This window comes from Nymphaea colorata, chromosome 1, assembly GCF_008831285.2.
Source record: "Nymphaea colorata isolate Beijing-Zhang1983 chromosome 1, ASM883128v2, whole genome shotgun sequence".
NCBI lineage: Eukaryota > Viridiplantae > Streptophyta > Magnoliopsida > Nymphaeales > Nymphaeaceae > Nymphaea > Nymphaea colorata.
The window spans coordinates 34,574,369-34,644,342 of NC_045138.2; the positions used below are offsets into that span (position 1 = coordinate 34,574,369).

The window sequence follows — 69,974 nt, forward strand, 5'->3', positions numbered from 1 at the left end:
ATATTGTTGTGCGCATCGAGAACTAAATCTGAAAGCGTCGGGCAAACATCTTCACTGTGCTGAGACTTCAAATCTGTGCCTGAGATTTGAAGAAGAACTGAGAGGGGACTGCAACATTGCTTCAGTAGCATACTGTAGATCACACACATCAGAATTGGAAGAACAACCTGCTGCGGCTGAAGTAGGAGACCGTTACCGCCTAAGAGTCCTCTTTCAGCGACTTGTCCTCTTCCTGTTCATCGCAACCGTCTGCCCTTGTACCTCTCTTTGAGAGACGGAATTTGTAAGGAACCTTCACCTTCGCTGGTGATCTCTAAGCCTTCGACTTAGAAAAAAGATGGCAGAAAGGCGAGAGGTCATTTTAAAAGAACCCAATGAATACAACATTAGCACAGGAAGCCCGTATTATGCCCATCATTCTGATGGACAACTATATGATGTGGAGAAAGGCCATCACGATGGCCCTTTCAGCAAAAAAGAAGCTTGGGTTCGTCGACGGATCCATTGCTAAGCCTGATAGCCTCATCTCTCTCAAAATTACATGGGAAAGATGCAACAACCTGGTTCAGTCTTGGATTTTAAACTTCATCTACAAAGATCTCTTGGCTAGTGTAATTCATGCCAAAACTGCTGCCCAAATTTGGAGTGATCTTGAGGCTCGATTATCTCAAGCCAATGGCCCACGCATTTACCAAATACAATTTCAGATAATGAATTGCAAACAAAATAAGTCATCTATTGCTGCTCATTACACAATAAATGAAGGGATTATGGGATGAATTAGCTATGTATGCTAACATCCCTGATTGTTCATGTGGTTTCATGAAGGCTATTGAGTATCTTCGCCAACAAGACCAACTTATGCAGTTCTTAATGGGCCTTAATGACAGTTATGCTGCCATTAGAAGCCAACTCTTGTTGATGGACCCACTTCTTACTATAACCAAAGCTTATTCTCTTCTTATTTATGAGGAGAAACAAAGGGACGTTAATACGGTACATGCTTAAGAAAATGTCTCTATCCTTGCAATGCAGCCTCCACCACAAATGCATGAAAGAAACAAAAACAATCAGACCAAGCAGAGAGGAAGACCACATATGAAGTGCGAGCATTGTGGCAAAATTGGACATATCAAAGCTAAGTGTTATTTTCTTGTTGGTTTTACAGGTTTGGTTTTTTTAATGCATTGACAAAGCCAAAGGCTAACGCTGCCCTAGGAACTGCATTTACTGATCAACCCAATGAGCAACTATTCAGAAAATTCCTTGACTTCATGAAACACTCTAATCAAGGTACCAATGAACCCAGAGTCAACGTCTCAGGTAAATACTCTTCATCCTTTTCATGTCTTATTCCTAAACAATCATAGATCCTTGACACTGGAGCAACCCATCATATCACTAACCTTATCTCCAACATTAGTGATATCATCTCCACCAGCCACCCTCCAATCAGTCTGCCAAATGGGTCTAAAGCCAACGTCACCCATATAGGTGACATAGATTTGCAAACCAACATAACACTAAAAAATGTCTTTTATGTTCCTACCTTTGCATTCCCTTTGCATTCAACTTGATATCTATTCTTAAACTCTGTAGTGATTCAAGATGTGAAACAAAATTTAACGAGAACTCTTGTGTGGTGCAGGACCGTCACTCGACGACTATGATTGGAATGGGTAGATTGCAGAATGGATTGTATGTCTTAGATGAAACAAATCTCAGCGTAAACCTAGCTGCCACCAAATCAGCTCCATGTATCTTTGTCTCGAGCATGCTTCTGATTTCAAACTTTCTATTTTATCTTGTTTGAACCTCATTGACATTTTTAAATATGTCGATGCATGTGATATTTGCCTTGTTGCTAAGAACATAGACTTCTTTTTCCAAACAGTACTATTTCAACATATGCTCCCTTTTACTTAATTCAGTGTGATGTGTGGGGAAGTTATCATACGCCTTCATTGACTGGTGCACAATATTTTCTAACCATAGTTGATGATTTTTTTAAATCTACATGGATTTATCTTATGAGATATAAATCTGAAGTTTTTGGAGTCATTAAAAATTTTGTCGCATTTATTGAAAATCAATTTCAAACAAGAATTAAAATTTTTAGAAGTGATAATAGGATTGAATTCTTTTCATAAGAAATGAATAACTTTCTCCATGAAAAAAGAAATGATCTTCAACATAGTTATGTTGTGACACCACAACAAAATGGTGTGGTCGAACGCAAACATAGAGACCTCCTAAACATGGTACAAGCATTGATTTTTCAAGCTAAATTACCCATAAAATTTTGGGGAGAATGTGTCACTACTGCTCCTTACATTATCAATAGATTACCATCAAGTGCTTTAAGGGGAAGTTTTATACAAACACATACCAAACTACAAACATATGAGTGCTTTTGGATGTTTATATAATGCCTACAATATTCATAAAAATCACAAGTCTAACTTAAGGGGAAGGCGATGCATATTTCTTAGATATCCATATGGTCAACCAGCTTACAAGGTTTATGATCTTGAAAGTGGGTCGTTGTTCACCAGTAGAGACGTCAGATTTTGTGAAAATCATTTTCCATATAAAAATGAAATGCACACTAGGGACAATGAACAAGTGGTTCTTCCTTTACCATTCAATGACTATGTATAAGGTGAGCATGAGTTTCTTTCAAACCCAAGCAAACCTCTTAACAATACCCCATTCAATCTACATGATGAGACCAATCCTAATCCCATTCCTCAATCAATGGAGCCTACTCATGGTGATTCAGTCTAGCTTCGCAGAACTATGCGATTTAAACATATACCAACTCATCTTAAGGACTACAAATGCTTCTCAGTCTTGCTCAGTTTCAACCATTTGTTGAAGAGTGAGGGGACAAACCCCACAAAAGGTACTCGTTACCCGATTGCACAATGTCTTGTTATCACTAACTTCAATTCCAACTACAAGTGTTTCATGTCTACCCTCCTTGATCAATGTGAACCTTCATCTTTTGCCCAAGCCATGCAGGACCCTAGATGGCGTGATGCCATGAAGGCTGAAATTGATGCATTAAAAGCCAATCATACCTGGACTGTCACGAATCTTCCTCCTCGCAAAGTTCCCATAGGCTGCAAATGGGTATTCAAAATCAAATACTAATATGATGGCTCTGTCGAACGATACAAGGCCCGCTTATTGCAAAGGGGTATACACAAACAGAAGGAGTTGATTACAATGAGACTTTTGCTCCCGTCGCCAAGGTCTCTACTATTGGATGTCTTTTGACTCTTGCCGCTATTCAAAAGTGGCACCTTTTTCAAGTTGATGTTAATAATGTCTTCTTACATGGTGATCTAGAGGAAGAAATTTATATGCAGTTACCTCTTGGTTTAGTCGACAATAAGAGGAAGGAATGACATGTCGTCTAGATAAGTCTATAGATGATATCTTTTTATCTCAAAAGAAATATCTTCTCAACATACTCCATGAAAGATGGCACATGAGAGCAAAACCATGTGAGACACCTATGGAACAACACATAAAAGCTTGACAACGAAAAGAGGGACATCCTCAAAGATCCAAATCATTATAGAAAAGTGATTGAAAAATTAATATATCTAACCATAACAATGTTAGACATTGTTCACACAGTTCACATTTTGAGCCAATTTATGAGTCAACCACGAGTGCCGCATAAAGAAGCCATGAACCGTTTGTTGAAATATCTAAAGGGAACTGCTGGATATGGAGTTATGATGTCATCAAAGGGGCCGATTCAGCTTAAATCATATTGTGATTCATATTGGGCTTCATGTCCAATGACACGAAAATCTACAAGCGGACTGCACCATGATTGGGAATAGTCATATCACCTGAAAAACCAAGAAACAAACAACAGTCTCTAGATCATCTGCAAAAGCAGAATACAGGTATATGGCTCTTGCCACATTTGAGCTTATTTAGTTAAAGGAATTACTCAAAGATCTCGAGATCGTCCACAAAGAGCCTATGACATTATTCTGTGACAACAAAGCTGCAATGCATATTGCAGCCAATCCGGTGTTCCATGAAAGAACAAAACACATCAAAATTGATTGCCATGTGGTGAGAGATAAGATTCAGAATGGAGACATCCAAACTCAATTCGTTCTCACAACTAAACAAGTTGTGGACATGTTTACTAAGCCCTTGGGACGAGAAGCATTCCACAATTTAAGAAGCAAGTTGGCGCTTGGCAATTTAGGAGCGTCAACTTGAAGGGGAGTGTTGAAAAGTCGTGCCTTATCAAGATAAGGAAAAACAATCTTCTTATGAAATCTTATTTAGAGATTTGAGGTTTCTATGTATATGGCTAATGTTAAAGAGGCTATATATTGGGCAGTCAACCATCAATAAAATCATTATCTTCTCTCCTCCCGTTTTCCTTTCTCTCTTATTCTCTTCTTTCACAAACTTTAATACGACCCAAATGTAGGAAATCATATGAAACTGTAGGCGTGAGAACTGAGAGGGCACTTGGATAATGGACAAGGTAAGGGAGTATTCGATCGGACGCCCCATAGTTCTCGAGATAAAGGGAATTTAATTTGGATATTCTCAAAGTTTGATGTGGGGCGTGGATTTTACTTCAGGAGCAGCCATTGCGAGTCCAGATCCACCTAAAAGCCATGCGATGATCAAGATTAAAACCAAAAAAGAAGGAAGAACAACAGCCCACACATTCAAGCTCTACTTGGTAAGTTGCAGGGAGCCGGTGACCCTCCGATTACATTGCATATGCAAGAATCGGTGGCTCCACTTTACTTTGACGGCGCGCGTGTTTCAGTGACGGCAAGCCGGATTACCTTTAAATATAGGTGGTGCTGAATAAAGGGACTGCTGCTAGCTGTGTATGAGCCGAGACCTTTTTCTTTTCCAGGAAGATCGACATCGCTGTTCTTTTTAAAGCCACCCGTCGCTCAATGGCATCCATATCTTTTTCTTTCCCGGAAAACGCACATCCATATCTAACATGTATAAGTGGTGCTTAAAGGTGAATGTTGAGTTTGTTCATAGCCCAACTAACATTCACAACTACCTTCATCGACTTGGTAAAGAGTACCCAACAATCCTAGATAGGTGATCAACGTAAGAGTTGTAAAGAACTGATCGTAGGACATTAATAGTCTATCTGTACTTGCTATGTCTGCTTTTTCATCTTTATCTTGGATCTCAAGAAAGAAATCCATCGATCTCCTTCCTTTCAAAAAGGCAAGCGTCCTATCTGTTATACTATTCTTTTGCATACTAAATGAAGGACAGGAAGAATAGTATCTCATCTTTACAGTTATAACTACCAGGTAGCTAGCTAGAGGGTTGCATCTTAATACGTTCTTCTCGTTCCATGTTTAGTGACTAGAACAACCGGAAATCCGTCAGCAAAACCAGGAAGGAAGGCATGCATATTCTTGAGGGTGGGAAGCAAGATATGATGGGGCAGGATGTCAGGCAAAAGCAGATGCTAAAGCCAAGTGTGACGCCAATAAAGTGGTCGTCGCATACTGGAAGTTGGGGCTAAGGCATCCTCATTTTTGCGCAAAAGGAAAAGCAATCATTAAGACAGCAACGTCGTCACAACTAAGCCGATCCACTGCAGAGTCTATAAGAAGGCTGCCAACTAAAGCCATAAAACTCAGCTCCCAACCATCAACACCTAAGCTTCCCGCTTTCCTCTTGCGCTCTCAGCTCCTTTTGAGACTAATTTGCTCCGTCCTACATATATTCTCCTTTTACACCTATCAGAAAAGAAAAACAATGGCAGGGATAGCAAAGAGAGTAAACCATACGCTGCTTCTTCTAGGTGTATTGGTTTTCCTGGGTGAAGCTTCCGCCAGAGAGTTCCAGGTTGGAGGCTCCCAAGGATGGACTGTGCCCAAAGACACTACCACCAACCCCTACAACCAGTGGGCGGAGAAGAACAGGTTTCAGATTGGAGATTCTTTGTGTAAGTAGAGACTATTGCTTTTTACTTCCCATTTACTGTGTCAAAATTAATTATGAGCTAACCACTAGTTTTAGAATTATATGTTATCAACCACTAGTTTTAGAATTATATGTTATCTTCATCGTCATTGCTATGTGGTGTGGAAGCTTAATGCGTTGGTTGGCTGGCTCAAGGAGGGACCAAGAGCTCGACATGACACCGAGACACCGGCATCAGCTAGCCATTATATAAGCCTCCTGTCCCTAGCTGGTCAAAATTTTGCCCATGACACCCTCCGTTCCCGTCTATATATATATATATTTATTGACTGCCACATTTTTGTCTGTCAAATCCAAAATTGACAGGCTTTTTACGGTGCCTCAAAAAGGGTAAAGAACAATGGGAATTAAATGTCAGATTTTCACTGCGGAAATTCCAAAAGCTTACACAAGTATACTTTTGCTGTTGAACATAACCGTCAAAACTTTTCAGCTTGCTGGGAGTATATTTCCCACTGCTGAACATGCCATCAGACGCCCTTTCAGAAAGTAAGATGACTGTCTAACTGTGAAATATGTAGTTCCAAAATTAGGAGACATGATAGGTTTTCTAGTCCTTGTATATATATGAGGGGGAAAAAAATTTCTCACTATACCGGATTACGATCACATCGTTAAGCAAATGAAGCATATTACCACATATACCAATTGATGCCTGATCCAATTAATCGACGACAAGGACAGGGGAATGCCATGATTATTAATATGACTTATTTGCAAAATATAGCTGGACTGCACGGTTGGAAGCACCTCATTTTCATCTAAATATGTGCAGTCTTGGGGCTGGTTATAACAAGCAAAATGCAATCTTAAGAAAGAAATTAACTCATACGTTCCTTCGCAACTGCAGTGTTCGTCTACCAATCAAGCAGCGATTCGGTGCTTCAGGTAAGCCGGGATGACTACAGCAACTGCAACACGGCAACGCCAATTGCCGCCTTCAACGACGGTCGCACCACCTTCACGTTCAACCGATCGGGATCTTTCTATTTCATTAGTGGAGTTGAAGACAACTGCAAGAAGAATGAAAAGCTCGTGGTGGTTGTGTTGTCTGATAGAACCAAACAAACCCCTACTACTTCCCCAGCGACCAATCCTCCAACCACATCTCCATCTCCATCTGGGAAATCTCCTTCCTACAACGGCGTCTCATCTTCTAAAATGGGAAAAGCGGCTGCCATTTTTGGAGCACTTGTCGGTCCACTCATTCTTATGGCTCTATGAGTTCTTTTTCTTTTTCATGCTTCGTTTGCTGGCATGTGGTTAAGTCCTGAATTTGTGTCACCCTTTGCTCTTCCAATGCAGTTTGCCTAATGAGTGTCCGTAAATTTTCACGTCTGATTTGGTCGGTGTCAGATTGTTCTGTCTGTTGTTCTGATTTTATCAATATTATTTAATGAAATATGGATTGCAATATATTTAATGTACTGAGACCTACCCTTGAGCTTAAGGGATTATATGTGATGCAGCTAGCGGCCATCGCTAGTGAAGAAATATTCACATTACTTAATTTTCTTTCCATTGGGACGGTGGCGGACCTAAGAATTTTAAGTTGGGAGGGGGCCAATATATGTTTTGATAGGGCCGAACTGTATATGAGACGTAACTATTTTGATAATTTCAATTTTTTTTCAAAAATTCTTTGAAAATATGATAAACATTGGATTTTTCAATAGTCATGTGGATATACATGTACTCCGCCGTCCACATATGTATGAGCTGTTCATAATTCCAACTTGAGGTAGTGATCTGTTTATAATCATAACCCTTATGCAATCAATATGTAAACTCATCTATTCTGACTTCTTTTTGTTTTCGAAAAGAACGACGACTATATATATATATATATATATATATATATATATATATAAGACCCTCGTATGCCAGATTTAATGGTTATGTTCGTTTAAACTGGCCTCCACGATCGTATAAGTTTTAAGTGAAAGCCCTTTCAACGTATAAGATTGTCAAGTACCATGAGAAAAGCCGTAAAAAGTTTGAACTTATGGCTAGCCACCAGCTAGCTGGCTAGCGAAGGCCCTTCCCGGTTGAGTGTATGCTTTTGGGTGTGCGTGCGGGTGTTTGCGGGTCGCATTATCACTGCCATTGCGACAGTTGGAGGTATATCTTGTCACCGTGTTTGGGGGGATTAGGCAGATGGCTCACAACTTTCATGGCGGCCCATCATGAAAATTCAACCATGATATGGAACAACGACAATGTCTTGCATGACCGAGATAAACTGATGGTCGATGAATCAAAGATCCGAATGGAGCATTAACTTGACATAGTATATATATGTTATGTCCAGGAGTGGTGGATTAGCTGGAGCCGCCAGGCCCGGTTATTAATGAAGCAGAACTATGGTTTGGACATAGAAGGTTATAATATATATCCACAACTACTCTCTCTGTTACATGATGAATCACCAACCCGTCATTTTGTCTTGTGAAGAATATAATAAGACGATAAAAATGCTTCAATTCCTTGCTTCTGCAGCAATTACCTGAATGGGAGAATGATTGAAGTTATCCATGTGTGGCAGCGTAATTTTCGCCCCGCTTTTAATATAGTTGCGATTCGTCGTTGGGGTTGGTGGAGGCCGGTTAATTTTGATTATTAGAATGAGATAGAATCCAGGAGCTTGCGGTTCGTGGGCAACAAGAATGGGGATAATTAACATCACTGATTTGCCAAACTTAACTTTGCTCTCCCCCTTTTCTTGCAATTATGGCACAGATTGCCTTTTGCATGACGACACATCGTCTGCCTGCCCATTCTAAGAAATCTTGAACGCTCGCGGGAAGCCAAACAACTAGAATAGAGTTTATCAATCTGTATTAATCGCAAATTGATACATTTATAGTTTGGGACTAATTAACTTGCTAAGTTAATATATATGAGAAGACGTCTTCATTTTATAAGGAAACATTTTCTATTTTCATAATATTAGATGGGCGAAACTCTTATGCATTACAGCAGTGAGGACCATGGCGTGGTGTCTGAATCGAATCCTGCCCTCAAGTAATACTAAAACGAAGTTCTGCTTAAGACCAAAGAATTGAAAACCATCAACTTTGATGCAGTATTGATTTATAGGACAAGATCGACCATGGTACCAAAAAACGGCGCAGGGGGAGAGAGGGTGAGATGGTGTGTGCATCTAAACATGGCTTTTGCAGAGTATCACTTAAAACGGAATCCTGCTTAAATAAAAAATCGAAAACCAATAATGGAACTCGATTTATTGAACGAGATTATGATAAAAATTGAAACCCGGGGAGAGGGAGAGAGAAAGAGATGCACAGAATTTAGAAAAACTCCAATTATCTAATATAGTTCATTACCATCGACACGGGCAGGAGGCATAATCCCCTTTCATTCAGCTGCTTACATTTATTTTCATCAGCACAACGCGACGCGTTGTTTCTCGCTTGCGACCTTAATTCCGCGCATTCATTTTCACCATCCCATGCCTGCGCCGCGGGCAATGGGAAGCAATTGCATGAGTAATTATTTTCCTGTTCCGCGGACTGCATGAATCAGGAAAAGATGTAATTAGAATGACAGCAATGAAGCAGCTAGCGTATTTGTTTGCTCTCTCATTTTGTTCATATTCCTTTTGTTTTCTGTCCTTTAATTTCCATCTGATTCCCCAGGTGCGTGTGTGTGTGTGTGTGTGAGAGAGAGAGAGAGAGAGCATTAGCCATTACATGGTTTTCTTCTTCATTCGCATGAATCCGTGTCTTCTTTTTTCCACTAACCTATTGACAAACCATGGAAACGAACCTGTAAAAGTTTGGCTATAGAAGGATGAATGGAAGAAAAAGAAAGCCAACATTGAGAAGAAGAAGAAGAAGAAGAAGATACTATTTCAATTGGAAAAGAAAAAGGGGAAATTAGGAAATCCTCACTTTTGGGCTGCTGGAGCTAGCGGTGTCCTCCAAAGGGTCTTCATCCAAAATCTCCCCCGTCTTGCTCCTCTTGAAATTCAGACGCCTGCATGCCTTTGGTGTCAATGGTTGCCAGGCGGCAGCAGACGCAGCATCCGACACGGTCGAATAGCGCCCCGTCTGAGATGAGCTACTACCCTTTAGCCCTCTCTGTTGTCTCAAGAAATAGTCGATGTACATGGTCCATCCTGATTCTTGAGACCCTCCTTCTGAAATGTCAATTGTGTGATCGGCTGATGCTTCCATAGAAATTAATGGAAAAGCTAAACTCTGACAATCCCTAATTACAAGAATGGGGATGTCAACGGCACGCATATATATATATATATATATATATATATATATATATATATATATATATATATATATATATATATATATGCTCGATGCTCGATGCTCGAGGAAGGAAGGGCTAATGAGGCGAAATCTGAGACTGGGAGGGAGTGAAAGGCAGCAGCCGTATCATATCAGATGTAGAGGTCGAACTTGGGGAAGCGTACAAGGCAAAATAGAAAAGCACAAGGCAATGGAGCTACAAACCGCAGTCTCCTTTTCTTCTTTTTGCAGCAGATGGATTTTGGTTGGGCAAACTTCCAAGGGATCGTATTTATGGGGAACGGTACCGGCTTCCGTCGAGGCCGAAGGTCCCATGTTTCTGGTATTGACTTGCTGATTTATAAATCAAATGCCATGACTGAGTCACTGCTGCTTCCATGGGTTCCGCTAATTGGCGTGGACTTTCATGACGATGACCCCACAATTGAAATGAGCCATCTTCCCTGGTTTGCATCATATTAGCTAGCCTTGCCGTGAGCCGCAAGCCTTAAAACTACGGCCTGGCAACTCGTGTGCAATTTCTCAAGCGTATCCTATCTATAGATCATCCAAATGTCAAATAACATGTTCAATATCTCCGTGACGGACCAACGGCTTCCCGGTATTAATTTGATTTCATTTCTACGCGCAAATTAGCTAAGGAAGAAGTTCCACACTTCACTAGGTAGGTTATTGATTTACGTGCCTTCAACTCAAAAGGTGTCATGACCCCAGCGTACACTTCAGTAATTCGTTATAGTATAATATATATTGAACACTATGTATGTACATACCTCCATCTTAAACGTATATGCTTGGAAGCAATTGCAACAGTCGATCTGAGATGAAGAAGATCGGTAAGAGAGGATATATATATATATTAAGGGATGGCAATCGAAAATGATTAGTGAATAGATTCAAGATTCTCGTCTCAAATGCTTGCTGCTCTCTATCTATTAAATTCATACTTCCATCAATCAGTAGCAATGATCAAAACACTTTCATTACATATTAATTCTCATGAACTAAATTTTTTCAAATTCCTCATCATTCTTAATTGGCATAATTGACATCTCCGAAAAGATGTAGGATCTTCAACATGTAGAAGAGATATAATTAGTACGCCTGTAACATCAACTGGGGAACAAGGAACATGATCGGTTGACTTGCATTGGTTGATACCTCCATATCGTTATCGGTTATTTGAGAAGAAAGACTTGTCCATGATTATTGCAAATCCAAGCAGATTCGAAGATGCCATGCACGGAGTCTTATTTGTTTTCAATGCAGATCTTGGCTTGTTGTCAGCATTTATGAAAATGAAAGCAGTTAAGATGTGAGGAACGAATTCATATGTATTCTCACCGGACTAGGTTATTATGTATTGGGTACGCCAGGGAGAACAAACACCGACTGGAAGATCAATAACTTAATTTAATATTATTTCTATATGTTCAAGTAATTGAGTCCGTTAATGATCAGTTGATATTGCTTTTAAGTAACGGAACAACTGAAGCAGGGAAAAATAAATAAATTGGCACGGTTTCTGATCCATTCCCACATCACATGCTCTTCTGCAAGCAAGCCTCTTTCTTTCATGGAAACATCATGTATATGTGGGAGTAGAGAGACGACTCCGGAAAGGTGAGGAGGAGCACACTTGGATTAGGGGCATTGACTTACCGACATGTGAAAGACATAGATAGAAGGCGACCCCAACGTCTTGGCCGCTACCAAATTGCTGGTGGTGGTCACCGGATTCAATGAGGACATGTAATCAGCAGGCGTATTAAATTAATTAATCAGTGATGATGGGAAATTAAATTGGAGAGTAGCAGCGTATTTGTCAGGGACCAAAGTTGGGCGAGCGATCGATAAAGAGGCAGCAGGAGAGGACCGCCAATTTGAAAACCCAAAAGAAAGAAAGTAGGCATGATTTTGACTTTTTCTGTTGAAAACAGCAACAACAAGAATGCCACAAATCCAACGGCCGAGGAGATTGTCTCTTATTTCTTCCTCTAACTGGTGCCGGATTCTTTTCACTCCTAACTACTTCAAAATTAAGCTCGCGCCTCTCCTCATTTGGATGGAACATGGATGATATTTAACCAATTAATGGATAGGGAGGCAGGCAAGCGTCATACCGTGACAGACATGACTTTTTAATATTGTACATTCTTTTTAGTTATATATGCTTCATGATTCGAGATTATTGGGAGAGGGACTCTAGTCCTACCTACATGCTTTGTTTTTTAGTACTTGATTATTTTATGTTGGGGCCAGTGCATCATGTTCATGGGCATAGATGCTCAGACATGGTGCGTTTGAGCTCCCAAACAACTTCCTGTGTGGGGTCTCAGAGTTTAATATCTATGCGAAAACGTAACGGGGAGAAAGAAGATGAAGGTGGAGGTCGGGGACTATCCATTAGACAAATTTAAAATGTTATCGCCAGGGTCACCTTTCGGCGGGCTGATTGCTTGTTCCGACGTCGGTTGCCCAACCTCCACCCCTCTCTTCATGTGCCCCTCTTATCTATCCTCAATGTTCCTGTTACACCCCTTCTCTCTCTCTCTCTCTCTCTCCCACCTACCCATCAGGTCCTTTCTTTTTTATTCTTTAGGAGGTTTCGGCCCCCTCCCCCTGCCGGTGCTCCATTTATTCAGTTATAAAATCATAACTATAAACAAATCGGAATCCAGTTAGTAACCAGATCCAAAATTTCTTCGTCAGCTGATACTGCTTAACACAGTTTGTTGGTAAACAGAAATATCCGATGCATTTACACTAACTCATGTTTGTGTGTGTTTAAACAAATTTTATTAGCATTTTGACTTTGTGAACAAGCTGTTTGATTGTGTTTCAAATCGGTTTCTCATCGTAATCGTATCGTCGGCATAGAGCAGTTTTGCGACCTCGACACTATGCTGTTTCAAGGGGCCGTGGGGCGACTCAAGACCTACAAAGAACACGCGCATCCCCGAGCATTCGGTATCGATGGTAACGGTGATGCTCAACTACTTCTCACTCAGGCTGAGTGGAAGGCACGGCAGAAGAGAAGCGACAGTGACCCATCATTAACCCGAAAGAAGAGGGCTCACGAGAAAGGAAGGGTTCGCAGTCGGGGTGGACGCGGCAGAGGGCGAGAGAGAGGCAGACGAGGCGACTTCCCACTCAAAGACAGAGCAGGTGGCTCTGGGGGCGGTGGTCATGACAAGAGTCACATCCATTGCTTCAATTCCGACGAATTGGGGCATTACGCGAACCGGTGCAATGCTTCCAAAAAAAAAGGAGGAGGCGCATCTCACACAAACTGATGACACCGAACCAGCCCTGTTGCTTGCAGAGTTGGAAGAAGTGGTGTCTGCAACACTTGAACCACCAGAATGGCAAGTTCGGTAGGATGTCGTCCTGCTGAATGAGGCGCAAGTATGGCCGAAACTGCAGAGGACTGAGCAGGGCATGGAAACTACCAATGTCTGGTACCTGGATAATGGTGCCAGCAACCATATGACCGGAGACAAAGTCAAGTTTCGCAAGTTGGACGAGGCAATCACTGGGAAGGTGAAGTTCGGCGACGGCTCATCAGTGCAGATCATGGGTAAGGGCTTAACTCTTTTTAGATGCAAAAATGATTATCAATTGCTGCTCCAGGAAGTATATTATATCCTGAGGTTTCACAGCAACATCGTGAGTCTCGGGCAACTCACTGAGACAGACCACAGGGTGGTTATGGATGAAGACGAACTGGTGGTGTTCGTCAAAAATCCATGACAACTGATCATGAAGGTGAGACGTACACCAAATCGTCTTTACCGCATCAACTTGCAGATTGCTAGGCTAGTGTGTCTCTTGGCAAACCTCAAGGATCTGGCATGGCTATGGCATGCTCATCTTGGCCATGTGAACTTTCAAGCAATGAAGATGCTTGTAAACAAGAAAATGGCAACCAGAGTACCGCCGATCTCTCACCCCGCTCAGTTATACCGAGAGTGCTTGGTGGCGAAGCAAATGAGACAGTTGTTCCTGTCGGCAGCCAACTATTGAGCGAAGGTGTCACTCGAACTCTTGCACGCTGATCTTTGTGGCCCGATCACGCCACCCAACCCTACTGGTAATAGTTATTTCTTACTAATCGTTGAAGACTTCTCTCGTTGGATGTGGTTGTGCATGCTCAAAACAAAAGACCAAGCATGCTCGGCATTCATGAGAATCAATGCGCGGGTCGAGAATGCGTGTGGCTCAGGACCGATCGGGGAGGTGAGTTCCTCTCTCTCAAGTTTGTCAATGTGTGTGAGCAGGCCGGCATTGTGCGGCACCTCACTGCGCGATACTCACCACAGCAAAACAGTGTGGTGGAGCGGAGCAACAGGACGGTGATGGTGATGGCAATATCTCTCCTCAAGAGCATGAACATGCCAGAAAGATTTTGGGGGGAGGTGGCACGGCATGCGGTCTACCTACTGAACCGCTTGCCTACGAAGGCCATGGGCGAGCGCACCTCATATGAAGCTTGGAGTGGTAGGAAACTGGATCTTGCACATTGCACATCTTCGATTGTTCGGTTGCACGGCGCATGTCAGGGTGACGACGCCACACCTAAAGAAGCTCGATGATCGCAGCCAACCAATGGCGTATCTCGGTGTCGAGGATGGCTGCAAGGCGCATCGACTATTCGATCCACAGTGCGGGAGAATCCATGTAAGTCGTGACACTAAATTTGAAGAAAAACTAAAGTGGTGATGAAACATGGATCCAGAAAGCAGTGAACCGTCGAATTTCATTGTTGAGGAGGAGTCTAACACTGAGTCGGCAGTGGGCAATTCAGTTGCAGGCGGGCAAGCAGTAAGGTCAGTGTCCATGGAACTAGGTTATCCGGCTTCTTCATTGACATCGATGGGTGGCGAAGCAACACCGGTGGTGATGCCGGCTCGGAGATTGCTGGCGGATGAAACTGCCGCGACCTCAGAGATGGAGGTCAGCAATGATGGACCCATTCGATATAGACATGTCGATGATATCATGAGAGACGCTCAGTGCGTCGAACTCAATGATGAAGACGTCGAAGAAGAGGTCAGGCTCGCGGCAACAGAGGAGCCGTCGTGTTACTAAGAGGCAACTGACACAAGAGGAAGCTATGGCCAAGGACATTAAGTCCATTGAAAAAAACTTGACCTAGACACTGACAACCCTACCGGCCGGAACCAAAGCAATCAGACTCAGATTGGTGTTCAAATTGAAGAAAAACTCAGACAGAGAGGTGATCAAGCACAAGGCCAGATTAGTCGTGAAGGGCTATGTCCAGCGGCAATGGATCGATTTCGAGGAAGTGTTTGCACCAGTCGCTAGGCTCGACACCGTACAAGTCATCCTTGCCGTCGCTGCCAACTATGGGTGGCAAGTCCATCACCTCGACGTCAAATCATCATTTCTCAACGACGAACTTGAGGAGGAGGTCTATGCCATTGGCATCCCCCCAGTGTCCCCTTGCTGATTTTAGTCGAGCTAGACTCGACTGGTAACTTTCTCACCCCCATATAGACACGTGGGCTGGCTGTTCTTGCATGTTTGCTTTCTAACCCGGCTTCAGCCTTTGCTCTTCATGTGACACCTCAAAGGCTTCGAGAGCCAAAGACACGGTCGCCAGGGCAGCAGTCTACCTAGTGGGATTGGGTATGGTTTGCAAGTATTAAGATTATGGTTTGCATGGTTTGATGAGTGAGTTGTGGGTAAATTCATGTATCTCTCACACTTGTAAGGCCTCACAACCCTCTTTAGCTTCTGTAGTAGGTTGAAATTGTAGGTGGGTAACCTCACTTGTATTCCTCACCTATTTGGGTTTTGCACAGGGGTGCTTGTCCAGCCAGGTAGTGTCTTGTATTAATTTGTCCTTAGGCTTAGTTTTAGGCAATCTCAAGTTGATCTTGGGGATAGGATCGGCAATCGGGATTGGATTTGGTCGATGCCAGGATAAGTCCTACTAGAACCAAATAGTTCATCTACTTGTTTTACATCAATGGCGCGCATTTGGTGAGCCCTCAAATTGATCTTCTCTGAAGAAAATTCATCTTTGTTGTGCAGTCAAGCATCAAACACGGGCACGGTTCACCACGGTAAACTACATTCACCGGCCTTCCTAACCTATTTGTTAGAATGCATGAAGAAAAATTAAAAGTTGAACAGGGCGCAGGGATCCAGCTTTTGACCCAAATCGTCTAGGCGGTAAAACCACCACTTCAGCAATTTTGAACTATGGATCTCGCAATTAAGTTCTAAATGGCCAATCTACGCCGTGATTTGTATATATAGTTAAAAAGATCCTCTATAGAAATTAAGGGCCCGTTTGATGGGTGGGTGAAATTTAACGCGGTAAATTTATCATGGTAAATTTTTCTGGAAAAATTTACAGGATGAAATTTCTCCCTCTTCCAATCTGAAGCCTTGTTTGATGGGCAAGAAGAATTTACCGTGGTAAATTTAACCCTGTTTGATGCACAGAAAGAATTTAACATGGTAAATTTAATCTTGTTTGATGCACAGGAAGAATTTAACATGGTAAATATTGTTTTTTTGTGTCTTAACCAGAAAACACAAAAAAAGCGATTATATTAGATATGAAACTCGTGCAACCTCCATGCACATAAATTTAATATGAAACTGGTGCAAAAAATTAATGATACTAACAACGAGAGATATGAATAATGAGAAGCCCTCCACAAGATCAAATCATATCGACAGTTCAAAATTTGTCTCAAAATTGAGATTCTTTTGTATTCTTTTGTATGCTACTGAATTTGCAATCATCCAGTATACAACAATTGGTGGTGGTGCGCATCAAAGGCAGAAGCCCAAACTTCAAAATCGTGAGCTTGCCAATGTTGTGTTATTTCAGGCTGGGCTTCTGAAATGGTGACAATGGAAACTGAACCATCAAAAAGTCCAATGCTATGGATGAGGAGGACAAGCTCCAATCCAGGCATAAACACATTGAAGAACTAACATCCTCCTTAACAACCTCCTTTCCTTAACAACCTCCTTTAGAAGCTCACCTGCAAATGCAACCAAAGAACCAGAGGAACAGAAGAAACACCTTTTCAGTATGCATTTATCAACATCAGTATCTGAAGAAAACATACCTACAAACCTCAATCTTGGAGTGATAAAAATATGATGATTTATATTTATAAAACTGTATCCGTTTTCAGACACAACTAGAGTTTGATTTACAATATTGACATCCAACTGATCAGAAAAGGGAAAGAAAGGGAAAAACACCAATCAGAAAATGAGAAGAGGAAAAAACGCAACAATAGAAGGAGGAAACACAACAAAGAGGAAAGATGCGGCAACAGAGGAGGAAACACAACAATAGAAGGAGGAAACACAGCAAAGAGGAAGCAACAGACCTGTGGAGTGCAGCGAGAGAGGAACCGTCGACTGCGAGGGTGTGAGGGTGTAGCGAGAGAGAAGAGGGGAAAAAGGGGACCGTCGACTGCGAGGGTGTGAGGGTGTAGCGAGAGAGAAGAGGGGAAAAGAGGGGCGATAGAGAGCGACCATGGTGGTGTCGCTCCTACTCTTCTCCACCACGGTCGTTGTCGCGGTCGCCGACGCCGTCGTCCCCTCCTCAATGCTCCCGGTGTTCTCCGACAGACATATGAGGTTCGCTCGTTACGGGTTTCGTCGGGGGGGGAGGGTGTCGAGCGGGTGGAATTTCACCCGCTCTTTTTTGCAAAAAACGGGGTGAATTCCACCCCATTTGATTCATTTTCATTCGGGCGGGTGAAATTTCACCCGCCCATCAAACGGTCCCTAAGGAAGGTTAGTTGGTGCGGCTTTAAGTTATAGGACTTGAATGGCACAACTCCTGAAAAACAAACAAACAATTGACCTTAAAACTACAAAACAAAGGCTTAAATAAAACATTCGAGAGAGATGATCCAATGCAAAGTCGAATATTGAAGATGGGTGCAACATCATTGCTACACCAAAGACTACATCATTACAGTCTTAAAGACAACTTAGATATACAGTTTTAGATCATCAGCCTACTTTGATACGTATATGAAATTGCGCGATAATCAGGAAATTAAACAATTTAGTTGCACAAAAACTACGAATTAATATAAGAATTTCAATTACTTCGAGACCTTTTTCTTTCCAAAATTTGACCCCGTTGAACATGAACGTTGGCCAACATGTTCTGGAAAAATAAATGGATACTTCTGTATCAGTTCCTGGCGCGTGCAAGATCATTTTAGTTTATGAAATATAGTTTTAACTTACGAAAATTCCGTAATCTAAACGCCCGGCTTCTTTACGAGGCTCTTCTTTGTATTGCCGAAAGTTCCAATGCTACATAATCAAAGGCGAGGGGGAGGTTGAACCTTCATCCAGATTAGCAAACACGTTAAGACGGCAGGAAGCAGCACACGAAGGCACGAACAGCAGGCGCAAAGGCACGCACAAACACGAAGCATAGCATGAATACAGTCCTGAAATTTTAACGCACGGAGCTACTCCAGACAGTAACATACACGCAGACAAAACGCTATCGGGCATTAAAGCGCTTCTTGGCCACACGCACAGGGCTCACAAGCCTCATCATCACCAAGCCATTGCCACGAATAGGTGCATTGTATGAAGGAATCGGCTTTTCAAGCTAGCTGTGCATGTTGATGGCCGCTGTTGCCCGTGACTCTATATGTCCTCCTCCAGCTCGGTATAGCCGGGCTCGGGCGAAGTGACAGAACCTTGGAAGATGGTTAACACGTGCCCTTCTTCGACTCTATGCCATTCAAGTGTCTTCTTGTCGGACATGGGACTTTGGTTGTGAACAAAAAAGTGTTCGTCGGCCGCAATTTCCAGAGCTTGAAGCTTCTCCTTCAAACCACTAACTGTGTCGGTAGATTTCACTTCGACATACACCTCCTTATTAGTCCTTGCTTGTTCCACTATTATATTCATGGTGCTATGTCTTTTCGGAGATAAAGTCTTAGCCGGCTTGATCAGGACATCTATCCGAGATTGTTCGGAGACGCCAAACTCCGCCAGAGTGAGCACTGGATCCGAAAGTTTCCTATTCTGATGCAGAAGAAGAAGCCTGTTAGCCGGCACTCCGATTCGCTCGTGAATTCCCTCCTTCGGCTTCAAGAAGTTGACGGTGTTTGATTTGTCGAATTTGAGGAAGATCAGGTCCTCTAATCCTTTGACGTGCACCTGAAGCTTCCCGGCTTCGGGATTGACGAGAACCTCCACGCAGCAACCTTCCCACAGCCCATAAGGTTGAACATCCTTCTCATCATCCATAAATGTGTTGTTGAAGAGAACGCTCTGTTGCTTGACAGGAATGCCGGAACATTTTTCCAGCCTTTCTTTTATGTCCAGAACTGTGTCAAAGAAGCCAACCTCGATCCTGTATTTACTGCCATTGCTCAGCTCGAAATCGACTTCCATTGCCTTGTTTACACTACTACTATATTCACGAGCAATGCTGGAATGTCATAACCCTCTGTCTCTCTCTCTCTCACTCTCTGCACCAAGTCTGTTGATCCATACAAAACAACAGGAATTTCATGGGCTTTCACGACTCTATATTCTGTTGCAGAAAACCAACAAACCACCACGAGTTTCTTATATTTTTAATGGGCGGGAATTCTATAATGATTAGTCCTCTTACATGGTGTTTTGTGTTAATTACATTCATTAATGAAGCAGTGATAACTTACATGAGTTGCAGAAGAAATACCACCAATTTTAGCACTAATACTACGCGATTACTCAGCTTATTGACGAGAGAACGTAGCTCTTGAGTGTTTAGAAATTCGATTTGCAGAGGCAGTCGGCTGAGCACCCAAAAAATGAGTAACAAACATTCTGACACTTCTGGAAACAGTTAAGAGATCAGTACCTCACGTTTTCAAAATGCATGGGGGAGCATGCATCAAGCATCTGAGTTTCGGATCAATGCATTTTTGGGACATGAGATAAAAATCCTTTGAAAGAACAATAAAAGAAAATGCCAGACTAAAATAACTAAAGCAGTAAAAATAAATATAACACTAAACCATCCATATTACCTCACCTGGGGCATCAATTTTTTGGAAGTTACCTCCTGGGTCGAAAGCAAGACCTTAATTTGGGACGATAAGGCTGCTCAAACACACACACACATATACATATATATATATATTCAACCAAGTTTTTTCATAAAGCGTCACACTTGCGACCATGTGACATGGCTTCTTACAATTTAAGTCACATTTAATGAGAGAGAGTGGAGATCAATAACTAAGAAGTCAAAAACTTTCAGATTTGGTGGTAGTTACTCTCTAATGTCCTCTGTCTATGTGTGCATGTGTGTTGGGCGGCCAAGATATGAGCTTACTGTGGCCCGGGTGGACCAGCCTGTGGATCTGATTGACCATAGTTTGTTAGTTAAAGCCTAATTTCCGATCAACACAATTGAGAAACTGCTTTTAGTGTCCTCTGGCGGAGGATGCACCTGAAGTGGATGTTTCATTTCATGGATTATGGCATGCATGCCCATGGGTAAGGTTCCCTTGACATGTTACCTAAATCTTATTTCTGTGGTCTCTTCCCCTATGGTTCATGCCGCATAGTGACATATGTAGGCGATATTTTGAAAATATCAAGAATTTATTTCTAAAGCAAGATAAGTCATTTTAAAAGGAAAAATCTCACGTTATTTCAAAATATTGTGAAAAGGGAAACTTGTCGTGCTACCTTCGTGATGTTTTTCCCTTTTTATAAATAGGTTCTTTAATGTATTTTTAGTACATGTTTCCTTTTCTTGTTTGCTTTTGGAATTTTAACAATTATTTTGATTTTTATCATCATATGTACGAAAACTAATATAAAACTCTTAGTTTTAAAATTTCTACTATTTTTCTTTAGATTTCTGAATTCTTGAGATTTTTCTAAGAAAGAAAAACTTTCTTGAAAATTACTTGGCAAAAAACCTTGCTGATAAAAACCTGAGGAGTATATTTTTTATTATGTCTCGTAGCTGTTTTTGCATCCTATTGTTTTGTGTAGATGTTCTTTTATTACTTTCCTACACCCTCCTTTGTATGTAGAGACACTTGGTTATGGTGGAAAGGATTTGGAATAACCTAACTATTAGCACTGTGATTTCAATATAAAAAATGTGCTATAACCACTCTTTTATGTCAGGAAAGTGGGAGAAGAGCTGAGTAATGAACTTGAGTTGCAGATTCCCTCTTCTTCTTTTCTTTAGGAGCAATTTCGTAATTTCATTGTATACTTTTATTTTTTCAAGAATTGAATGAAAACGTTGAGGGCCTATCGGCTGCACACAGTCACGAGTTCGAGGTCCATAGAACAGGCTAGAGCTCAAATTTGACTCACATAACTTGTTTCTGTTAAGTCTATCTTCTTTTAATTCCTTTTTAACTAGTCTTTCATTATACTTCAACATTTATTATGTAACCAAGTCGAGTTTAAACGAATCTAATTCTTATAAGTCAAACTTGACTCGAGTTCTTACAATTCAAACTCTACTTTAACATTTCAAGCTTACATTTGAGCTCATTTATGAATAAACGAGTCTAGTCGCATCGAGTGAAGCTTGAGTCCAAACTACCTGTTCGTTGTGGTGGGGTTTGTCTTAAAACCACCACTCTTTGCTGAATTCAAGGTCTGAGACAAAGGGCGCATGCGCCCCTGCTCTTCTTCCTTTGTGCCACCTGAAATCTCTCTCTCTCTCTCTCTGTGAAAGAAATAGTACTTCAATTTGTTCTTTCATGTGTTGCCCCCAAAAATTAAACATCAACAACAACTAAATCCTTATAGCAGAAGAAGATGGTGGCTGCGGCGAGAAGAAAGTGTCAAGAACAACGATCATTATAAGCATAACAATTCCAGCAGAACCTCTGGCCAGGTTCTGTGGCTTGGCTCGATGCTTACATGTACGCAAAGATAGGAAGAGAGAGGATACCAACAGTTTACCCTGCGTGAAGAGGGAGAATAGCAACAGCACCCTGTGAAATTTCTATTGTCCGTTGATGTTTCGTAGGTTATGAGTTGTGTCAATGGGGCAACCTATTAAAATTATATTTTAAAACTTCATTTTTTATTTACTCTTGATTTTTCTTTTCTTTTATATTTTCCTTCCACTAAAATTCTATATTTTTCTTTAATTTTGAAAATTTATGTGAATTATAAGACTAAATGTTTTCTTTTTTTCATTTTACAACTTTTGAGAATATAAAATTAGTTGTACTGTGTAGCTACATTTTTCAAAATTATCGTGTCCAAACTCCCGTATTCGCACATGTGTGACATAGGGGGCAACTGAAGGCCATTTTCCCTTAATAATAAATAAGAGTAATGGGGTCTTGACTACTGGCAGTTTCATTTTAAGTTACATTTTGTAATAGGTGAGTCTTGGATGTTGGAGGTTTCACTTTTAGGTTGTTACATTTTGTAATAGGTCTCCCACCATAAATATGTAATCTCAGCCAGAGTTAGCTATGTTTCAAGAATCAAAGTTGCATTTTTTCTCACCAATTAACAAAAGAAACCATGAACGCTATCAAAATAATCTATTGCCGTCCTGAATATTATAGACTATCAAAGAAACCATGGTTATCAACCAAAAACAACATAATTTAACTAATGCAGCAGCAAACCATAATTCAACAAATTTAACCAAGAACCTAGTGCAAAATATGGACCATATGAAACTGCAGTAATGCTTTCTGCAACAGAGAAACCCATTTCACTTAAAACTCTAAACACCAAACAAATGATTGATGTACATTTCCAGCTTTGATTCACTAACACGTTTGCCTGAAACAAGAAGAATTTATTCATTATAAACACTCAAGGACCGACGTAGCACCTGCAGCAGTCAAGAAACCTGAAGGTAATCAGATGCGTTTTGAGAACAAATTAGTCAATATTGCAGGTTTGCATGGTTACAGAACATGTACATGCTGCCAGTTTGTAGGCCAGATTCAGGTTCTCTGTGTCTAAGTTGAGAGATTCAATCTCATTAACTCATGATGAGCAAATGAATAAAAAGCATTTGTTTATTGGTTTGAAATTTTAATACTAAACCACACAGATTAAAACCAAAATATTCTCGCAGGTCCATCCCTTTGCATTCAAGTCTATCCTGCACGTTTCTGCTCGCCCATAAAGTCTCCACTCATCCACTGGCTCTTAAAATTTAACAGCGCCTGAAAGATTCATGCCATGGCTAATCAATTATTGAACCAGGCCTAAGCTTGCGGGGCTAGTCCACCATCAAGCTCATCTTTAAAGGAGTTGAAGTAACAGGCACTTCCTGCCCAATCAACTGAAGAAACCATGAATGTCATCAAAAAGTATTGTCAATATTAATCTATTGCCATCCCAAATATTGCGCAGATGATCAAGGACACTCGCAGCTAAGATAATTGAACATAGTCAACCAAGAACATAATGCAAAACGCTGCAAAATATGGGCCATATGATCCTGCAATAATACTTTCTGTAGCAGACTCTTTTCACTCTAAATATCTCAACGACCAAACAAATGATTGATGTACATTTCCAGCTTTGATTCAACGAACAAGCAGAATTTACACATTATAAACACTCAAGGACCGATGGTAGCACCCAAGAATCAAGAAACCTGAAGGTAATCAGATGCTTCTTGAGAACAAATTAGTCATTATTGCAGGTTTGCATGGATTCAAAGAACTAGCACATGCTGTCAGTTTGAAGACGAGATTCAGGTTTGCTGTGTCTAGATCAAGACACATCTCATTAACACATGATAACTGATAAGCAAATGCATAAAGAGCACATCATGGGTTTAAAATTTTAATACACGACATTAAAACCAAAAAAAATCATTATCAACTTTCAGCCAATCAGTTTCTTCATTGAATTATCACTTAATTCTTTTTCCTATCAACATTGCTTGGTCGGCAATCATGAATTTGTGAAGAATAATGCTCACGACATGAAATTGTTGCTGCAAAAGACATAGTAACGTCAACAAGGCCATTTCAGCAGTTAAATTTGCATGTGTTTGCCTTTACATATGAAACCTGTATCAAGTCCATATAGGTCAACATTTCCACAAGCCAATTCTAAATCGTGTATACCATTTTGGTGCTTCCGACCACCTCATAAGTCATACCTAGACTTTTCCAGGCTGCATTTTCATAAAATACAGCAACCATCTGATAATGTCCTCTAAAAATTTTTATTTGGATTACCTACAGAGTCTCGAGACTATAGACAATACAATACATCCATCGTCCTTGTTGCATCTGACATTTCCCTGTGCTCCATTTGACAAAATGAACCTAATCACTAGCTCAGTTCTTTCCAACGCCACCTTGTGTGGAAGCAGGAGCAGCTTCCTTCTCTAAAATGCTACTTTTATTCTGACAAATAATACTTTCAGTTATTTGCAAGAATATATGATGCCACTGTGCTTAGGATTCTACATAAAGACACAATCACAAAGAAGTGTTTATGTAAGATTTTTGTCCCATCTCTCTTGCTGAACTTCTTTGCCTCATATCTATTATCATAAATTTAGAACAGAAACGAATAAAGCATAAAACCAAATGAGACAGTGACATATTCCAAATAAGAGCTTACATAAGGATAATGACCAACAGAATATACATTAAATCCTCTGGCTAGTTCATGCTGAGTTCTGAAAGTATGGATAATAACATTTCGATAAATAAGAAAACATCAGGGTAAAGAAAAGATGACCAAGTATTCATGAATTCAGCAAGCAAAATCAAAATTTCCGTTGATCAAAGGGACAATTCCAAGCCAATAACAGATCTTATAAAGAATTCATACTGATACTCCTTCATTGTCAGATAGTTTGGCTTGTCTTTCTACTAAATACAGTGCTTGTTTTTCTACTTAGTCAAATCATTTCTTTACGGATATGAACTACACCCAAACTGGTCATGGAATAGTCATGGTAGGAACGGTTAGTGGTTTGTTATTTGTCCTGAAATTCCAAAGAAAGGACACCTCTCCAGATCAAATAAATTTCTCTTTCCTCCTCCAGGTCATAGCGCAGATGGCCTCACCCCACTCTGAGCTGGACAAACAGATCACGAAGTGGGTATATTCAAAAACTTAATTAGATAAACCACAGACTCAATCTGATGAGAACAGCAGTTTAAAATGAAACACATATTCGCACAAGGTGTTGCATTAATCGCATACAAGTGGTCAAAACCCAAATAGGGCCACAACATGATGTTGCACATTTAGAAAAAAAAATTGCCGGATGCTTAAGCAACAATGCCTTAAAACAGAATATGCCGAACACCACATAGACACCAAATATTCGATCCCAGTGGCTCAATTCAAGAACCCGGCGCTAAGAAACAAATGCACATTAAATGTGAAAATTTGAGACTACTAAATTCAACTAAATGATCTTCGTGACTCCTCGATAGGATAGTTCCCAACTCAGGTCAGACAACATAACAAGAAACAAGTTCAGTAAACATCATGCTCAAACCAAGGCACGTTAAACATGAAGCTTACAACTTTGTGTCTACTAAATGTAACAAAATGATGCCACCGTATCCTCCAATGGATTGTTCCAACTCGATTACGTTTGGTAGCGATGACACAGGCATCTCGCAAGAGAACAAAATTTAACCTTCAACGCCTTGGAGAAGGCCAGTAACTATGAATCGCGTAGCCTGTCTTCCAATTATCCAAATAGATGACCTTTCTGACAGCCCAAATCGAGACCAACATTGCCACGAACATGCCCGCCCTCTGCAGATTCGCGTTCCTCGCGTAAATGAGGACGTGAGTGACGAGCGCGAGCAGCACACCGACGATGGTGTAAAGGAATCCAACAGCGAACCCTTCGACCCCGAGCTGCATTCCGGAGCCTTGGTAGAAGAATATCAGCTTCGAGGGGTCGCTGCGGTCGGCGATGAACATAGGCATGTTTCGAATTATGTTGTGCATCGTCCCGGAAACGCTGAAGAAGTAGACGAAGACAGCTCCCGCTAGCCACATCTTGGGTTCGTGTAGTAGCGTATCCCCCTCCAGAACTCTTTTCACCACGAAGGGCGCAGATACCAAGAGGATCAGCACCAAGATCATCATCTGAGTCTTGGAGATCGGGGGCGGGCGTTCGATCGGGCCGACGGAGAGCTTTGCCTTGGCCTCAACGAAGTCGGAGATCCCCTCCGCCAGACGCGAGAAGTCGACCTGGTCCATGGAGTCGGAATCGGCGAGTTTCCTGACATGGGGAAGGACCACACGGATGTGGGGAAGAGCGTTGACGCCGAAGAGGCCAAAGCTCGTCTGGGACTCCTTGAATTCCAAATCGCAGAAGAAAAGTTGGGTCTCGGAGTCCTGGCCTTGATTGTTCTTAATGAAGGAGGAGGCAACGAGGGCAAACTCGGAGCGGAGCTGCTGGAGGCGGAGCTCGGGCTTGTCATGGAGTTGGGTGGCGTCGAAGAAGATGAGGAGGGAATAGGGGCGGGGGGTGGGCGGCCCCAGGAGGAACCGACGGATGGCGTGGTCGTCCAGACGGATGACCCCGGAAGGGGACCGCTGCTGCAGCGCCAGGAGGTCAGCTACCAGATCGGCAGGGGATTCCGGCGAGATTTTGGAAGGAAAGATCGATATCAAGGAAAGGAGGAATAGAAGGACGAAGGGTCGAGCCATTTCGCCCACTCAAGCAGAGAGAGAGAGAGAGAGGAGGAGGAGAGGGGGTTCAATATCAAAGGCATGGGGGAGACGGAAAGAGTGAAATAAAATGAACCTTGTTGACTGGACTCCTTTGTTGGGGAGGCGTTTACTTGCATAGCTCCCCTTGATCTCCAAGTCGGGAAACCTTGTCAAATCGGGTTCACGTTTAATCAACCCGGGCTTAATCTAATGGGGGGAGGAAAGCCAGACCCTAAATTTCCATTCTTGTTATTGAATACATTAAGATTTTTTTTTACTATATATATATATATATATATATATATATATATATATATATATATATATATATATATATATATATAGCTTCCAAGTTTGAATAATTCGCGCTATGTCACTATATCTTTTATAAGTTTATGACATTTAAGTTTTCAAAAAATGGTGGATATGAGAGGTTTCTACCACCAACTCTATTCCCTCAAATAAACCACAAGCATTAAATTAGGAAAACTTAGATATACATACTTGAACTTTGAATATGCGGTTGGTAGTGTTAAATGCTAGGTGACATGTGATATTGAAATATAATAATATTGGAACCTAAAATTGCCATATATATGGATACATCGAGACACGAGCTTTTTACTTATATGTATAGAGTTGCCTATAATGTTATTTTCTAGTACCTCTCCTGCTCACATACACTTTCTCTATAAATCTAATTGCTGAAGAACAAATCCCAGTGACCTACTAAGCTTGCTAATGGTGATCTTAAGTTTCGCCATGTATGGTAGATTAAAAAAGCATCTGTTTCAGTTGTTTTCTTTTAAAAGAATTTCATCTTATACGATATATGGTTCATGGCTTCTGTTGTGTTTTCTTTTTGTGATTTTAGTTATGTACTTTCTTAGTATTAAATTTGACCATAGATCTTGCTTTTTCCCTTTGTAATTTTAAGCTGTCATATGTCATATTGCTTTGTATGTTTATCCTTGCGAATAGCTATGGTGTACCCCTTTCTTGGTCATTGCATTTTTTTATTTGTGACTTACGTTAGATAATTATGATCTTGATTTGGATGAATATATGTGGTGAAATTTCTTAGCTTACATGGTTTATGAACCTGAGAATTGGACAATCTGGGTGTAAAGCTGTGCAGCTTCCTTCTACATGTCTTGTCTCTTGACTACCATGTAGCGTGGAGTTGTCGATGGCGAGCCTACTGCTTTGCTAATGTGCCCCCATTGAGTTGGTATAATAATCTTTTAGCTCTACCATGCCCCCACATCCAAGGTCGTCACTTCCAATGGCTCTCTGGGCGTTTTCTGCCAATAGCATTCGCTCGGTGACTTGAGTTGAGGGCATTGCAAATTAATTAACCCAAAAAAAAATGAAACATGTTAAAGTCCTAAACATAGCAGGCTGATACTTCACCGCCTCTCGCGCCCTCATGCTCCGTCCCCGAGCTTCGACTCAAAGATGCATGCTGATCACTCAGAAACGCATGCTGGGGCTTTTAAGTGCTTCATGTACAGCAAAGACACCGGTGAAGTAGTCATGAAGCTCTTCCACAATAGGAAATTAAAACTCCACAACAGCAATGCAAGATCAAGTGTGGAGTTTTTCCTGTCCTGTTGCGGAAGAAGTTCATTTTTTTTTTCTGGTGTGGAAGAGTTTCATGACTACTTCACCGCTGTCTTTTTGCTGTCTCGCACATGACAAATGGGCTATATATGAAGCACTTAAAAGCCAAGCATGCGTCTCTGAGTCACCAGCATGCATCTCGGAGTTGCGCGAAAGAGAGAGAGATGGTGAAGTATCTCCTGCTATCCTTCCTGTTTTTCTTTCCGACCGAATAGCATTTTAGGATGAGAAAGAATCTGCGATTTACTACTCTCAAAACCACCAGTGCTACACTACACGTCCAACCTTTCAAATCTACGCGCGTTTTCCAGTTCCATGCATGAGTTTCGGAATACTTAAAAGGGATTAATACAAATCCAAGGTATGAGCTTTGCAATGACGCCGTTCTCCAGGGGAGCAAGGTTATCCAACGGCTAACTGCCTGTTTTTTTGCTTTCTCGAATGCAACTTTTAGCTAGCTAGTTTTATTTGGATATTGCGTTCGTATTTGACTTAACGGCCTGTTTAGATGTAGAGAAGGGAAAGGATGTTCCCGTGATGCAACTACGCTTTTGTATCAAACAAGGGTTATATTGAAGGAAAGGGATTTAATATGTGTGCTGCGCTGTTACGGGCTGACAACTTCGGCCCGTGCGGCGCGGCAAGAACCTGATTGCCGCAAGCCTTCAAACCACTGAACGGGGCGCAAAAATAGTTTGAGAAAACAAGTGTATAAAGAATGCTTGTGAATAAAGAAATCTCGCAATGTATTCGCTTGAAGAATTAGTACATCACGAGAAAGATAAGTAAGGAGAATGATCTCGACTTTACTTATGTAGGATGGCCGAGGCCGCTTATAGGATTCCCATGCCGACCTCCCAAAACAAGAAATCCCAATACTTGACACTTAGACCGGTGGGAGGGTACTCCCTTACAAGTAAACATGCATAAGCAAATGACTCAACATAAGCAAAGGAAGCACAATGCAAAACAAAGCAAAGGACTGTACAGACTCCCAGACACAGGGGAACAGGCTCCCCCCTTCAAGTTAAGCGTCGTCTTTGGCGCCAGCAGTTTCATGATAGGCCTTGACTTCCAGTGGGTAGTGTTGCTTCATGCGGAATGCATACTCCCAGGTGGGGTTGTGTTCGCCTATCCACTTCACTTGGTACTTCTTCGACTCCCCCAAATAGTTTGTCTTGTGCCGAAGAATCTCTTCCATCCGACGGTCCGCCGCTCGCTTGGTCGGCGGGGCTCGCTGCAGGATCGGGTCTCGTTCTGGAACGCTTCGCTCAGGGTCTTCCTCATCGACATAGAAGGGCTTCAGGTTACAAACATGGAACACTGAATGCACCTTAAAGTCTGGCGGCAAGTTTAGCTTGTAGGCTAGCTTTCCGATTCTCTTCAGCACTGTGAAGGGTCCCTCATACTTGCGGATCAATGACCTGTGTCGACCACGGAAAATGCCCGTGCGATCAGGGTAGAGCTTTACGAGGACTTGATCACCCACCCGGAATTCCATTGGCCTTCGATTCCGATCTGCAAACTTTTTCATCTTTTTGGCGGCCTTGTGTAAGAACGCCTTAGCCATTTCCGTCTGGTCATGCCAATCGCGAACGAACTGGTAGGCAAAAGTGGGTCTTCCCTTTTCTTGGGCTGCAAGGGTATGTGGCATCAACGGTTGTTGTCTAGTGGCTATTTCGAATGGACTATGTCTATAAGACTCGCTCTTCTCCAAATTGTAGCAAAATTGAGCTACATCCAACAATTTCACCCAATCTTTTTGATTCGCACTGACATAGTGTCGAAGGTATTGTTCCAACAATCCGTTGATTCGTTCAGTTTGGCCGTCCGTTTGAGGGTGGAAACTTGTTGAGAATAATAAATCCGAACCCAACAAACGAAATACTTCGCGCCAAAATTTCCCTGTGAAGCGAGCGTCCCGATCACTGACAATGCTTTTCGGCACGCCCCAATGCTTGACAATATGCTTCACGAACAACTCGGCCGTCTTTTCCGCGGGACATTCTTTAGAGGCTGGGATGAAGGTGACATACTTTGAAAATCTATCCACAACCACAAGGATGGAGCTGAAGCCGTCAACTTTGGGCAAGCTGACGATGAAGTCCATGGAGAGGCATTCCCATGGACGTTCTAGAATAGGAAGAGGCTCCAGGAGACCGGCAGGCTTCTGGTTTCTTCCCTTGTCCTGCTGACAGATCAAGCATGTTTTCACATATGCTTCAACGTCGTCGCGCATCTGTGGCCAGTAGTAGCCATGTTCGAGCAGTGCCAGTGTCCGCTCCTGGCCAGGATGGCCAGCCCATAACGAGTCATGACACTCCTTCAGCAACTCTCGTCGGAGATTGCCCCATCTGGGCACGAATATTCATCCGCCCTTTGCCATCAAAAGTCCATCTTGTAGCCAAAATCGTCGCGTCTTTCCTGCCTCCGTTCTTTCGACCAAGTGCTTGGCCACTGGGTCCTGCTTCATGCCTTCTCGAATCCGCCCGAGAAGAGCACCCTCGAGTTGCGCTTCGGATGATGCCGTCCGGGTAGCTGCCAACTCCGCCTTCCGACTCAGTGCATCGGCTACAACGTTTGTCTTCTCTGCCTTGTATTCCAAGGCAAAATCGAATTCTGCAAGGAATTCCTGTCATCGAGCTTGCTTCTGACTCAACTTCTTTTGAGTCTGGAAGTAGCTTGTAGCTACATTATCAGTCTTTACCACGAATTGGGACCCCAATAAGTAATGCCTCCATGTGCGAAGACAATGAATAATGGCCGTCATTTCCCTTTCATGCACGGAGTACCGTCGCTCCACGTCTTTCAGCTTCCGACTCTCATAGGCAACTGGATGACCTTCCTGCATCAAAACTCCACCAATGGCAAAATCTGATGCATCCGTGTGGACTTCAAATTTCCTTGTGTGGTCGGGCAACCTGAGCACAAGCTCCTGCGTCAAGGCCCTCTTCAACTTGTCGAAGGCATCTTCTTCGAGCTCTTCTCAAGCCCAAGTTCGGTTTTTCTTCAACAAATCAGTGAGAGGCGCAGTTATCAAAGAATACCCCTCAATGAATCGTCGATAGTAATTTGTCAAACCGAGAAAAGAACGTAGTTCCGGTACATTGGTAGGCGGTTTCCAGTCTCGAATTGCCCTCACCTTTTCTATGTCCATTCGCAGCTGACCTTTTCCCACAATGTGACCGAGAAAACTGATTTCCGATTGGCCGAATAGACACTTCTCGCGCTTCACATAGAGTTTGTTTTCCTCCAATACCTTGAACACTGTTCGCAAGTGTTCCACATGGTCCCTCATGGAGCTGCTGTACACTACAATGTCATCAAGATAGACTACCACGAACTTATCTAAGTACGGATAGAATATCTTATTCATTAGAGTCGAAAAAGTGGCTGGGGCATTCGTCAACCCGAACGGCATTACCAAGAATTCAAAGGCACCGTAACGAGTGACGCAAGTGGTCTTTGGCTCGTCGCCATCAACAATCCGAACTTGCCAATATCCTGATCTGAGGTCTAACTTGGAAAACACTTGAGCTTTGCCTAGTTGATCAAACAGATCTGCAATCAAAGGTAAGGGGTACTTGTTATTCACCGTTACCTTGTTCAACGCTCGATAATCCACACATAGCCTTTTGGAGCCGTCATGCTTCGCTTGGAATAACACTGGTGCACCAAAAGGAGCTTTGGAGGGTCTGATTATACCTCCAGCTAGCATCTCGTCCAACTGTCGCCGAAGTTCTCTTAATTCTGCAGGAGCCATTCGATATGGTGCCATTGCCGGGGGTTTGGCACGAGGAAGGAGTTCGATGGCATGATCCACCTCACGTCGAGGTGGCAGCCGTCTAGGGAGTTCCGCGGGCATTGTTCCTGCGAATTCCGCTAAGACAGGCGCAAGCGCCTCTGGGACCAAACCAGGGGAGTCATTAGTCACTTCCCTGATTGCCACCAAGTACGTTTCTTCGCCGTGCTTGAGGTCTTTCTTCAACTGAAGGGCAGATATCATTGCGGCTTTTCCCTTATCCCTCTTTATCGATGTTAGGGGACTTCTCATCCATGATACTGATACTGCGTAGGTGCGGCATTGGGACAATTTTCGCAGTACTGAGGAGCTCCATGCCTAGGATCATCCGGAAATCATCCATCGGGATCACTGAGAAGTTGGCCGTTCCTGACCAACTCTCAATCTTCACAATCGCATCCCGGGCCACTCCGTGGATGGGTTTGGCCTCTGAGTTCACCGCCTTCATGCGTAATTCTCCCCTCTCAAGGGTTAGGCCTAGTCTCCTTGCCTCCTCAACTGAGACAAAGTTATGTGTGGCTCCCGTGTCAAACATAGCCAGGGTAGACCTTCTATTTACCAGGATTTCCAAGTACATGAGATCGTTAGAAGGTGTTGCTATCACCTTCACTTTTTCCTCCATTTTTATGGTGTTCAGAAGTTGAAGTGCACCCATCTTTGGTCCTTCCCCTTGTACCACATTAGCAGATTGCCTTGAAGAGCTTGCTTGATTGTCCCTATTTCCACGCTTTGGACATTGCCTTCTTAAGTGATTGTCATCACAAAACCAACATTTCAACACTCTATTCTGAGAGTTGTCGTTTCTGTGAAAGAAAGTTCTTCTTTCGACTTGGCGCTGAGTTGATGGTTCATCTTTCCGTTCCCTTCGATCATCTTTCTTTCCTCCATGGTCAGGCTTCCTCGACGGCTTGAAGGCGTTAGTGTAGCTCTTGCGCTGAGTATCAGCCAAACGTTCTGCTACCACATAAGCATCCTCCAAGGTCTCCGGATTACTCCTTTCCACTTCGGATTGTACCCACGACTGAAGTCCCAAAATAAACCAGTTCAATTTATCTTGTTCTTGCATATCTGGCACATCTAACATCAGCCTTTGATAGGCCCTCACGTAATCTCGCAAGGATCCAGTATGTTTCAATTCACCAACCATCCGATAGACATGGCGTGTCGCATTCGGGGGCATGAAGTAAGTTCTCAACTCTCGCTGAAAATCATCGAAAGTGTCTATTGTGCAGATTCCCTTTTGAATGTCGAGCATTTTCCTTCTCCACCATGCCACAGCGTCGCCCTCTAGCAACATAGCCGCAGTCTTGACTTGAATGTCGTCCCCCATAACGCCTTGCAAGTCCAAGTAGTACTCCACTTGAAATAAAAAGTTGTCGATCACTCGACTATCCCGAGTTCCATTGTATTTAGCTGGTCTCTGAACGTCGACCCTCGCTGGTCGATCGTTACCTCCACCTACAGAGATTTGTCGCTGTAGTGTGCGGTTCTTTACCTGAAGTTCCTTGACTTCAGCCTGTAACGCGGTCACTGTGTCAGTCAGTGCCCGATTCATGGCCACTAGGTCGGCCATTTGTTCCCGTAGTACCTTCATCTCGTCCTTCATTTCCCCGAAGGACTCAGCTGCATTACCCAACGCTTCTTCATGAGTAGTTACGTCGGTAGCCAGCTTGTTCACCATCTTGGTCAGGTCTTCCTGACCCTGGGATGTACCCATCTCGTCAGAATGGGCTACCCCGTTGCCTTTGGCACTTCGCAGATTGTATTGAGTCGCCAGGGCTTCTTCCTCTTCGATCAACGATCGTCGGAGGTCTCTTTCGATCAACGATCGTCGGCGTGTAGTTCTACACCGACTATCCAACCGCTTCCCCAGATTGCCGAACCTGGCTCTGATACCAGTTGTCACGGGCTGACAACTTCGGCCCGTGCGGCGCGGCAAGAACCTGATTGCCGCAAGCCTTCAAACCACCGAACGGGGCGCAAAAGTAGTTTGAGAAAACAAGTGTATAAAGAATGCTTGTGAATAAAGAAATCTCGCAATGTATTCGCTTGAAGAATTAGTACATCACGAGAAAGATAAGTAAAGAGAATGATCTCGACTTTACTTATGTAGGATGGCCGAGGCCGCTTACAGGATTCTCATGCCGACCACCCAAAACAAGAAATCCCAATACTTGACACTTAGACCGGTGGGAGGGTACTCCCTTACAAGTAAACATGCATAAGCAAATGACTCAACATAAGCAAAGGAAGCACAATGCAAAACAAAGGAAAGGACAGACTCCCAGGCACAGGAAAACATGCACAATGCCTTTCAAAATTTTTATGAAACTATGCTGCCAAATTTGGTCTTTAGGCTTTTCAAGTTGTAAATAATCTAATCACAAGGTTGTGCCCCGAGCTCACAATCAAGTCCTACCTTACTAGGGAGGTAAATTACACAAAATTTCTAAATTGATGTTTATGGGACGTTATGATATTGTCCGATTGACGCACAAAGAAGAAAAAGAACGCCTGACACTTGGTCACTGGATTTATTTATCATGAAAGTTATATACAGTAATAGTCGAATAGAATTCCCAAGGACAGTTACAGTACTGCAACCAATAGGAACTCGAGATATATAAAAAGCATAAGAAGCTGCACAACGCAACAGAAGAAAACCAATATGAACAACACGGTACTAGGTTCATCACGAGCATCCCAAACTCATCATCATCTTGTCATCGACCGACCGCTCGACCGTGGTGGTGGATGTTTCAAACGAAAGTAGAGAAATAAGAAGAACAGAAAACGGAAAGCGATCAAGCGAAATAAAACCGGTTCCAGTGACCACTCCCGGAAAAGAAATTAAATTGAAGAACAGTTTTCGGTGACCAATCAATATCCCCATCGAATATGGATCGAGCAAATTAAGTTGATGTACGATTGCAGACCACCATTGAAGCGAAGAACAAGACGAAGGGTCATGGCTTCCTTTTGGACGTTACAATCATCGAGGGCGTGACCATATCGGAGGTGTGTGCCATTGACGGCGAGATTTTGATCTCGTGGTGCAACTCCAGTTTCGGCGTTGATCTTGACGTTCACTCTCTCAACCGTCTCCGGCCGTTCCACCCACCAGGCGATGGTCTTGCCATCAGGGTCGCTCACGATGACCGGCGTGCTACCACCGCTCCGTGGGAGCTCCAGACATTGGAGGGTGGACTTCTCCTGAACGTCGTAGGGGGCGGGGGTGTGCCCGTCCTCCAGCTGCTTACCGGCGAAACTCAGCCGCTGCTCGTGCTGAGGAATGACCTGATCATCCGTCTTCTCCTGGATCTTGGCCTTCACATCTACTATGATTGTACAATCCGAGCTTTTCACCTCTAAAGTGATTGTCCTGTTGGAGAGATTAATCATGAGGAAGAAGCGCGTGGCTCTTCTCCGGCCCCTCCCGCCCGAGCGAAAGCACCACCACCTCATGAGAAACGGCTGCCGCTGTGATAAGGAATGTTGATGAGCAAGGGAAAATTAATGATAAGGAAGGACAAAAGTAAAGGATGAGGAAGAAGAAAAAAAGAAAGATATATTACAATGTCCGAGGACCCACACGTAAATTTCGTCCACAGTCCCACACGCAAATTTTTTGACTTTGTCAAAAAAAAAAAAAAAAAAAGGAAAGGAAGGAAGGGAGGTTATTATGGATTGGGTAATGGTGGCGGGCCAGTCTTGTAGAATATATTTTTGAGTGAACATAGAAATTCCAATGTCATGTCATCCGGCCTCAAATACATTTATTTCTTTTGAAGCAACGAGGCATGCACGAAGATGCCTGATGGGTTGGAAGATAAGTAGAGGGAGGCGACCGGGCATTTGATTTGAAGGACATCATTTGTTCGGTTGATGAAACTAAGGACCCAGGCTGTCATTAATCAATCAATGCTGTTTTGGATGATGACATAGATGCCCTTAAATGTTGTTTTGGCCCTTTTCCCTCATTTTAAAATGACGTGCGAGTGAATTGATTGTGTGAAAAAATCACAGATGTTCGCAACCAAGCAGAGCATGTTGAGTCTGTGATTCCTACCTACCTAACTTTTTGCCAAATGAATCTGATTCATTGATTAGATGGGACCTCGTCAACACATCGGATTAGTCAAATTTCCCAAAAGCTCGACCTTGGAGACCCCGAGAGCTTAACGAACGAACGATCGACCACTATCAATAACAGACGGCGACGCGTTCCAATGAGGTCCGGCAAGGGCTTAGCCAACCACCCCCGTCAGACTGAGTCTACGTCCTGTAAGACCTTCAGTTCATTCCTTCGATGAGATCGATGCGTTTGACTACGCCTTCCGATCGATCGAGAGGCATATTGTGGGGGATCGAACGTCAATCGTAAAAGCGGGAAGACGGCAAAGTGGAACATGGAAGCTAAATGAATCAGCTATTTCTATCACCTACTTTAGTTTTTCAAATACAGATTTTTTTATAAAGGAAGAAGAAGAAGAGGAGGAGGAGGAGGAGGAGGAGGAAGAAGAAGAAGAAGAAGCCAGGGTAAAATCTCCATCTATCTACCAAAAAGAACCTGGGGTCCTTTGTAAATCAATGGTCTACATTCCACCACTGACACTGCCCTTGAAAACGGAGAGAGTGTCTCCATCCTGAACCCTATGCCAACGCAGCGTTCGGTTGTCGTACATGACGTCGTGGTTGTAAACGAAGAAATGGTCGTTGGGTGCGATGCCCTTCTCTTCCAGCTTCATCTTCAGGTCGTGAACCGTGCTCGACGAATTGACGTCCACCGGAATCTTCACTCCTCCCTTTGACGTCTCGACCAACACCCTCATCATCTTTGTGGGCTTCAACACCACGCTGATCTCGGACTCGTCCGACACGCCATACTCGCCGAGGCACCGGTTGTCCTCCATTTCCACGCCTGAGTGCGACGCCAACAGCCGGCCGGGCTGGACTCCCTCGTACTCCAGAATCTTCTCCTTCAAAAGGCCCACGGTGTCGGAGACATCGACCTCCAGAGGGTACTGCCGGGTGGGCCTCTTCACCACGACCTGCACTTTCCGCCTCTCAGGCTCCAGGAGCACACGGATGAGGCAGCCCTCGTAGATCTCGTAGTGTTCCGCGTCGTGCTCGTCTTTTAGCACCTTGCCATTGTAGACGAGAGTCTGGCGGGCGATGGGGAAGCCATGCTTTCTCTCCACCCTCTCCTTCATCTCATGCACCGTGTCAAAGAAGCCGATCTCGATCTTGTACTTGTTGTTGTTGCACACCTCAAACACCACCTCCATTACTTCACCCTTCACACAGCATCAACATGGCAGGGGGGAAATTGATGCCAAATATGTGCAAGAAGACCAACGGTTGCAATATGTTACTGCACGGTACTCTTGATGATATTATTGCCGCGCGCGCGAAGGATGCAACTACTTTGGAGAGGGAGGGAGGGCGAGAAACAAAGCGGCAGTAAGCAATCAAAAGATCTCTTGCTGTCAATCGTTTTTAGCTGTACCTACCCTCCTAAAATGCAGGCATCCTATCGCCTTTCCTCCCCACTATCCTCGCAGAACCGTTCCTCTCAAAAGCTGATGACGAGTTGTTAAATGACCACTGGAAGTGGGTTGAATTCGTCTATTCGGCGCGGAGATCTGCCTGTGGTCATCATCATCACCAAGTAGAGTCTCCGAGTCACTTCGACCCTCTCTCCCCGGAACCAGTCCACCCCAAATTACCCATTACTTCAGTGTCATGTGAAATCTAATCTGGGATGAAGTTTTCAACTTAGTGAACCAAATAGTTCATCTATTTGTTTTACATCAATGGCCTGTTTGATGAGCCCTCAAATTTATCTTCTCAGGAAAAAATTCATCTTTGTTGTGCAGTCAACCATCAAACACGGGCAAGTTTACCACGGTATACTGCATTCACCGGCCTTCCAATCCTATTTGGAAGAATGCATGAAGAAGGGATCTGGGTAGTCCAGGGAGTAAAACCACCACTTGAGCAATTTTGAACTATGGATCTAGCAAGATAGTTAAAAATATCCTCCATAGAAATTAATGAAGGCTAGTTGGTGCGACCTTAAGTTACGGGACCTAAATGGCACAACTCTTCAAAAACACCTTAAAACCACAAAAGAAAAGCTTCAATAAAACATTCGAGAGAGATGATCCAGTGCAAAGTCGAATATTGGAGATGGGTGCAACATCATTGCTACACCAAAGACTCCACCATTACAGTCTTAAAGCCAACTTGTATATACAGTTTTAGATCATCAGTCTACTTTGATACGTAGATGAAATTGCGCAATAATCAGGAAATTGAACAATTTAGTTGCACAAAAAACTACGTATTCATATTAGAATTTCAATTGCTTCGAGTCCTTTTTCTTTCCAAAATTTGACCCCGATGAACATGAACGTTGACGAACATGCTCTGGAAAAATAAATGGGATATTTCTGCATCAGTTCCTCGCTCGTGTAAGATCGTTTTAGTTTATGAAATATAGTTTTAACTTACGAAAGTTCCGTAATCTGAACGCCCGGCTTCTTTTCGAGACTCTTCTTTGTATTGCTGAAACTTCCAATGCTACAGAATCAAGGGAGGTTGAACCTTCATCCTGATTAGCAAACACTTTAAGACGACAGGAAGCAGCACACGAAGGCACGAATGGCAGATGCAAAGGCACGCACAAACACGAAGCATAGCATGAATACAGTCCTGAAGTTTTAACGCACGGAGCTACTCCAGACAGTAAGATACACGCAGACAAAAAGATATCGGGCATTAAAGCGCTTCTTGCCCACATGCACAGGGCTCATAAGGCATCATTACCAAGCCATTGCCATGAACAGGTGCATTGTATGAAGGAATCGGCTTTTCAAACTAGCTGTGCATGTTGATGGCCGCTGATATATAGCCGGGCTCGGACGAAGTGACTTAACCTTGGAAGATGGTTAACACGTGCCCTTCTTCGACTCCATGCCATTCAAGTGTCTTCTTGTCGGACATGGGACTTTGGTTGTGAACAAGGAAGTGTTCGTCGGCCGGAATTCCCAGAGCTTGAAGCTTCTCCTTCAAACCACTAACTGTGTCGGTGGATTTCACTTCGACATACACCTCCTTATTAGTCCTTGCTTGTTCCACTATTATATTCACGGTGCTATGTCTTTTCGGAGATAAAGGCTTAGCCGGCTTGATCAGGACATCCATCCGAGATTGATCGGAGTCGCCATACTCGCCCAGAGTGAGCACTGGATCCGAAAGTTTCCTATTCTGATGCAGAAGAAGAAGCCTGTTAGCCGGCACTCCGATTCGCTCGTGAATTCCCTCCTTCAAGAAGTTGACGGTGTTTGATTTGTCGAATTTGAGGAAGATCAGGTCCTCTAATCCTTTGACGTGCACCTGAAGCTTCCCGGCTTCGGGCTTGACGAGAACGTCCACGCAGCAACCTTCCCACAGCCCATACGGTTGAACATCCTTCTCATCATCCATAACTGTGTTGTTGAAGAGAACGCTCTGTTGCTTGACAGGAATGCCGGAACATTTTTCCAGCCTTTCTTTTATGTCCAGAACTGTGTCAAAGAAGCCAACCTCGATCCTGTATTTACTTCCATTGCTCAGCTAGAAATCGACTTCCATTGCCTTGTTTACACTACTACTATATTCAGGAGTAATGATCCAATGTTATAAGCCTCTGTCTCTCTGCACCAAGTCTATTGATCCATACAGAACAACAGGAATTTCACGACTATATATTCTGTTGCAGAAAACCAACAAACCACCACGAGTTTCTTATATTTTTAATGGGCGGGAATTCTATAATGATTAGTCCTCTTACATGGTGTTTTGTTAATTACATTCATTAATGAAGCAGTGATAACTTACATGAGTTGCAGAAGAAATACCACCAATTTTAGCACTAATACTGCACGATTACTCAGCTTATTGACGAGAGAACGTAGCTCTTGAGTGTTTAGAAATTCGATTTGCAGAGGCAGTCGACTGAGCACCCAAAAAATGAGTAACAAACTTCTGACACTTCTGGAAACAGTTAAGAGATCATTACCTCACGTTTTCAAAATGCATGGGGGAGCATGCATCAAGCATCTGAGTTTCGGATCAATGTACTTTTGGGACATGAGATAGAAAGCCTTTGAAAGAACAATAAAAGAAAATACGAGAAGCAGTAAAATTAAATACAACACTAAAACGTCCATCTCGATCGGAGGTTGATTAATTGGAGTTGTTGGAATGGGATTCGGTAGAGCAGCAGCCACATCTGCATCCGATGTGAACTTAAAATGCTGCCGAATCCAGTTACCCGAAATCAAGTATCCGATTACAACGGAACCACCGGGCTACCTGTTTCCTTATCCCGACCCGCTCTACGGTTTCTCAGATGAAGATGGACTCGATTCTTCTGGAGCACTACGGATTCAAACCGATCAGATTCGGAACATACTCGATCTTGGTCTCCAACCGGAGCCGAGCCCCGAGTTTTGACTGCAGAATTCGAATCCGACTAAACCGGGCCCTTGAGAATTCTCTGCTACTTGATGCCGTTACTTTGAGTTGAGGGGTGCGGGCAGCGTCAGGTTTGGCTCGCCGTCTGAGTTCGGGCGGAGATCCATGGCCTCGTTGCTCTCCTGCTTCGCCATCTCCGCTCTCTTCATTTCCCTTCTCCCTTCTGCCCAATCCATCTACTGCGACGAGGATGATTGCTACGACCTCCTCGGGTATCGATTTACTCTTCGTGAATGGAAATTTCTTCCACCTTCGATTTTGCATAATCTCTTACCTGCTCTGTTTTTTATCCGACTCTAGCGTGACGCAGAGTGCGAGTGCTTCTGAAATCAAGAAGGCTTACTACAAGCTCTCTCTGAAATAGTAAAATTTCTGCCCCCGTTCCTCTGTTTTCTATTCTCTGTTCCTGTTGTTCTTTAGATTTTTCCGTGATTATATTCTTATTCTTCTTCTTTTTTCCAAACATATTTTGGATTGATAAGTCATCCTGATAAGAATCCAGATCCGGAGTCGAGGAAGAAGTTTATCAAAATCGCCAATGCTTATGAGGTAATTCTGTGGAGTCTACATCAAATTCAGATTCTTATATACTCATCTCCATCATTATTGCTGAAATGCTTTTCTTATTTACTATGTTGCTTATGTTTAGTTCTCTTACATGGTGTCTTATGTTAGTGCCCAATTCCTTGTGGTCGTTTGCTTTGATTTGATTGCCTAGCGGGGAATCTGTTGCTCAATATTTGATGAAAGTTCTTAACTTGTGCAGATTTTGAAGGACGACACCACCAGAGAGCAGTATGATTATGCTATCGCACACCCCGAGGAGGTACGCCAAAATGTCATTTTCTTCAGTTTGGAAGTGTTTCTATAACAACGAGACATTATATAATTAGTCGAAAAGTTTTCTTTTTTTTTCCATTCTGATTTTCGCCATGCTGATAGCATTTTTGTTCTTAGTTCTTGTTTTTCCATTTCATGATTTTCATATTTCTTTCCTATGTGTAGTTCCTGAATCTGGTTTAGATTTTGCGGTTTTTAACTACCCGGCACATATCTCCCCTTGGTAAGTGCCATGGATTTTGGCCCCATAGGTGGGTCAGCTGGCTCTTTACTTAGGACTATGGATGCCTGGTCAAAAAATCATTGCAGTCAGTTATTTTTCACTGCATCTAGGTAAAAGCTGGTCTCTAACTCTTGGTTCTCATCAAAATCACCTGACAGTGCAAACAAAAGACTTCTCAGTTGTTTCCGATTTATTCACATTAGTGCCAAAAAAAAAAAACTCAACATGATTTTAGGTTTATCTTAAACAGTGGTTGTTTACTAGTTTTCTGGTCATAAACAATTAATGCGATTTTACATTGATGTTCTTGCTGCAGGTGTTCTACAATACAGCACGTTATTATCGGGCATACTATGGGCACAAGACAGTGAGACTCGACATGAACCTCTTTGACTGTCTTTCTTTGTACTCAAATAATTGAAATTTTATTTCTGGGCTCTCTAAGACAATACAGAAAGTTTCTGAAACCTATTTTTCCTGGGCAGGATCTGCGGGCAATTTTAATTGGTCTTCTATTAGTTCTTTCAGCGTTTCAATACCTGAATGGATGGTCGAGGTACAAGCAGGTACTAAGATGTTTGAAAATAGAGTGACTCTGTTATGTGAATTAATGACTTTAGAGATCATGTCTTCAGCTTTTCCAGCTACCTTCTGTTTCTGTTGGGAACTGCAGATGCTTTATTTGACTTTGCTCACAGACCTTTCTTTATGCATTGAGAGTATAAAATAATAAGCTTATATTGATATATAGCCATAAAAGGTTAACGCACCATGGAATTGGATTTATCACCTAATGCTTGTCTCTGTTGAGCCTGCAAAAATTCTAAAACTTTTTGGTGTCAGAGACCATCTGCGGGAGAGGTTTATGTGAATTCTAGTATGTAGGAATATAATATTGATTATTGACCAATGAAGGGTTCAGTTTTGTTAATCATATACATGCAAGTAGCTTGGTGGACTTCTGAGCTGTATACATTGTATTAAGCACTAAGAGACTGCTATAACTTTTTTCCTTTACGTTGCATGCATTCTGAACCATTACTCCAAGAAATATTCATATGTCAATTTTTTTGGTTAGATAGAACACAACAGAACAGAGAAAGTATTTCCTAGAACAGGGTAATCATCATTTACTAAAACAAAGTAATGGTTGAACTTTAAAGTATATTGCACAGTTTCTGGTGTTTCAGTTTGCTTTTCTTTGGTATCCACTAACATGCTATGGGAGCTATATTTCTTCTTTTTGCAGGTAAAATAATATTGTTTTTTTCTTTCTTTTACTGCTGGCGCAGGCTGTTGCGATGGTGAAGCAAACTCCAGCTTATAAAAATAAGCTCCGTGCTCTGGAACTTGAGCGTAATGGAGGATTATCAAACAAGAAAAAGGGTTTTAAACAGATAAACAAGTAAGAAAAATTTGTTATCTGTAATAATGCAAACAGAAAAACTAAAATTTATCGGTTTTTGTGTGTGTGTGTGTGTGTGTGTGTGTGTTTTTTCCCCTTTCATTTTACCCATCCATATTAGTTATCTACTCTCCTTGTGTTGCCACCAGTTAAGACTGTCATTTGACTTGTTATTTTCCTTTGCTGTTGATTTTTTGTTGCTATAAGCTGCTAGTAGACTGATATTATTAATGCTGGTCCCTGAAACGAGAGAGATAGAGGTTAGAAATCTCAAGGACAAGAAGCTTACTCCTTCCTGTCCATTCATCAACAGACAGAATTTACTTCTCCAGATAATCATGTATAGGGGTGTGCAACATGAGCTGGTTCAGCATGTCAACTTAACATGCTAAAATGTATGGGTTTGGGCTACCCCATTATCAGAAGGCCAGACCATTGCCCACAATCAGGGCCCAAGGGTCTGACAAGGGCAGCCTATGACGATATGTAGACTGTATGCTTGCTACAAAGTCCAAATGACTATGAACTAATATTAGCTGAAGAAATGTATTTCTTTCTTCCTTTTTAAATCATTTCCATATGTTTTAATTTTTAAAATTGTTTAGATCAGCTTTTGAATCATCAGGGTCGTACATGTTTTAGGCTTTGTTGTTGGTCCAAAATCAATGACTGAAAACGTTTTGTTCTTGTAGGCTCAGAAAATATATTCTTTTGTTTGAAGAAAAGGTTTAAAAGTTGGTTGGCCTATAGGATTCAAATTATCTCAAATGTACCTATGCCATCAGGTGAATTCACACAGCTTGGATTGTGCCTTCTCGTGCTACTTTGTGTGTATGATTCTTTAGAATAAACCTATACCTATTATCTGTGCATGTAGTCACACACACACACACACACACACACACACACACACACACACACACACACACAGAGTCATATGGGGGAACGTATAGTTTAGGGGCAACAACCAGATAGCTTAAAATAGATTATTGATGTCCTTCTTGTGTAATCTAACATTATAAATATGATCTTCAGAGTGATTTGATAGGAAAATATAAACGACTTTTTTGTGTTTCAATTTTTCAAATATGTTATTTTTATTATAAAAAATTAATAGCTCGTAAAACACTGCAATTTTGATAGTAGAAGAATCAATATTTTTTTACAAAAGTAGCTTGACTAATAACATATTGTGCACTAATTCAGCAATCACAAACATGTTAGCATGTTGATTTTCTGTTTTAATTTTCCTTTTTAGTAAGAATTATGTGGTCTGCTTCTTGTTCTTGTCCTAAATATGATACACTGGTTTGGCTGCTGCACGGGCATTGGGAGCTGCTTGGGTGTGGCATTCTTCACAGACAGAAGAAGAAGAAGAAGAAGAAGAAGAAAATGGAAGAGGGGAGGACCTGGCTTGTGGCAGTAGGAGGAGAGGCACAGGCACAGGCACAGCTGAATTAGGTTAAGGGTTTGGGATTTTATGCAATCAAGGACTTATATTTTTTTTTAAACTTTCCTTTGCAAAGCGAAACTCATTTTACAGTGTCTTTTTTAACATTTTGCTTTCTTACTTTTAAAGTCCTCTTTGATTACAGTAAGAGACTTACTTTATGGTTTATAAAGTGATTCTTTTGACTTCTAACTTTTTAATATATGTATACGCACATACATATACATATATATGTATACATGTTCATAGGAGGATTTAAATCTGCCGGATGTTTGCATATGACTAAGTAACATTTCATTGTAACCATTTTTAAAAGCACCATAAACGATTGCTACATCATAAACTGTTAGTAATGTTCTTGTGGAGAAGGTTTTTTAGGACACATTTTAAAATTTTAGCCATCATGTAATAACCAGCATTCCATGTGTTTGAACACTCACTCGCACACTCACATATTTATATATATTCAACCAAGTTTTTTTTAAGGAGCGTCACACTTGCAACCATGTGACATGGCTTCTTACAATTTAAGTCACATTTAATGAGAGAAAGTGGAGATCAATAACTAAGAAGTCAAAAATTTTTAGATTTGGTGGTAGATACTCTGTAATGCCCTCTGCCTATGTGTGCATGTGTGTTAGGCGGCTCTAAGGTAAAGATATCAGCTTACTGTGGCCCGGGTGGACCAGCCCGTGGATTGACCATAGTTTATTAGTTAAAGCCTAATTTCCCATCAAGTCATCTACACAATTGAGAAACTACTTTTAATGTCCTCTGGTGGAGGATGCACCTGAAGTGGATGTTTCATTTCAGGGATTATAGCATGCAGACCATGGGTAAGGTTCCCTTGGCATGTTACATAAATGTTATTTCTATGGTCTCTTCCCCTATGGTTCATGGCATGGTGACATATGTAGGCGATATTTTTAAAATATCAAGAATTTATTGCTAAAGCAAGATAAGTCATTTTAAAAGGAAAAACCTCACGTTATTTCAAAATATTGCAAAAAAGGAAACTTGCCGTGCTACCTTCGTGATGCTTTTCCCTTTTTATGAAATAGGTTCTTTAATGTATTTTTAGTACATGTTTCCTTCTCTTGTTTGTTTTTGGGATTTTAAAAAGTATTTTGATTTTTATCAGCATATGTGCGAAAACTAATATAAAACTCTTAGTTTTAAAATTTATACTATTTTTCTTTAGATTTCTGAATTCTTGAGATTTTTCTAAGAATGAATAACTTTCTTGATAAAATTAATTGGCAAAAACCTTGCTGATGAAAACCTGAGAAGTATATTTTTTATTATGTTTTGTAGCTGTTTTTGCTTTCTATTGTTGTGTAGATGTTCTTTTATTGCTTTTATGTGTTTGTTTGTACACCCTCCTTTGTATGTAGAGACACTTGGTTATGGTGTAAAGGATTTGGAACAATTTAATTATTAGCCCTGTGATTTCAATATAAAAATGTGCTATAACCACTCTTTTATGTCAGGAAAGTGGGAGAAGAGCTGAGTAATGAACTTGAGTTGCAGATTCAAGGTGCAGAGAAGCCCTGCATTTGGAAACTTATTGGCATTCGGTTTATCCTACTTCCTTACACTCTTGGCAAGGTACTAAACTAATTGAGTTACATTTCTAAACGGTAGCCTTTTCAATTTTTTGCAGTCTGTGTTTCAGCATTATGCACTGAAGACTTTGTGGTTAAAGCATTTCAAGTCTTAGAAATTGCAAGATTTGCTTGTTTTCTCAGCTTTTATTCTGGAGAGCTTGTTGGGCTTGGAGGTACCAGATCACAAGAGCTGCCTACTCCTGGGATGATGCTTGTTACTTGACCCGGACATGCCTCAAAATACCTCCAGATGTGTGGGGAAACATGGGTACTTAACTACACTTTCACTTTTTTCGTTTCATTTTCAAGCTGGCGGTTTGTCAGCATAATAGTCAATCACTAATTAGTGGTACCTAATGTTGGTGTCCGCCTGTTGGTTTATAGTTTATACACAAAGAATTGGTCAGTTGGTTGTCGGGCTCTGTTTATGTATCTTCTCTTGTGGTGGTGAAACTCTTTGTTTATGGATGGGGACTTTGCCCTTGTGAGGAAATGTGCTTATGGAAAACCTGATGGGAAGACGTCATGCTTAGCAAGCAAAAGGACAAATCAGTCTAAGAAAGAGTTGACAAAACTAAAGGCTGATGGGACCAAGGGTCTGTTCTAATGCATTTGAGGTTTGTCCATCCAATTTAGAAAATTTGAAAATGCAGGTCAATTCGCTCTCCTGCTGCATTAATTTTTACATGTTGAGCATGTATTCGAACACAAGAATTGTGCTTGTTTTCAAAAGAAAAAGTAGGAATTTGTGCTTTGGAACGTAAACTCAATCATTCTTGACCCATCCTTTTCATTAAAAACTCTAGCAGGAATGCATGTAAGCGTGGACGAGAAGGGGGGTTATTAATGGTTTGGTTTTGTGCTTCTTTTGTGTCATGAAATTCTTCTATTTGAATCATAATCTAAAATATTTCGCTTGTTCTGACCTTGTGGTTTTTTTTTGGTTGTTTTTTTGTTGTGGGGGGTGGGGGGGTGTTGGTGATGGGGGTTATGGCATCTGTGTTTCCAGATGATGCTGTGAAAGATAATCTTGTACAGAAGCGCTTGTGGAAGAGATCCAACATGGAAAGCTACCTTGCAGAATTGAGGAGGGAAGGGAGGAGAAAAAGGTAGCAGGCTAGCAGCGGGGCCAACTTTCCATCTCAGTATTTTAACTGAAGTTTCCTGCATTCATTGCTTCACCGACCTCCTGGAGCAATGAAGGAGGCCTTGTATTTCCTTTATAACTTGACGGGCTGATTAATTTTACTTTCTATGTATACCTGGCTAATGCAAATTAGGATGGTTTAAGCAGATAATTGGAAGACCATATGAGGTTCTCATGAAGAGGGGAAGTCTTTGATCTATTCATTTTTCATGTGGTTAAATTTTATTTGTAGATGCCAGTCATGCTACACTTAATTTCCAATTGCTACACTTTTGTCGGGCTGATTAATTTTACTTTCTATGGATAACTGGTTAATGCAAATTAGGATGGTTTAAGCAGAGGAATAGAAAACCATATGAGGTTCTCATGAAGAGGGAAGTCTTTGATATATTCATTTCTCATGCGGTTAACTTTTATTTGTAGATGCCAGTCATGCTGCACTTACCTTCGAGTTACTACACTTACCAAGTGAAGTCTTTACTCTGTGCTTCGTAGGTCGTACTTTGATCCATTCATTCTCTGTCAATACTAAAAGCCATTTATTTGCAGATGTTAAGCGTCGCAATAATGAAATCCTAATCCAACGTCTAAATTTTCTGTCCGGAATCGGTGGAAATGGACTTGCTTTACCTCAGTCGAGCATAATTGAGAAATTATAAGAAAACGCCTAAGCGGCCTGGCCCTATCGAAACATGGGCTTTTGTATGACATGCACAATTCGACCGATCTATTCATATGTTAGTCGTTTTTTTTTTTAAGAACGTAACAGACGAATGCCCCGTCCTGATGTTTGATCCAACGACGGTATAAGTACGCCAATTGCAAATATGGAACGCCAACTGTTTGAGATTAGTCGCTCGCAGATGAGCCTTTCTGAAAATTGAAGTACATAATTTTATGGTCAAACCTCTATTTTAGTACTTCAGCTACTTGAGAACCAGTAATACCACAAAGGTTGGGAAGTGTTGCCGCTTCAGGCGTCGGCCCTGAACCCATGATTTCTATTGCATTTCTTGGGCTCGATGAAGTTGCTAGAAAAGAGCCCTCCCCATGGACACACTGGGAGGGTAGGGTAGCAAAGTAAAAATGATACTATAAGCATTTGGTGACTTTAGTTTAACCATCAAAAGTACAAATAATGAATGATGATACAACAAGATAATTCCGGTTGGGAGGAAAAGAAAAGAAAAGAAAAGAAGACAATCCCTACTCATCTTCGCGTGAGGAATGAGGCAAACAAACATTTTCTCACGAGCCCTTCCAGAGGAACAGGCAGGAGCTGATTGCTCGCTTGTGTGAAACAATGTCACCCAACCTGGTAAAGACATCTCCTTCTTGCAGTCAAAACCCAGACTTCGGCCGAAGGTGGCACCTGCGGCGGATCAGGTCCTAAACTGGATAAGATCCAGATTGGATCCGAAGCGGCAGACCTAGCGAAGGAGGCGGGCAGGCCGCCGCTGGGCTCCCGAGTCCGACGTGAGCGCGAGGCTCGCTCCGTACAGTTTACTCTCCACAATGTCCACCTGAAGGTGGGGAGAACCTCAAGACCAATCAGGGACGACAGAAATCGGGAAGTGCGGTGCAATACTGCCGTCTTCGTGATCTTCTATGGCTAAGCTTGTTCCTCGATCGGGAGATGCCGTGTTCGCGAGCGTTGAGCGCGTGGTAGTTCGCCCTATTTTTTCTCTCTCCAGTCGGGCAATGGTGTTTTGTTAGCTTCTTTCAACTCCCTAATGTTCCGCTCATTTTTCTCTCTTTGTCGTTCCTTTGGCATTCGATTTTGCGGCTGGGAAAGAATGCGGAGTTGTTCACTCTCACATACGGAGCGATCGTGCGACAGCTCCTCACTAATCTCGAAGAGACGGAGGAGGTCAACAAGCAACTCGATCAGATGTATGCGTCCCCTTCTTGTTTCTCTTTTCTTGGCCTTGTTATTTTAGATCTCTATTTATATGCTGTTATTTGTTCGCACGTTTTGAGATCATCATGGTGCTAGTCAATTACGACTGTAGATGTTAAATTTAGCGGAACAGGCCTTTCATGATCCAATGATTTAACGGCTTTTTTAAGAGAGTTCGAAAGAGGTATAAAGTAACACGAGCTCCATGACAGCGTTCTGTCTGATATTTCCCCGTCTCTGTGGTCAGTGGATACAGTTTCAAAGTTCTTTATAGCGGATTCTGTTTGTTACACCTTTTAACTTCAGGGCGCGGGTTGTTTTACGAACTCTGAAACCTGGAGCTACAATTGTTAGTTGCCGTAGCGTTGATACCTGGATGACGGCTTAGGCGAGCCCTGACTGGTCTGGGATTTTTTGGCATAGGAACGGAAAAAATTGGTTCTTTTTTTAGGCTGTTTCCGTTGGTTCTCTTTACCTATGCGCTTTATAGCACAAATACCACCAATCGTAGATATATCATCGAATGTTGAACTTTTAATGGGCGAAAATTCTGGCCTTCCAAACGATTAGTTTCTGAGGACCTACCATCTTTTTGAACCGTGAACATGATCAGTAACAAAATATATGGTGTGAATGTTAAGACGACGAATTCGTTTGTAGTTTCAGCAAAAAGGAGGGTGTTATCTGGATGAATGGTCCCAAATCTGGATGAATGCATGGGACCTCACTGCTAGGTACGAAGAGTGAACGGCGAGAAACGTGGAAATTAACAGAAGCAGCGGCTAGTCGGCATTCCACAAAGAGATTAACTTCTCTTCCTCTTTTTTCTGGTTATTATAAGTTTCAGATACTGATATTTTAGTAATTCCTTTTCTTCTTTGACCCTTCTTTAGTTCCAGAAATAACTCCTACGAAACTTCTCACTCAAACTTGCTTGATATTGTGTGATGAGACCTGGACAATGGATCATTACACTAAAAGGCTTCTGTTGTTTCACAAATTTGTCCTTTTCTATGAATGTTTGTGAAAAATGTTTATGCGTGCATATTTGTCTGTCTATGCATACAGTGTGAGTTTCAGAAATCTTCTAGCTTGTGTTTTCCTGGCCATTGGAAAACTTGCAGTTTTCAGTTTTTTTCCCAAAAATGCAAAAAGTTTTAGGCAATAATAAATGCATCAACACATTGAAAATTAACTACTAAACCCATTAATCATATAAAATTGAAAATTCTTACTCTGTGTGACCTACAGGAAGAAAATGTTTCATGAACTTTTGATGATAAATCATTTAGGTGATGCACTAGCTGGGTAATATGGAATATGAATATAATTTTAGGGTTTGGTTCAGCTGTTTTCAGATTTACATTATTGGCTTTCAACTTGTTCCAATGTTCATGTGAATTTTGTCATGATACCTTTTTCAATCACAACATAAAGTTTTCCAGTTCAGTATCTTTCTGGCTAAATATGCATTACTTGGGCTGAAGATCCTGAATCCATATGATTGACAAAACATAAGGTTTAATCCGTATTCATTTCAGAAAACTTGAAGGTAGTGTTTGATGGCTGGAAATATATTTCTTGAAAAAATGGAATGAGAAAAATCTTTCTTATTTCCAATTTTGATGTGTGTGTGATGACTGAGAAACAAATTTCCAGAAATTTATTTCTTAGTTTGATGAAATAGAAATATATTTCTAGGTTTAGGAAAAAGAGGAAGGAAGGGAAGGAGGGAGGAGGAAGAAGGGAAGGAGGGAGGAGCACCAAATTCCTCCCCATCCCTTCTTCCTCATCCCTTCTTCCCCCCCACCCACCCCCCGACCTTCTTCCTCACCGTCCCTTCTTCCTCCTCCCTCCTTCCCTTCTTCCTCCCAATCCCTTCTTCCTCCTCCCTCCCTCCTCCTCCCCGTCCCTTCTTCCTCCTCCTTCCTCCCCACCCCGTCCCTTCTCCCTCCTCCCTCCTTCCCTTCTTCCCCCACCCCACCCTCCCTCCTTCCCTTCTTCCTCCTTCTCCCTGCTTCCTCCTCCCTTCTTCCTCCTCCCTGCTCCCTCCTTCCTCCCCGTCCCTTCTTCCTCCTTCTCCCTGCTTCCTCCTCCCTTCTTCCTCCTCCCTCCTTCCCTTCTTCCTCTTCCCTCCTCCTCCCTCCTTCCTCCCTGTCCCTTCTTCCTCCCCAATGGTAAAAAAAATAAACCGGAAAAATATTTCCGGCTTTCAGCTGGAATAATATTTCCGGCTCTCAGCTGGAATAATATTTCCGGAATTTTTTTTCCGTTTTCAGCCCCAACGGTAAAAAAAAAATTCCTGTTTGATGAAACTGAAAAAATTTTGAAATTTTGAAATAAATTTCCTATGCTACAGTAAAATTCCAGCCTATCAAACGCTACCTACGGTTCTTTATGTCTGATTTTGGTCTCCAAGTAGCCACTCCCCAACAATGGAAGCTGGTCGTGAGTCTAATGCTTAAGACGCCTCTTTATTGATTCAAGTTACATCATTGGCACCTATGTCACATGGGTACGGGTACGAGTATTGGTGCGGGTACGGGTACGAACCACTTTAAAAAAACTTGGGTGCGGGGTACGGCCGTACACACACACACACGCACACGCACATATATATATATATATATATATATATATATATATATATATATCAAAAAATATATATTCAGACCGGTATAACATATTCACACACATATATGTATAAGATCCAACTCATTTGGTGCTCTTATCTAAAAATATATCTGAGATCTGGTTTTTAGACAATGATGCTTGAGTTTTAGGCCAAGATTGGATCTATTGCTAAAATCTGAAGTTGCCTTAATATGACTTCATTTAGATAGCATGCTCCGATCTGTTCTGTGTTTGTGAGTCTGACTCTTATTAGATCCAGAACTCAATCCATTAAAATCTGAGTTCTAATTACTTATATCCAAAGACCCATTTGGGGGCGGTGGGCAAAAGACCCGAATCTCTCTTGAAAACCCTAACTCTTCTCTCCCTTTCCCTCTTTCTTTTTCGAAGAGTAGCAGCAGCAGACCCGGCGGCAGCAAGATGCCCTAGCTCTTCCGTTCCTTTCCCTCTTTCTTTCTTGGAGAGTAACAATGGCAGACCGGCCGCGGCAAGATGCCTTAGCTCTTCCCTCCCTTTCCCTCTTTCTTTCTCGAAGAGTAGCAGCGGCAGACCGGCGGCGGCAAGATGGGGCGAGTGATGGAAAACAACGACGATGGAAGGCGCAGCCAAGAAAAGCACCGTCTGTCGGCCACGCACGACCACCGTGTTTCAGAAACTCGACATAAATGGAGAAAACGATTAAAAAAAAGCTAATACCATCGCCAGACACCACTTGCCTTCGCCGTTGCCTGCCGTTCGTCGGGTGAAGATGGAAGTGGAACGACAGAAATGAAACGTAAAAGGTAGGGTTCGAACAAATTAACGTTAAATTCATTCTTTAAAAGTTAAAATGGAAAAAACGTTTTAATTAAAATCGGACAACTATAGACCCGGTCAACTTTGACCGATTCTGAAAACGGTCGAAAATGACCGTGGGTGCGTTGACCGCACCCGGTACGGTCAACGCCGCATTCCCCCGTACCCACGAACGTACCCGTACCGGTGTCGTACCGGTACCGTGCGGGTACTCCTCCTTAAGAGGAGTACCTGTGTGACATAGATTGGCACCAATGTTATAAAAGGCGTAGCGTATCGCGTATCGGTCGGGCCGACCTATACGCCGTATCGCAAATGTAGCGTAGCGTATCGTAAAATTAATTTTTTAATTTTAAAAAATATTTAAAAATCAGAAAAAATAGAGAAAAATCATTAAAAATCTGAAAAAATGAACGAAAAATCAGAAATCAAGAAAAATGTATTCAAATATACAAAAGATCATCATACATAAAGAACATTCATGTGTATCAACAACACATTCAAAAATAAGAAATTAGATATTCAAAATAACATAATAAGCATCCATCACAATTTTAAACTTGAAAATTTTATAAAATTTTACGACTTGGAGTCTTAGGACTTGGAGTTTTAGGACTTAGATTACATCACAATTTTATAAGTTCAAAATATATAGTTATCATCTTTCATGATTTAACAATAATATCTCCCAAATCAATGAATCCTTGGTTATTTTTGATGAAAATGTGCAAAATCTCTCCCTCCTACATCTCTTGGAGTCTTTAAATACAAGAAGAGAGAGAGAGAGAGAGAAGTGTTTAAACTTTAAAAAATAAAAAAATTTGTGTTTTAACCCGTATACGCGTACGATACGCACATGTATCGCGTATCGAAGATGTATCGTATAGGTTTCTTTGACCTATACGATACGTATCGTACGATACAGATAACATTGATAGGCACCATGTTAAGGGTAGAACCATATTCATTTTCAGAAGATTCTTTATTTCTTTTTATGTGGGATTTTGGTCTCACAAGTCACGGTAGCCACTCCCCAACAATGGGTTCTCGTTGTTAGTCTAAATGCTTAAGATGCTGCTTTTATTCAAGGTCAATGATTTGAACTAAATGTGACTCTGCCATTAGCTAGATTGTTTGCTGTAATTTTTACCACCTTTTACACTTTGAGTTTGTGCAAATCAATATTTTGGCTGTTTTGATGAAATTGTTTATGGTATTTGGCTTTTCTTGGTAGTACTGGGCACCCCTTCCATAATCAGTAGATTCCTCTCTTTAAACTCTTTCTGGGTCCTCATTGACCTAATTATATTGACAAAAATATTGCATCTTATGCAGGGGATATAATATTGGAGTTCGTCTTATTGATGAATTCTTAGCAAAATCAAATGTTTCTAGATGTGTTGACTTCAAGGAGACAGCTGAAGTAATTGCAAAGGTAATATGGGAGGAAGTAGAAACCTGTTCACTGTTTTGTCTAAGTAGCTTGACATTGTGATTATTATTATATTCTGTAAGTCTATTTGCAACAAACAATTTATGGCCATGCAAATGTGTTCCTCTGATACTATTTTACTTGTTTATCATTTTCTTCTCTCTTCAATTGTGTTGTTAAAACAAGCCTTGCCATCACGTTTTTCTTTTTTTAATCCCTTTAAAAGGCAAGAGAAAATGTGAATTATGCAAGTTTCTGTCATATTTTATTTCATTTCTTTTTCTTTTGCTTTTCTCTTTGATCTTTTCTTTAATAGATGGTTTTGAAAAGATATCTTATATGCTGTTTTACTTGTCCACATTCATATTGTTGTCTGTTACAAATAAATATGACTCCAAGGTTCAAGTATCTAACAGTCAGCTGTAATTTTGTGTTTATACTATGGCTTTTGATGTTTGTTTTGTTCATATGGCATTGATTTCATTTGAAACTTGAAAGGTAAACAGGACACTGAGAACTTGGGTGGAAGTGCTTACTGGTCAATATGAACCGTCAGTTATCATGTTAATTTGTTAGTACTTTATCTGACAACATATAGCTACCAAAAAAATTATTCGAAGCTGCTTCAAACTCACCAACTCTAATTATCTATGACTTCTTGCACCAACTCTATATTGTGTTACTCATACATCATTCTCCAAGTCTCATGTACCAACTCTTGCAATGACATGCAATATTTATATACATTGTCCACCTCTAATTGCTCATGACTTCAAACATTGGAACATGAAATTCTTCTCTCAAGTGCTTGTTCCACCATTTATGTTCTTTCTGAATAAAAATTGGGTGAAGGAGGTAATCACAATTTGTTTTCCTCCCTTTCTACCTTAGTACCATTGTTGTACTACTTTCTGCCTTTCATGCCTTTCGTGGTTTTGGTTTTCCCTTTAAGAATTAATGGTGTCTTCATAATTCATATTGTCAAACAGGTAGGCTTTAAAATGTTTTTGGGGGTGACTGCAACTGTTACTAATTGGGATGCTGAAGGAACAAGTTGCAGTCTTGTTCTTGAAGACAATCCTTTGGTAGATTTTGTGGAGCTTCCAGATACCTGCCAAGGCCTGTACTATTGTAATATCTTGAGTGGAGTTATCCGAGGAGCACTGGAAATGGTAAGCTGTGCAACTTGTTCTTCTTTGTATGTTTTATTCACAGCTAATTTTATTCCAAGGTATTGACATGCATTTATGAGTCCATGTTTGAAGCTGATTTGGTATGTGACACAATGGTCTGCTCTCTGTCTTGATATTGCATGTACTTCTGCCTGTTGTAGGTTGTTACTTGGTAAAGGGGTTTTCCCTTTTTAGCACTACTGTGAAATTGTTTGGGAGGAGCATGCAGAAAGACTTGGATAAAACACAGAGTGATTAGAACATGCATGAGGTGCTAAAGGATGATATATGTTGGTGTAAGATCTTGCATTATTAAGTTGTAGTATACTACTTTCTGCCTGCCATTTGTTTTTGTTTGTAAAGAAACCTCTTGGTCCAGCAGTTATCATCACTAGATGGATGTGTAGTGCTTTTTTTTCTGATTCCTGAAGAAAGCATTTTCTTTCTCCTAAATGAGAGGACTTCATGGTTATTGGGTTGGCTCATTCTCTTGTTTAATTTTCCCTTCCTTTTCTGGGTTTATCATGCTGTTGACAGATGCTGTACTGTAAAAATCAGCAAGTCATTTTCCTCAGATATTCCTGATAATTGTTAAAGTTTTGGTTGAGAACATTAGAAAATATAATTTCTCCTAGAGTCCTGAAGCTTTTTGAATGACACTGAGGCTAGGAAAACATTATGACAAAGTATTATCCTTTTAGTATTGCTTGTTTCATTGAAATATTTTCATCAGAAGAATGCCAGGGACACAATTGCAGAATACATATCCATGCAGCTCAGATGGTCATGGTCTTTCATCCATCATTCAGCTTCTTTGTGATCTGTATCCTCCAATATAGATTATAGACTAGCATGATAAACAATGTGGTTTGTTTGCCTTGGAAAAAAGGTGAGGTATTTGCCTATCACCAACATGCTCATGTGGCCCATCACTTTGTTGCTAGGTACTGGGCTCTGGTTCATGGATCAAGAGTCGCTCCTTGTGAGTGGCCCAACCAGAATAACAGTTTGGGCATTTCAGAAAATCTAACTGGCTATATGTGTGTGTATGTACCGTGGAGTGTGAGAAAGAGATACATGTTTAACCAGTGGTACTCTGAGATCGGTTTTACAACGTTAACATTTTTCACTCGTTTTTCCTGACTCTACGTTATAGATGCGATCTTTACCTTGAAATGATAAAATTATTAATCTATAAAAGCATAATCTTTCTAAAATGTGTAGATAAAATTTTATAAAATTTAAAAAGCAACGTCTGAATTTTTTCTCTTGTACTCATGTGGCATGTTCAAGCGACATGGTTTTAATGTCTTAACATGCAAATCAAATTTGCGCAGTTCTTTTCCGGATGAGATGAAGGGAATGGCAAATTAAGTCCCAAAATGGGATTGGCTTAACACCCCCACCCCCTTACACACAAATGTGTAGATAAGATTTTATAAACTTTAAAAATCAACGTCTGATTTTTTTCTCTTGTACTCATCTGGCATGTTCAAGCGACATGATCTTAATGTCTTAACATGCAAATCAAATTTGCGCAGATCTTTTCCGGACGAGATGAAGGGAATGGCAAATTAAGTCCCAAAATGGGATTGGCTTAACACCCCCACCCCCTTACACACATATATCATTGTCAGATTGTTGCCATTTTCTTATAAAAGAATATTAAAAATGGAAATATCGTGGCTTTTATCCTTTTTTTTAGAACCAACGGTTTTTAATATGTTTAGTTTTAAGTGGTTTGTTTGAAACAGCAGTAGAAATTGCTAGTTGTTTTAATCTTTGTTAATATTTTACAGCAAAATGAGTGAAAACTGGAGTTCATAAGTTTCTATTATTTGTTAATATTTTTAATTTTTTTAGTTCATGGGATTTTCCCAAGGAAAAGTAGACTTCCTGATTAATGCTTGTGAAGGCCCTGCATATGGAAACCTGAGACCAATGTTTGTGATATATATATATATATATATATATATATATATATATATATTCACATAGAATTTGGATCAGGATTAGAACATATTAGATCATTTGGAAGCAGTGCTACTTGTTTATAAGTCCTATATGATGTATTAGATGAGATGGCTAGATGCAAGGTCCCACTATCATAACCAAGGGGTCTGAAGTCCAAATCTTTTAGGGGCTAACACCGAAAATTTCTCTAATGGAATGAGAAAGAAAAATATTTCAAATACTAGATTTTGACCACCTGAAATTAATATTCCCTCTGATACTGGATAGTTTGCGCGTTTGATCTTAAAACCAATGTTATAAAAGGCGTAGCGTATCGCGTATCGGTCGGGCTGACCTATACGCTGTATCATAACGTATCGTAAACGTAGCGTAGCGTATCGTAAAATTAATTTTTTAATTTTAAAAAATATTTAAAAATCAGAAAAAATAGAAAAAATTTATTAAAAATCTGAAAAAATAAACAAAAAATAAGAAATCAAGAAAAATATATTCAAATATAAAAAAGATCATCATACATAAGGAACATTCATGTGTGTCAACAACGCATGCAAAAATTAGAAATTAGATATTCAAAATAACATAATAAGCATCCATCACAATTTTAAACTTGAAAATTTTATAGAATCTTAAGACTTAGAGTCTTAGGACTTTGAGTTTTAGGACTTATATTACATCACAATTTTATAAGTTCAAAACATATAGTTATCAACTTATCATCTTTCATGATTTAACGATAATATTTTCCAAATCGATGAATCCTTGGTTATTTTTTATGAAAATGTGCAAAATCTCTCCCTCCTACGTCTCTTGGAGTCTTTAAATACAAGAAGAGAGAGAGGGAGGAGTGTTTAAACTTTAAAAAATAAAAATTTTTGTGTTTTAACCCGTATCGTACGATACGGGGTGTATCGCCCGTATCGTACGATACGGCCCCGTATCGCACGTATCGTGCGATACGTGTACGATACAGACGCGTATCGTCTTTAAACAGCGTATCGTATAGGTTTTCTTGACCTATACGATACGTATCGTACGATACGCGTCCGTATCGTACGATACGGATAACATTGCTTAAAACTACTTCAAACTATGTTATTCTTGGGGTTGTTTATAAATGTGAACTTTGTTGTTACAGGTATCAATGAAAACTGAAGTCTCGTGGGTTCGAGATATGCTGCGGGGAGATGATGCATATGAAATCAGAGTCAAACTTCTGAAGCAAGTTCCAGAGGAATATCCATACAAAGATGATGAATAGCTCTGCATACTGCAGGTGCTTGTTTTTTTCATGTTTTTGCAGTGATTCAAATTCTATGTTTCTTTAGTTTGAGATTGAACAAAAAACGCCATCTAGGATGATATGATGACTATCTTAAAGTTATCTTTTCTGTATTTTACAAGGGCCACGTTTACTGTCAGCATTGAAAATCGCTTCAGAATGTGATAAGAATTCTTATGTTGAATTCCTTCTAAAGGATAAAATTGTATTTAGGTATCAGCAAATTCCTGTATAATTTTACCTTTTCTTTGTGGGCAGGCACTGTGCTTTTTTGATGTGAACTGCAGACCAAAAAACCAAATAGCTGTACTTACTCTTGCTTTCATCTTTATCAGTATGCCTTTAAAGCATCCTTGTTTCGACAGGAACTGTGGCATACTGCCAAGTGTAACTTACTGGTCAAACCTGTCTCATGGAAATTGTAGGCATACCATTTTATAGGCAGCCATCGAAGAGATTTATTACAGGTGTGGATGGTCATGAATTCTGAAGGACAGTGTCCTCTAATACAAGTAGACAAATTGTAAGGTTGTATCTGCTTGGCGATTGTGTTTCCTTTGTTGATCCAGTCATGTTCAAGCTTTTTGCTTTGATCATTCACAGATTGGAGCAAGTAATTTCTATCTGATGTATTTCTGCCTGCCGAGGGATGTTCATAAGTGGTCTGGCATGGCTTGCATCAAAGGCAGATGCAACCACGAGCTTTTTTTACCTTCACATCAAAGCTTTTTTTTCTCCTCTCCTCCTATATATATATATATATATATATATATTTATTTATTTTAATTGCATGGAATGTGGTTGCATCTGTACTTGTTTATTTCATGACAAGCAAATGAGAAAAGCATATAATTCTTCAGATGGAACTTTCCATTAGGTTCCTGTGTTTCATAATAGATACATGCATGGGAGGGATTAAACTTGTAGGTGGTGACGAATTCATTAGAGTACTTCCCAAATCCTGCACTCGGACTCTGTTGGAAAATGTATACTATTTATGTACATGTATATTTCTACGCAAAGGTGCGCATTAAGTGGCCTTTCGTCTATATGTAATCACCAGCTTTACATGTCATGTCCCTTAATGGAAAGGTTAGCTCTAGTTGACATTGTATCTCTAAATGGTCTTCCTCTATTAGGCTTATGATTAGGTAAATGGGCCGCGGTAGCGCTTACGGGACTTTTAGCAACACGGGTTTGAGTTTGTCTCCTCTTCGATTATAAATCTTTTCGCATCTAGTACGTAGCGTTTGTATGATGATTGCCACCTCCCTGTATACTGATTTCTTAGTAGAGTTACCCATGAACTTTTTTTTCCGTCTCGAAAATTAGGCGTCGTCACCCTATCGTGGAATCTTCTCTTCAGTCCAACGAGTGTTAAACTGGAGCGGGTGATTGATGATGGCCTTGTTCCTGCTCATTGGTACTCATTGCAGCAAATGGCTCGGGACCGCTGGCGTCGATCCCCAAGTCACTGTGATCCTATGATGAGTGGGTTTGCGGACCTTTAACCCCGGCCCTTCTCCTTGCCTAGAGGACGAACCTCTTTTGTTTTGTCAACTTTCGTTATTATTTCTCTCGTCTTACCAGCTTAACACGCTGGGCTGTGCTGCTCGTGAACCAGGGCAAGGCAGTCCGAGCTTGGCTTTGAGCTCTGTCGTTCTGTTCGAGCTCAGGTACTCGCCATGCAAGCTCGAGGTGGCTCACGCCTCGAGCTTTTTGATACCTCCAGGAGCCTAAGTTGGTGAGGCCTGGTTCTGTGGGGTTGGTGCGGTCTCCTGCAGGATTCCAGGTGCTGTAATCGAGCTCTCGTAGCAGGGTCAATTTACTTCTTCCCGCATCAATTAATTCGGGCTGTTGGAAATGGGGGATGGGAACGTTGTGAGGGTGCTTGCCGTCCATGGGCTGTCCATTGCTGCAAACTCCAACCATCGGCGCCCTTGTACGCGTGGCAAATAAATGTATGAGAATGAGAGGAGGGCCATAAGACCCAAAAGCAAAGCGCTGCTGCCACCCAAGCACAGGCACTTTTTCATTTTAGTTGAGCGTTCAAAGGCATCCTCCCGATGGCTTCCATTTTGATTTTTCTTTCGGGTGGTGGGGGACTCCCATGATCATATTGGTCTCCCGACGACTTCCAAGTGGACGCGCCCGGACAGCCACCATGTGCCCACCGCCACCTCTTGCCTTTGGATGACGACGACATTTTCTGGTCAAACTGACAAACTGGGCAGAACATGATTACCCAATTATATATAGCTAAACGAAATACGGTGACGATATCCTATAAAGCAAACAGGAAAAATATCCATCCGAGACCAAATTTATCCCTTCAGTCAAGTGAGACATGACATGAATGTCTGTATGAGTTTAATTAAAAGGAATATTAATTTAAACATATGTATGCATATATATACCCCCACGCTCAACCTTATACAACGGTATATATATCTACTGTCAAGGTCAGGGGTTACTTAATATTAGGTTACCTGCAAAAAAGGAATATGGATTTGGTCCTTGTAAGAAAGAAGGGGACCTCATTTATCAGCGATCGTCTTCTCCACTGGCGACGCCCAGTTGTTGGACATTTGGCCGCAAAGGGTGTGGCCGGTCTGCAGCAAAGATAACCGATCCATCTCGCACCACTCATGGCCTATCCGCAGGCCCTGCCTCAATAATTGCGCGCACATGCATCTGTTTGAGCTAATGACAAGTCCCTTTGTATCATGTACCAAAATAATCTTGCTTGCTTGCTTGCTTCATGATTGGGAAGGCCCCTCCCCGTCTGTACCCAATGAAGGTGACTTGATGGCAGGGATATCATAAGTCCCGAATCATTGGGCATGACATCACCACATGTGCCATATGTTTCCCTACCTTGAACAATAGTTTCAAACTGATTTGCGGAGAGGAAAGCTAGTTCTGCAGTGGGTCTTTTTTTTTCCCTTTCCTTTTATGGGGGAAATTCTGGACCACAGAAATTAACAACTTTTTGACCGAATATTGCCTGATCTAACCTTTCCTAGAAGCACCGTCCCTATACTTGGAGCCGGAACGGAATTGCAGATCATATGCGCGTATTTCTATTTCTAAAAGCATTTGGTAAACATATACACAGTCTCCGCACTCTTAGCATGCTTATCACAAGAATCTCCGAATCACACTTTAGCCTTGAGACCGGCTAAAAGCTTTTAGGGTTAGCAGCAATGGAAAAATGAAAATACATGTATACGCAATTATCTAAAACAATTGTTTGGTTTAATAATCAAGAAGTAGCTGATTAAGACCAACTCCTAAAAGAAGCGTGAAGTCGCGCGACTATTAATGAATGCAACGCATGTTTATGCCCGGAAGTTGTCTTGCAGCAATGCCATAATAATGCTTCTTTTCAAGAACTTCCTCTCGACATATATTGATGTTGAACTAGATAGATTCGCGGACTGAACGACCAACCCCTCCATCTTGATGAAACTCTTAATACTTTTTTCCCGCTTCCAGGATGAGTTTGGAACAAATAGCTTGTTGTTTCTATTTGTCTAGGCATCGCCAATTTGCGATCGCACAACTGTGAGCCGGGTCCACATCTTTCATCGTTTATCGGTGCAGAATGCCAGTTGCCAATTTGCAAAAATATTCCTGCCAAATCTGTCCCTCCAATTTGTTTTACAAAACGCCGAGAGTATCCAAGTGGCCATCCCAGAGCTTCCGAACATCCTTGACAATTTATAGTGATATTGGTGCGAGTGGGCATGCACATAAACTCGACGGCACATAGGTGTATTATAATTATTATTAAGGAGTTTAACAAGGAAGAATGAGGCAGACCATACGGCGAATGGCTATGTTCAATCTCCATGTGCTCTCGCTCGTTAATTACTCTTCATCTTACTTTGGAACTGCAAGTGTGTAAAAGAGTCATCACCGACTCTTTTGGAAGAGTCATGCAGGCTTTGAGCCCTTCTTTGAATGTCGGTGCTCAAAAAGACTAAAACTAAAAATAAAATACATAATTAGAATGTGGTGGAACTGGAGTATGAGAGTTTCATGCAAAGGCGTTGAGTACTTGGGTGAGCCTGTTGAGGTGAGTTCTTGTCCCTCACCTTTGTCAGTTTCATCTTGACAAATAATATGCAAGCATATTATTTAAATGTACTTGGTGCATTTACATCATCATTTGTTTAGATCATTTTGTGAACTTTGTTGGTTTGGTGATTAAGTATATTTTGTCAAGTTTATTATTAAAACTGTTTTTGGACACTTGGATTTTCATTGCATAAGTTATTCGGGTTTGAATCTAAATTATATCTAGGGCCCATAGTTTCACATACAAAGTTGGGCCGTGCAAGCACTGGAAGAATTATTGCATATATAACATGAGCATTTCTCTTTTCCATACTAATTCTGCGCGCAGTTCTTGTTTTTCTCTTTCTTTATGTGAGGCTGAGGACTTGCGCCCTAGAATGGTGGCGGGACATCGATCCTATCGGCTGGTTTCAATCTCCATATCAAACGAGACCCTCTCCCTCTAATACCTAAGTTCGCGGTGCGGATGAGACCCACAGAAATGATTGAATAATGATCATCGTTTATATGTGATATATATAATTGATTGAGCAACAATCCGCTTTAATGTGAACCACTAGAAGTTGACATCTATAGAGGAGTTTAATCGAAACGAGAGGTCATCGTGAAGGCGTAAAAGTTTGTTATCGAATTGTTTGCGGATTAGTTCTTAGCTTCTTGTCAAATCTTCAGCCACCTGCACTGACGTCAGTCATATCTAGGACATGATTGAATTCGATCTACAAAAAGGCAGTCGTACACATCCTTGTAGATAAGTTTTTACGCATCCAAGGATCCTCCTTGCGCAGACCGAAAGTGGCAATAAAGTATGAGAGAAAGTACTGGCTGGATAGCACCTCTAGAACGCCCACCATGCAGTACTGGAGGCAACGTCAGTGCTATGGTTGATCAATTAAAATCTCAGGCTAGATGAATTTGCACCGACTACGTGAGCACAGCAGTTGGCCAGAACCACTGCGGACGCAATGAAGGATCATGGTGGGCTGCCTTCACATTAATCAATAATGAATACGAACCCTCGACACTGCATATGCACGTGAGGCAGGAGGTAAGGCGCTCATTAGTCCTTTTCGGAGGTGATTTTCTACAGTACTGCGTGAAGTTGGTCGGCGCAAGATCGTGTTCAAAGTATGTAGGCGGTAGGCACTCGATTTAATGGAAGAAGATGAGCCAAAAATAATGATGGGCCACTTTAGTTCTTCAAAACTGTGATTACGATTGAAGATGATGGGCATTGACCACTGATTCTATGACGTGTTTCAATTATTGATGAATACATTTTCTCCAGAACACGCAAGATGGGATTCTAGCTAACCAGTTGATAGAGATGGATGATACCATCTACATGCAAACGATCAATCATTAATTTGAGAACGAATCCATAAAGTAGAATTTTCTTTGATATGTAGATTTGAAATCATTGAACTGCCGGTCGGATCAATGTTTCGTGCACATGGGCCACAGTCAACCAAATGGGAGGTCCTTTCTTCTTCTTCTTCTTTTCTTTCTCTTCTTCGTTCTCCACCCCCGCCCTCCTCCCCAGAGAAACAAAAAAAAAAACACGCACCAAGGCTACACCGGTTGGTTTTCTTCTGGCCTTGAGGTAGAAAGCGCTCTTGTTAGACATGAACTTCAGGGTTTCGGGACTGCAGCTGGTAGCAAAATCGGCGAGGAGACGCAAAAGAGGGAACCGCATGAAAACATTTTTTATTTTGTTATTTCCAGAGAAATGATTAACATTATATAGCAATTTAACTCAGACAATATATAATTAATGGCGTTACACAGGCAATTGTATGGCCATTTATCTCTAACTTGCCGCATGTCTTCGTATTACGTACACAACCCTTTATGTATAAGAACCTATATTACCTACGGTATGATCGTGTCATTCTAGTCTCTAATATATATATATATATATATATATATATATTAGAATGACACGATCATACCATAGGTAATATAGGTTTACAGGTATACCATCGTGTCCTGATAGTTCCATCAGCACATAGCTTTGTAGAAGGCTAAGTAAACTTAACTATAACCACAATTAACTTCCTGATGTAGCCAAATGATGACCGTACATTGGGAACTACTTTAATCTAGATGAGTTGGTGTTAGCTCTAAAATGCATGTCTTTATCCTCAAGGCATATTTCTTTATCGGGGAAATCAGAAACTTAAGAATCAAAGGTGGGCCGGGTTTGATGCAGACCTTGCACCCCTCGCATCAAAGATGGATGTCGATGCAAATACCAACGAAATTAGGCCACGATGCACATTTAATAGGTGTGATTTTGGTTATTATCAAAAGATTTGCTTGATTTTGAAGAATACTTACCCAGAAATTTAATTAAAAAGGTTGGAAATTATAAAATGGAACCCCCCGGAGCTTTAAAGTGCGGGCGCCAGCTGCTTTTTTCCAAGACGATATATATCTGCATGCAATCGTATATTAGTCACCAGCATGCAAGACCATGTATATGTATGGTCGTCGCCTCATCTATAATCTCTACACTGTTCATCACCGGCGGATTGCGATAAGAACCAGATATTGCTAGTTGCTAGGATGAGGCTCCACCAGGAAGTGATAACTACAAGAAAAAGGATACTCGAGGTGTTCAACTCAGGCTGAGCGGCACCATTCCCTTTCCGTACTCGTGAAAATAACTTGAGTTCATGATTGACCTTTCCTGTACACCTTTTCTTCTGCCAGTTTAGTTTGGCATGGTTCAGCTGCTTTCCAAGCACAAGAGAAGACTTGGAGTCGTGCACCTTGCGCATATATATACGTACAGGGACACACACACGCACAAACGCACCCCCCTTCCCTCCTCCCCCCCCCCCCCCCCACACACACACACACACACACACATATATAGGTTTCTCATTTTGCTTTGGGAATTCTGCAATTATAGTGATGAGCATAAGAGATCAAGAGACCTTCACTGTTGTGTCCTTGAGTATTTTATTGCTGGATTCTGTTGATTGGATTGCTTCATGAGATAATGCTATATGATCTACATTTCTTTCGTGTGTAATAGGAGTTGGATGGCTAATACAAGTAGGCTAGTTTCCAGTAGCAACTGGAGCCGTCGACGGATCTAGTGGATGAAACTCGTCGGTCCAAGGCACTGCCCCTAGGTCGTTTTCAGAAAGAAGAGTGTCAGCGAGAGCATGCAACAGACGAAGCAGTGCAGTACAAGTTGATCCACATTATGCAAAATAATAAGAGAACAAAAAAATAATTAATTGAGAATAATGTTCATCCTAGCAAGTTTACCAGGGGGGGGAGTTGAATTCATGTAAATCAAAAACACCCAAGTGGATTATTTTTCCCAGTCATGTCAACACGGGACTAAATTAGCGTTCAGTGAATTTATCTTCAATTTGTTGAATAAGTTGCAGCAATTACATGACACGTTTTTTTTCTCTCTACTTAGTAACTTTTTCAAGCTCCAACATCTCTACGGTATACAATTCTCGGAACAGAACAGTTGGTTCATCTGCCTTCTTTTGTCTCGTGGGCTAGCTGGTCTGATGGTAATGAAGCCTGTGCAGCTGATCATAAGATATTCCAATGTAAAGTTGAAGTTCATTCATGGCTAGAGGTACGATTGTAGAGGGGCGTGTATTTCTTATTTATTTTATAAATTCCAGGATCATTTAATAACCTCATTGTATAAAATCTGATCTGCATATTGAACCATTTTGTGATTTTTTAGTCTTATAGTTTTATAAGCCATTTAAACAGATCCCAATAATTGGATTCACCAAAACAAACTTACGGACAGTAAAAAATTTTAGACAATGCGCTGAACAATACATTTTGATTTCCATACGTATCTATCCTTAAGGAAATGAGTTCTCTCAGTTCGACAATGAAACTGCTTTTTTTCAATCTAATTTTTTCTTTCCCCTTTTTATCGTTTTCACATTTTTTTTTTCCTTGTATAGATACCATTCCGACCATCGGACTAGTGACTCTTGGAGATAAAAAGAAATGTACAATATTGTAAAGAGAAAGATGTGAGGGGGGAGAAGCAAGCAAGAGCCGCAGGACTGTCAATTTCGAGTCTGAAATAGACTTGGGATCCCAATAGACACAACACTGTTCATTGTCAGTCTGAAATAGACTTGGGATTCGAACCGACGGACGGATGAGGCTTTGCAGTCTGCCGTGAGTACCAGAGCAGATGGTTGGCCACCGTTTCATCTTTATCAGCCACTTGGTGCTGCTGCAAGGAGGGACAACTTCCCCCTTCGTTTTAGTTCCAACTTGATGCACATTTTACAAGGACGTGCTTCGCTGGAACTCTGCCTTCGTTCTGGTTCCAACTCGACGCACATCTTACAAGGATTTGTGGTTCCAAATTGTTGCACATTTTACAAGGATTTGCTTGACTGGAAATTGGCGACCGATAGCAAAAGACAAGGAAGTTGAACTGAAATAAAATAAAGAGCCAACAGTCGGGGGACTGCCAATTATAAAGGATCTGTCAATTATAAGGAGCAAAGGACATGCATAATGCTGCAAATTGAGGACAAAAAGTCACCATATATATGATTAATCAAAGAAGAGAAAAGGGAATGGGCAACGATGGTACCCGTGGACTCGACTAGCGATCAAACTTCCTTAAGCACCTACAATCAAATTATTGTTGACAAGTGCAATTGTCAGGCGGTCAACCTGCGCAGTAGATATGCATGTATGAGGCATTAATTTGAGCACTGTGGTGGGGGAGCCATGCTCACGCGCAGGCAGGATGAGTAATAATCAAGATTCTTGCAACACTACAATTAATTGATGATCCAACCTTCATTTGGGAATGAAATGAGAATACAGGAGAAAGAAGACGGTGGTATCCGGTGGGGTTGTCGACATGGAGATCTAGTAGAGTAGGGGATGGCTGGAAAATGCCACACTTAGTGTGAAGAGACTCCACCAACCGACTACTCTTGTACTTCAATTGGCGCAAACCCAAAGAGCACCACTTCTCTATCTCTCTCCGTCCTTTTTCCTTCCTTCCTGCCAAACCCACCATCAATCTGGTCTGGCTTTTATGTTACTTTTCCATGCCGCGTGTTCATTTTCCTACCAGGAAAGGAATGTGCCATATCTCTTTCTTTTTCTCTCTCTCTCTTAGTGGTGTGCTTCTCCCAATTTTTTTCTATAAATATCTGTCCATCTTACCGCTTCCTTCATACTTCCCCTCTCTCTCACGTACACAAATTCGAGATTCTCTTCGGTTTGATCTCTCCGCTTGACACCTTTGTTCTCAGGTACTTCAATTTTTTATCCTCTTTACAATTTCTCAGCCGATAATGCGGTTTCTCTTTTATGGCTTCGCTTTGAAGTGAGGAGAACTCTTACTCTGTCGACGTTAGTCTCGCGCATGCACATACACGTACACCAACACACATTTGGGGAAAATAGCGGTCAAAGGAAACTGCTCTCGATGATGCATGAAAGTTGATACATACACTTAGCATACAACCACTTTCTTTTCAAGGGTGCTATCTTGATGGTATTGAAAAATATTAGTTTAGAATTATGAGTGCCATTATGAAGGTTAAGTGGACTGGTAATTGTCTCTAAGCATTCCCCCATCTCCTCTCTCACTCTTTTTCTCCCTCTACCTCCATCTTTACTATTGTTTGTTGACATCTTGTCACTGTTTCTGTCTTGAATGGATTCTCATTTTTTTTATCGGCTCTCTCTCTCTCTCTCTCTCTCTACCTCCATCTTTACCATGTATAACTAATTAAAACAAAGATTTGATGTCTTGAAGGGCCGGTGTTTAATAAGTTTAATGCAACGACGAGATAGATTCTGTTGATGGGGAAGGAAAGAGAGTTGCACGGCTGGCGGTGTTTGAGCTGCATCAAGCACTCGAACATAATATGTATACGCAAATTAAAGTATACACCTTCAAAATGGGCAAGTCCCGCACTTGCAAAATTAAATATCGTACAAGCGTTTCTCGCCGCTGGGAAAAGGCGAACATACTTTTTTCAGGTATTCCTCTTGAGTGAAAATTCAACAAGAGGAACCTATCTGCGGAGCATTGTAATCTCAATATGCACACCTTACCTTACCATAAGCTGCGGACTGCGGTTGGTCATCATCTTCATATTTTTGCCACCGGTGTTGGTTGCTGCATGCGGAACTAGCTATGAGATTCCAAAGCGGCCGCCGGCCAGCTGGATATTTCTTCTTGGACTTAGCTACTTCCCAGAAAGGGCGGTTTAAAATATAACGGTTTAATTTCCTTTTGTTCCAAAAGCAGTAATTTTTCAGCAGCCTATCAGGACCTAGACAAGTTTGATTCAAGACCACCAGGAGGTGTGGAAGGAGTTGGATGCATTTCATGATGAGGATGCCCATCGGGCTCCACCACTCGGACAATGGGTTCAGGACCATTAGTTCATTACTTTATTAAAATTCCAAACAACACGAGGCTTCTGAGTAGAGGCTACTACTACTGGTGACCCGCCCTGCCTTCAGAGTATTAATTGCTCGATGAGTTTTTTTTCTAGTATTCCTCTTGGCAGTATGCGAAAAAGCACATGATCCTGACTTTCTCGTCGTTTTAATTTCTAACAGGTACCCTTCTTTAATATTGCAGATCACCAACTTGTAGGTTGTCCGTCTCAATTATTTAAAGAGATTCACCATACCTTTTGGGGGAAAACCCAGCGTTAGCAGATTTTCCACCTTCATCGAGTCACAGAAAGGTGTGTGCATGATCTTCTTCATCTCATTTCTTTCCTTTTCTTTCTGGAGTTAATGGCCATTGCACCACACAGAAGCTTTCTTTTTTCTTTTCTTTCTTTTTTTTTTCTTACCCCATGGTGAAACCGGGGGAGGACCACGAGCAAGTTGCTCTGTCGACCCCTCATGTTTCGAAAAGGGCACTCCACAGCATGTGTACTTTAGCTAGTTCAGAGCCAGAACCTTCCCTCTGCTTTCTTGCAATCAATGTGAAATTTGCATCCTAGAAGTTGTGGTGGAGAAACTACTGTATCTACAAACCCTTGTGACATTCCAGGCTCAGCTGTAAAAACCTTACCGTGCTCTGGCTCTCTT

At 41.4% G+C, this 69,974-nt stretch overlaps 9 protein-coding genes across 14 annotated transcripts in view; 4 read left to right on the forward strand and 5 right to left on the reverse strand.

The window, feature by feature from the left end:
• Window positions 1-5,654: 5,654 nt before the first annotated feature.
• LOC116266039 (mavicyanin-like) lies at window positions 5,655-7,434 on the forward strand. The gene is made up of 2 exons (XM_031647110.2): window positions 5,655-5,980; window positions 6,869-7,434. Exons 1-2 carry the CDS (start codon window positions 5,791-5,793, stop codon window positions 7,240-7,242), a joined length of 564 nt encoding a protein of 187 aa, XP_031502970.1. The 5' UTR covers window positions 5,655-5,790; the 3' UTR covers window positions 7,243-7,434.
• A 1,910-nt stretch (window positions 7,435-9,344) lies between these two features.
• Window positions 9,345-10,234, reverse strand: LOC116246317 (uncharacterized). Its single transcript, XM_031618148.2, has 3 exons — window positions 9,933-10,234; window positions 9,732-9,782; window positions 9,345-9,551 (listed from the first exon to the last, which is right to left on the reverse strand). Exons 1-3 carry the CDS (start codon window positions 10,215-10,217, stop codon window positions 9,345-9,347), a joined length of 543 nt encoding a protein of 180 aa, XP_031474008.1. The 5' UTR covers window positions 10,218-10,234.
• Window positions 10,235-18,983: 8,749 nt separating this feature from the next.
• Window positions 18,984-19,739, reverse strand: LOC116246327 (ubiquitin domain-containing protein 7SL RNA2-like). The gene has a single exon (XM_031618159.1). It carries the CDS (start codon window positions 19,737-19,739, stop codon window positions 18,984-18,986), a length of 756 nt encoding a protein of 251 aa, XP_031474019.1.
• Window positions 19,740-25,695: 5,956 nt separating this feature from the next.
• Window positions 25,696-27,068, reverse strand: LOC116247486 (probable dolichyl-diphosphooligosaccharide--protein glycosyltransferase subunit 3B). Its single transcript, XM_031619666.2, has one exon. It carries the CDS (start codon window positions 26,991-26,993, stop codon window positions 25,968-25,970), a length of 1,026 nt encoding a protein of 341 aa, XP_031475526.1. The 5' UTR covers window positions 26,994-27,068; the 3' UTR covers window positions 25,696-25,967.
• An 8,233-nt stretch (window positions 27,069-35,301) lies between these two features.
• LOC116246346 (polyubiquitin-like) lies at window positions 35,302-38,121 on the reverse strand. Its single transcript, XM_031618183.2, has 2 exons — window positions 37,035-38,121; window positions 35,302-35,901 (listed from the first exon to the last, which is right to left on the reverse strand). Exons 1-2 carry the CDS (start codon window positions 37,707-37,709, stop codon window positions 35,302-35,304), a joined length of 1,275 nt encoding a protein of 424 aa, XP_031474043.1. The 5' UTR covers window positions 37,710-38,121.
• Window positions 38,122-39,357: 1,236 nt separating this feature from the next.
• LOC116246349 (uncharacterized) lies at window positions 39,358-39,912 on the reverse strand. The gene has a single exon (XM_031618197.1). It carries the CDS (start codon window positions 39,910-39,912, stop codon window positions 39,358-39,360), a length of 555 nt encoding a protein of 184 aa, XP_031474057.1.
• A 1,030-nt stretch (window positions 39,913-40,942) lies between these two features.
• LOC116267809 (dnaJ protein ERDJ7) lies at window positions 40,943-47,795 on the forward strand. The gene is made up of 10 exons (XM_031649910.2): window positions 40,943-41,156; window positions 41,245-41,307; window positions 41,427-41,493; window positions 41,711-41,770; window positions 42,324-42,374; window positions 42,493-42,573; window positions 43,300-43,412; window positions 46,353-46,470; window positions 46,611-46,737; window positions 47,479-47,795. The coding sequence occupies exons 1-10, from the start codon at window positions 41,050-41,052 to the stop codon at window positions 47,580-47,582; spliced, it is 891 nt and encodes a 296-aa protein (XP_031505770.1). The 5' UTR covers window positions 40,943-41,049; the 3' UTR covers window positions 47,583-47,795.
• Window positions 47,796-48,954: 1,159 nt separating this feature from the next.
• Window positions 48,955-59,445, forward strand: LOC116246107 (uncharacterized). Of its 4 annotated transcripts, none has more exons than XR_007572318.1 (6): window positions 48,955-49,281; window positions 49,412-49,509; window positions 54,281-54,380; window positions 55,367-55,549; window positions 55,711-55,845; window positions 58,659-58,791. XR_007572318.1 is itself a non-coding variant. In XM_031617812.2 (6 exons), the coding sequence occupies exons 1-5, from the start codon at window positions 49,225-49,227 to the stop codon at window positions 58,779-58,781; spliced, it is 561 nt and encodes a 186-aa protein (XP_031473672.1). In that variant the 5' UTR covers window positions 48,971-49,224; the 3' UTR covers window positions 58,782-58,796; window positions 58,925-59,059. The 4 variants fall into 4 exon arrangements, 3 of the variants coding, with proteins under 3 accessions (XP_031473672.1, XP_031473671.1, XP_031473670.1); XM_031617812.2 differs by lacking the exon at window positions 55,711-55,845 and adding an exon at window positions 58,925-59,059 and having other exon boundaries at window positions 48,971-49,281; window positions 58,659-58,796; XM_031617811.2 differs by lacking the exon at window positions 55,711-55,845 and adding an exon at window positions 59,061-59,445 and having other exon boundaries at window positions 48,973-49,281; window positions 58,659-58,796.
• Window positions 59,446-68,101: 8,656 nt separating this feature from the next.
• LOC116251414 (gibberellin 2-beta-dioxygenase 8-like) overlaps window positions 68,102-69,974 on the forward strand; it is a 7,954-nt gene continuing 6,081 nt past the window's right edge. Inside the window, exons 1-3 of one of the 3 annotated variants that reach the window (XM_031625693.2) lie at window positions 68,133-68,167; window positions 68,243-69,372; window positions 69,514-69,622. The gene's annotated coding sequence lies outside the window, so the exon portion shown is untranslated. The other 2 variants (XM_031625675.2, XM_031625682.1) reach the window with 2 other exon arrangements.

Excerpts from the sequence above, each read along its gene's own strand:
- LOC116266039 (XM_031647110.2), top strand. The coding sequence starts at position 5,791 with ATGGCAGGGATAGCAAAGAGAGTAAACCATACGCTGCTTCTTCTAGGT. Across the intron at positions 5,981-6,868 it reads TCAGATTGGAGATTCTTTGT|TGTTCGTCTACCAATCAAGC; the intron begins GTAAGTAGAGAC and ends TCGCAACTGCAG.
- LOC116246317 (XM_031618148.2), bottom strand. The coding sequence starts at position 10,217 with ATGGAAGCATCAGCCGATCACACAATTGACATTTCAGAAGGAGGGTCT. Across the intron at positions 9,783-9,932 it reads CTAGCTCCAGCAGCCCAAAA|GTTAGTGGAAAAAAGAAGAC; the intron begins GTGAGGATTTCC and ends GTTTGTCAATAG. Across the intron at positions 9,552-9,731 it reads CGAATGAAGAAGAAAACCAT|TCCGCGGAACAGGAAAATAA; the intron begins GTAATGGCTAAT and ends TGATTCATGCAG.
- LOC116246327 (XM_031618159.1), bottom strand. The coding sequence starts at position 19,739 with ATGGAAGTCGATTTCGAGCTGAGCAATGGCAGTAAATACAGGATCGAG.
- LOC116247486 (XM_031619666.2), bottom strand. The coding sequence starts at position 26,993 with ATGGCTCGACCCTTCGTCCTTCTATTCCTCCTTTCCTTGATATCGATC.
- LOC116246346 (XM_031618183.2), bottom strand. The coding sequence starts at position 37,709 with ATGGAGGTGGTGTTTGAGGTGTGCAACAACAACAAGTACAAGATCGAG. Across the intron at positions 35,902-37,034 it reads TCTCCGTTTTCAAGGGCAGT|CGGCAGCCGTTTCTCATGAG; the intron begins GTCAGTGGTGGA and ends TCCTTATCACAG.
- LOC116246349 (XM_031618197.1), bottom strand. The coding sequence starts at position 39,912 with ATGGATGATGAGAAGGATGTTCAACCGTATGGGCTGTGGGAAGGTTGC.
- LOC116267809 (XM_031649910.2), top strand. The coding sequence starts at position 41,050 with ATGGCCTCGTTGCTCTCCTGCTTCGCCATCTCCGCTCTCTTCATTTCC. Across the intron at positions 41,308-41,426 it reads TACAAGCTCTCTCTGAAATA|TCATCCTGATAAGAATCCAG; the intron begins GTAAAATTTCTG and ends TGGATTGATAAG. Across the intron at positions 46,471-46,610 it reads TTCCTTACACTCTTGGCAAG|CTTTTATTCTGGAGAGCTTG; the intron begins GTACTAAACTAA and ends TTGTTTTCTCAG.
- LOC116246107 (XM_031617812.2), top strand. The coding sequence starts at position 49,225 with ATGGCTAAGCTTGTTCCTCGATCGGGAGATGCCGTGTTCGCGAGCGTT. Across the intron at positions 54,381-55,366 it reads CAGCTGAAGTAATTGCAAAG|GTAGGCTTTAAAATGTTTTT; the intron begins GTAATATGGGAG and ends ATTGTCAAACAG. Across the intron at positions 55,550-58,658 it reads TCCGAGGAGCACTGGAAATG|GTATCAATGAAAACTGAAGT; the intron begins GTAAGCTGTGCA and ends TTGTTGTTACAG.